Below are 56,448 nucleotides of genomic sequence, written 5' to 3'. Positions count from 1 at the left end.
TAGTGATATTGATGTTTATTTATAATTTATTAGAATATTTATAATATTTCCATGTGTTTCTATATATATCTTAATTTTTTGGCCGTATCCATACATATCAAAGATGTATCCCGATACATCTTTTAAATTTACTTTTCTGATACACATAGTGTTTCCTATACTTTAAACCTTGCATCGAACAAGAGAAAGCATCTTAACTGCAACAAAGAAAGACAATTTGGCTGGAGATTGGCTGTTCTGGGAGCTCCAACAAAATAAGTTGTTGATTTGATGGGAATCATGAGAATTTGACATAGGCTGAGGAGCCATTTGCGTCAGAAGTTGCTGAACTAAATACTAAATGACTCGTTTGGTTACTTGCGTGGTCTTTTACTGAGCATTTGCGTCAGAAGTAGCTTGTGAACTCCTTATTACTGTATGGCATGTCGGATTGATTATTATGCTCTCAACTCAACCACTTCACCCGTAACGAAACAAAATCAGATCTCCTACCGATACCTGGGAAATGATTAATCTCACATTGGACTTTTGCAAGGAAGGGAACAGTTTGGCTTGAAGGAAAAAGTAAGGAAAAAAACGGGAATGGGGTAAGGAAATTTTTATAAACCTTTGATAAGTGTTCCTACCTTTTCCTACTTTTTCTTTCAAACCAAATATAGCCTAAAGAAAGTTTATTTCCTAATAAACCCAATAACATATATGCCACGTAGATGATACATAGAGGGAAAAACTTTAATGGTTAGGGGCCAACACCCTATGCGACAGAATTTTTGGAAATGCTACTTTACTTGAGAATGGATAAATTAGTAATTATATGTTAATTTATTTTTACTAAAAACCAATGCATGGGTAGAATAGGTGCACTGCCTAGAACGTGCCCAACCTATTTTTCAAGTCTACATCAGCCTCACGCCTCACAAACCAAGGATTTTAAAAATGAATCTGTGGCCGAATAGGTCAGGGGTCCAGTTATTGGTTCGAATGGTCTGACCGTTTGACCCAAACAATCGGCCCGTTCTGACTAAAAATAAAAAAAATTAAAAAAAAATTAAAAATTTGAAAAATGGTTAAAACCGTTTGAACAGTTAACTGGCCGATTCAACGATTTGCTAACCAAAATCAACGGTTTTGAGGAAAAAACTGTTTTGGAGGAAAACAGAATCGATTAGGTGACCGGTTCTTAGTTTTTCCAGTCCGGTCCAATTTTGAAAACAGTGTCATGAAAGCGTGTAACCTTACACTGAGACAATGAATTCAATGACTTTGATGTTTTATGGTCCACCTTGAATTAGAAGAAGTGGAGAGTGATGCATCAGGTGCAATACATCAACGGCCTTATTCTCGGTTTTAAACATGTGCCACGCAATGATAGTTAGCAAATGTGAATTCCATGCATCAGCCTCACAATTGTGGTTTTAAAAAATGATTAGGAAATGGAACCGTTCTAGACATCAGTGTCTGGGTTAACAATTTTCTACAATAAAAATTAAAAGAAATAAAAAAATGGCCAAAAATCATTAAATGGGCCTACGGGTCGATAGTTTGACCACATGGGTCAATGGGTAATTGACTGATTCAACAATTTTTTGCCAAGAACCAGATTTGGGGTAAAACAGAAATGATTGCCTGGACGGTTCCTGGACCGAATGGTCCAACCGTCTAGAACAACAGCAGTTTGAAAACATTACTCACAATCAGGGTGTTTGGTATTGTTTACATTTATTCAATAAATGTTTATTGATAGTGCCACATAGGCGCCATCTCAGCATTTTCTCTCTTGCTCTTCTGTATACATCGAAAATGTAAAAAGTGAAATTTGATTTATGTGCATGTCAACTGTTTATAAAAGTTACTTTTTAAAGCTTCCATAAATGGTCATGCATTTATTCATTCTTATGCTGAAGTGGCATCTAATTGTCATAAACGATTGCAATTATTGCATTTCTCGATTTTATCAGCAAATAATATACAAATATTTATTCAATAAATGCAAATTTTAGTGAGTGATGTTACAAGAGGTTTTAAGCTGAAAGTTATCCGATCTAGGTGTATGGGATCCAGATGCGAAGTGAAGAATTGTGTCATAAGAACATTTTTGGGTCATCTAAAGCTATCTATATGTTGATCTAAGTTTTTAAAGGACCCCATAGGCAGCGAATACATTCAGCTTCTCACCCTTTTATTGAGAAATAGAAAACTAATGGAGAAAAGGCCGAAGAAGCTAACAAGGTTGAAGATGTTTCCATGCGAAATTTCACTGATCTATCCTACCTTTTTTTAATAGCGAACCTTTGGCTGCCTTTGTTCCCATGTCAAAGGTGTCGACAAAATAAAGTTTGGCTATAAAGGAGACATAAATAAAACTGGAATTTTACAAAATAAAAAAAAAGAAATCAAACTACTTAACCGTGAAATAAATGGAGCTTGATGAAAAAATGAATGAATAGAGAAGATAGGCCAAAAAGCTCTCAGCGTGATTGTTAATTACTTAATGGGAGATAAAGGGAGTAAAAAAACAAAAAACTTGGACAGGCTGCCTTGGGTAATGGTCGACACAACTCAAGCCCAATCAAGCTGATCATTTCAGGTTGGATTGGGCTTGACATTTCATTCTTTCTTCCTTTGTTTAGTGAACAGAAATGACTTGATTACACTTGGTGGGTTATGTAGTAAGTCAACGTCAAATGAGCTGAACAAGGCCTCAGTCTTGGAAGCCTAGGATTGTGTTGTTTTAGTCCAATCCCAAGCCAATCTCTGGAAAATATCCGCTCCACCCAACTGAAAGAAGGATCAAAAGAAGCATTAAGCCCAGCTTATTACTATGACTTATTGCCTAGGAATGTCAGGAGTCCGCATGGGGAAGTAGATTTTGTTTTTTCTTCCTTTTTTTCTTTTTACCTTCTTTTTGCCTCTAACCCCTATATAGCATAATTTGGATTTCTTGCCACAAGAATTCTACCCATAAGATACTACAATTGTACAGTTGTACATTGGGAATATCTCCGTGTGAACATCAAATCAGAGAATGCCATGTGAATACTTCCTCTCGTGTTTAAATTTTACATGCATTAGTGGGAGTAATAGATGTTTCAAATGTCCTCCTATTCTGTTTTTAGTATATTAAGATTTTAAAACAAATAAAAAACAGGAATTCCAACTTCCAAGTCTCGTTACAGAACTGTATCACTAGGTAGCCTCGAATAGGAGTTCCAACTTCTGAGAATTGAACGCGTGAAGCTGAGACATTCTTTGTAGATTTTACTTCCTTCCACCCAAATGATTCTGTGAGCTCATAAACTCTCAAATGCCCATTCTTTGTAGACATTCTTTTATAGATTTTACTTCCTTCCACCCAAATGATTCTGTTGATCATTGATGACGCCGTAGTCATAGGTATATAACATCTGTAATGTTTGGGTCAGTAGACATTAACAACAGGGCCAGACTTTCATTCAAGAATCTGGTGACATCTTGCACTTGAAATAGACCTCTGGAGGACCGAACCTGATAAGAGCAAATAAACCTTCTTAGTAACAACAAGTGATAGAACACGATTCCAGTTGATAATCGTGTAAAAGTCATAGAGTCATCTCAGCTTCAGGCGTTCAATTTTGAAAGTCGGAAGTTGGAATTCTTATTGGCAGTTTTTTCTGCTTAGTTTCAGTTCTGTAAATTCTTATTTTTTATTTGAATGAAATAGGATGAAGAAACCCTAATCTATATTTTTATTTGTTTTAAAATTTTAATATATTAAAAATAGAATAGGAGGACGTTTGAAATATTTCTTATTCCCACCAGCACATGGGAAATTTAAGCATGAGAGAATGCTGACATGGTACTCCCTGATTCCATGTATATAAAGCTATTTAGAAAGGATTGTATAGGAGATAAGGACGATAAAGTTGTACTGTCTTAAATATATATATATATCAATGGGACTGAAAATGGGATTAAAATTTTCAGTTGCTTCAGGTGGGTTAGGTTAGGGTTTGGGCGCATTGAAAATTGAAATTTTAAAAAAATCCAACTGGCCCCAAGTTGCACCCCATAGCAGCAATGCTAGGTCATGGAAGAAACTAAGGCGAAGACGAGGCCTTAAATTACAAAAAGGACCCCTGCAGTTTAAAAGGCTTGTCCTTTCCTCTCCTTCAAAGGAGCGAAGGACTTCATCTTCACGTGATTGCTCTTGTTCTTGGCTTGTTCTTGGCTTATTGGTGGTTGCCCCAGAATTATGAAAGGGATCATCTTCATGCATACATTCTGAAGCAAAAGGCCAAAGGTAGTTTATTGTGTCATTAATGGTGAGTCTATTAGTTGACATTGACAGAATTCATGGCCACGTGGCAAATTTCAGCCACAAATATTGAGGCCCATTCTCTGATTTTTTTTGGCCCAATCGGAGGAATTCCATGTGCGGATAATTGTGGTGGATTCTCCTTATAGTTGGGGATAGGGATATTTGAAAACTCTCTAGGTCAATGAGCCACAATGAGTTTTTTTTTTTTTTTTTCTTTTCACTTTTGGTGAAATAATTTCACTAATTTTGGTGTATTTATCTTAGTCGATTGAAATTCTGGAAAGTTACTTAAAAATTTTCATAGTTGATAAATTTATAACATCATGCGTAGTGGTAATGGCATTGCTCTCATGGCCAATGTTGGTGCCCAAATCGGATTTGCTTTTAATATAGCGCGCCTCACATCAACCTTGCAGCACATCGCAGCCCTGTATTATTAATATCTTTCCATGAATATGAATGATAAAATCAAATACGGGAGATAAAATCAAATACTGTCAGGTTGGTGTGGTGTAAGGTACATTGTGAGGAGTAAATCCAAATTCGGTTGGTTGGTGTCATCAAAGTAAGACCGTAAAACCGGACAGGAAAGTCAATGGATTGAGTTTGGACCGTTTGATTAGGGTTTGGTTCCATCTAGATTGGGGTGTCTATGGGCCAGATATTGGTCCAACCCAATCCGGTCCAATATGAGTCTATTACAAATGGATCAGATCTAATTCAATCCAGTTTATGCTTTGAATCATTCTGGACTGGTCCAATTCAATGTTTGGACTGAATCCAACTTAAACGCAGTCCATTGACACCTGCATTCTTATCTTTTGTCAATGCATCAGATATTGATCCAATCTAACACAGTCCAATATAAATCCATTACAGATGGGCCAGGTCCAATACATTGGACAATTAAGACTGGACTATTCCAATTCAATATTTCTTATTGATTCGTTCATCCCATTCAAATTGATTTTGATTCAGACAGAATTCAACCCAAATTCAGTCCAATTAGACACCTAGATGCAGACCTAATACTAAAAGTCCTACCAAATCCAACCTGACCCGACTTAATGACAAACAGAGAACCATGAAATTGACCTTTAAACCTTATACACTGACATGTGAGCCTCATTGGTAAGGAACACTGATACTTGTGATCGATCATTGATCACATGGCAAGTGATACACAGCCAAGGTGAAGAGCACATCTTAAGTGGTCAAAGATACCTTATCCAACATGCAGAAAATTTTTCAAAAACAAGTGAGGCATGGCTAGGGGTGTAACCAAGTCGAGTATTGGACTATTCGAGCTTGTATTAAGATCAATAGTATAAATGTATTAAGGTGATTAACATTCATTGAAAATGTTTCTCCAAAATCATTTTCTTTCTTGGGAAGAAATTTATCTAAATCAAGGGGCTCAACAATCTGATACTACTCAGATTTTCTTAGAAGCTCAAAAGCTGGAATTCATTCAGCAAAGGAAAGTTACAAGCTAGCTCACCCAAAGAAAGTGGTAGAAAGCAAATTGTGCTAGCTTATGAGCAACAACAGTATAACTTTCTTGGCTTGTAACTAATCACACAGAGATGGAGCGAATGCGCCGTGGTGGCCGCTTCTATGTTTTTCTGGAGATCCTTGAACATCTTGATACTTCTCAGAGATAAAGGCATGAAATGGTTCAACTTGGATTTAAATTTCTTGTATTTATGAAATTACATTGAAAATGAGATTGCTTATATATTTTTCAGGAAAATAAATTATAGGAAACACGTTGGATTTTCTATTGGAAGAAGAGTAACACTAACCAATAGGGAGAAGACAACACCCATAAAAGCATCAAGACACTACCCAAAATAGGAAAAGGGCCCTTATAAATCCACATACCATCTTATCCACATAAATAATTGTAAATGTAAGGAAGTGCATGAAACAAGTCGATTACATATAATTCGAAAATGAAAAGAAAAGCAAAAGGGGAGAGGATTTCAAATCCATCTTCATAGTGGGGCAAATCCCTTGTTCTTTGTAACTTTTAAGTAACATCAGCAATTATTGATTTTGATAGAGTTTCTCAGACCGAACCAAATCCCTTCACTTAATTTCCTCCTTTCTAGTAGTAATTGTGTTGGTTGCTTGAACAATCACCTTGCAAAAGATTTGAACATGAGAGCCATGAATCCTACAAAGGATGCTCAAAGGGTCTCATATATATGTTCATCACATCATTCTCTCCTTGCATCTAGGAGACCCACATGGCAGAAAAATGGGATGGTGTGGACTGTAGAATAGTTTTAACTTTTTAACTGTACGTGGAAGCATGAATCAATAATAATTTAAATAAGGCTGACATGAACCATGGAATACACAGTGGGCGATTTGGATTGTCTCAGCAATCACTGCACCAGGCCAAAGCAGCAGGAAATTTCTTTGCAGAGAAGTAGTACCATCACCCATCAGCCCACAAGTCTTTGTCTGACAGGGGTGTCAATTGGACTGGATTTAGTCCAATCCGATCCAGTCCAATGTGAATCCATTATAAATGGACCAGATCCAATTCAGATCAATGAATATTTTAGACCCATCCAATTCAATATCTGAACCATCTAATTTGTTTAAATTAATTTTGATTTAGATTGGTTTCAACCCAAACCTGGTCCATTGATACCTATTTTCTTATCTTATATTAATGGACCAGATATTGGCTTAATCCAACCCAATTCAATAAAAATTTATTTCGAACGTATCAGGTCCAATCCAATCTAATAAATATTTTAGACTGAATTGATCCAATCCAATGTCTTATTAGTTCATCCAATCCGTCCAAATTGATTTTGGACTGAATAGGGTACAATCCAAAATCGGTCCATTGACACCATTAGTCTCACTCACTCAGGTCTTATCACGGACCCACATCACTAGCATGGGCGCTTCTGCACCAAAGCCTAAAACAACCTTAAGCTAGAAATTAAGCTTACCTGTCCACTAATTTTGTAGCGAAACATCTGATTCCATTAACAAATTCCTTGCCAACATCAATAATACAGGCCCACTATGAAAGAAGAATGTACGTAGATCAGAACCAACGCATGGTTCATCAAACAGTTCTTCAGGTATTATGGCTATTGTGGTGTCTAATCTTAATCCTTTTAAGGCAATAGTGCTTTTTTGCTTTTTCCTTTTCAGTGTAAATTGGTTCGTCCTTACAATCAAACAAGATAAGAGTAAGGTATATTATTGACCTAAAATGCAAACAAAAAGGAATGAAAAGACAAACAAACATTTCCATGGGATGGGATGATAAGATAGGGTATTCATAGTGGCACACCCCTTATTTGATTTAACAGGGCATATCCCTTGTGAAATGACCAAAAAAGCCCCCTTTTGTGAAAATAAAAGAATAGAATAAGCAAGGCTAATTTGGTCTGATAAGTAACTGAAGATGGGATATGTTTCATTGATTATTGTACATGTCAAAATAAGTTGGAATTTGGCAATAAAACATTTCCATGGGTGAGCATTTGGCATCTTCCATTGAGGCGTGTAAGTGGCTACTTGTTAATGACTTAAATTGCTAAGCCAACAACTTATTGTTTTTGTTTTTTCGTGGATAAAATAATTAAATAATAAAATATTTAAGGGTACAGTTATCTAAAATCTAGCTTCAACTATTAAGGAACCCACAATCTCTTTAAAAATTTGTTCACTAAAAAACAAAGGCAAAAAGCTTTTCAATGCAGTCACTTCAAAGTATGTATATGAAAAATTGTCGGCTTAATTATCAAAGAACATCAGAAGTGGATGATAGTTTTAAGACCAATATTAGCACAAATATTATACATAATGTATGTTAGTTTATTTTTGCAAGAGCCATTAAAACAAAGCTCTTCGATCTTTAATCCTGAGATAACAAAAGCTACTGCACTCAGAGCTGGATTACAAATGGCCTTGGACCTGAATTTGTCACATTTTTGCATTGAAAGCGACCCACAAAAGGTGATTTCCCTCCTGTTGGATGTAGCTTCAGACATCCCTTGGCGAATTAGAACTCTAATCGCTGATTGTAGGATCCTCTTGCGGAATTTTCAATCCACAGATATCTCCTTTGTTCCATGTTCTGGAAACCAAGCGGCTCACTACTCCATAGAAAAATTTGCATGTACAATTGGTAGAATCATTACGTGGTCTTTGCCTCTTGATTTTTAAAGCCTATAATGGTTAATGATTTAATGCAATGATCTGTTTATGGGTTTTTTCAAAAAAAATAAATAAATAAATATATGTATAATATAGTATATTTTATTTGCTCATCAAAATTCTATAAAGCATTCATACTTTTGTCAGTGTATTCATATTCTTGGTTCCCATTGATCAAGAACATCATGTTCATTTTTTAGATTAATGTGGGGACGAGGGAAAGTTTATTTTCCTGGGTAAGTGATACCCATCTCCTAGGTGGATAAATAACTTTCCCACATAGGAGGAAAGTTGCTAACACTTGAATGGGACAAAAATGCCCCTTTTAATAATGGATTTTTATGACAAAAATGGTCATTACCTTATTTACCTGAGAAATAAAAGAATGGGTAAATGCACTTACCTAGGTAAGTGTTTTTCAGAAAAAACATACCCATGTAATTGCATTTACCCGGATAAATAACTTATCAAAAAGTGAATGAGGCCTTAATATTTATGACGTCTTAAATGTTTTGAACACATAAAAAATTGATGGAACAAGTGGCCATGGGCTCTCCCACGAGATCCACGATTGAGAGTGCAAGTCATTTGGCCATGCCTCCACCATTGGATGGGTTTCTCCATGTACACACATAAACAATACAAAATGTTTTGTACATACCATTACCTATTTTCTGGTTTCTTCTCAAAGGCACATATCTTTTTTTTTTTTTTGTTTTTTGTTTTATTTTAAAATTGAACAAAATAACTAAAATGATCAATCACCCTTAAGGCTGTATTTGGATGCGATGTAAGTCAAGAACTGATGTAAAATTTACATCGGTCCACTTTTGTACGCGTTTGGTAAACAAGTGTAATCATTATCGACGTAAAACTACACTCTGGTTCAATTTTGCGTGTGTTTGGATGGAGTGCAGTTTTACGTTAAAACCTCATCACATTTAAAGTTTTACATTGATTTCAAAATATAACGGTCATATATATTTAAGGTTCAGTGTAAAACGTCATTAGTGTGACACACTGATGATGTTTTACACCTCTTCCAAATGCAGCCTAAGAGTTTTAACACTCCTCATTAAAACACCATTAATTCTCTCCCTCTCCCTCTCTCTCTCTCTCTCTCTCTCTCTCTCTCTTCTTTCCCATTAACTCTTTTAATAATCCCCCTCATTAATTATGCCATTAACTCTATCCTTAAATAACTCATGCCACTAATTCTCTCTCATCTCTATTACTCCATTAAATTGCATAAAATTCATTAACTTTATTTGTATATATCCAATTCAATTTGACTATATGTATAATAGGTATATTTGCAATAAACTGTAATTATTACTAAAGATTAATCCTTAGAGGCCCCTTGGCGGCTACATCATATTTTGGCCGATTGCAAGAACCTATTGCACGACTTTGATCATTATAGCATCTCCTTCATTCATTGTACGGGTAATATTGTGGCTCATTGTTTGGTGAAACATGCCTGTTCTATTTCAAGAACAAATACTTGGTCTATTTCTCCTTCATTTCTTTTACCTGTACTATTGAAAGATTCATTGCAATGTAATTGCCTAAGGGCTTATAAAAAAAGTATTGAAATTGAGATATTCAAGGATAGATTATTCCACTAAATAATCTACATCCATTTAAAATTAAAATCCATTTATATTCCATTTGAAAATAATAAAAATTAATTAACCATAATATAAATAATTCAGTAATTTACTTAAATAAAACAAAAATAATTATCAATTATTATTATTGATAAAAATATTTTTATTAATATAATAAAAAGAATTTAATTAATAAAAATAATAAGAGAAATTAAAAAACAAAATATCAAATTAAAATTAATATAAAACTAATACAAAATTATCTAACAATTATTAGTTTTATAATTGAATTTTATTAATTTAAAACCAACTTAAGTTCTTCTAAAATATAAAAATTTATATAGTTAATTAAATTTCATAAGGAATTTAAATTTAATAAAAACTTAATATACTTAAATAAATTCAAATTTTACAAATTTCAAAAGTTAATAAAAAAATTAGATTTAAACATAGTTTAGTTATTTTAAAATCAATTTAAATTTCATTTAAAAATAAGAAAAATTATAAAAACCTCTCCTATTGTTTTGAAAAAAGGTGCAAATACATTCCTTTAGTCATCATTCCAAATAAAAAGTGTTGATGTAATGCATTAATTTTACTTCATTTCAGCATTTTTACATTTGTCAATTTAAAACCTCTAGGCATTATTCTTTAGGATTTTACTTTAAAAATGCACTGTTAATTTTAGTTCATTTTCTGCATGCAACGTTTTAGAAGATATGGACCCCTCTAAGTTTTTTTTAATTTTTCTCATAGAAAATCAGTTAACAAGTTTCTTAGATTAAGAGTGCATTTTAATTTCAATTAGTTTATTGTTTGTCTCATGCATTAAAATGGTTAGCTTTAATTATTGCATGGTTAATTAATTTCTTAGGAAGGATTCTAATTTCCTTCAAGAAAAAGTGTATAGGCGTTGTTTTGAGTTTAAAGTCAATTCTGTTAAGAGCGTTCAAGATTTAAAGTGGGCCCCTCTTTGATTTTGAACTCCATTAAATTTCACTTGTTTAATTGGCACCTTCCACATTTACACAGTCAAGTGATTGCATTAATTCTAAGCCATTTTTGCTTTAGTTTTTTTTTTTTCAAAAGTCGTTGCATTTGGTCATCTTCCTACTATTTAGTTCATGTATTTAATCAGCATTTGCATTTTTTTTACCACTTTAGTATATATCATTTGCACTAAGAGCCTGTTCGTTTCCTTTTAACTTTAAGAGGAAAATGGTTATTCATTTTCTTTTCTCTTATCTCTTAAAGTACAATCATACAACTTTTTATTTTCTAATGATAACCTCAAAAGGACAAACAAAAATTCTCATATATGGGGCCAAAATGAATATTTGATAATTTTTAGAATTCAGAACAACATTCACTGAATTCAGAGTCAAAGGAAAGAAAAATTCACCAATATCAATATACCTCTTAATGTAATTTTTGCACTTTCAGATGTCAGACTTCAGAGCAAACGAACATGCCCTAAGTCTCCATCATCTAAGAATTTACCATTTCCCCTTTCATTTCATTATAGTTAGTCTCATCCTTGTCTCACTAAACCTTCTAGAATTAATTTTTGCATTTTAGAGTTATGTTATAGGTCTTGCCAATTGTTTAATTATTTTCTATCTGCTTATTGTTTATATTTGTTCTCTTGATACATTGATGGAATTATTAGTTTCTTTTCTAATAATTTGGTGTGTGGTAATTTTCCTAGCCCAAAATTATAAAAGCATTCCTTAGAACATTGGTGAAGTAGAAACTAGTTTAACCGGGTGTGTGTGGGGTTCTTAACACCTTCCCACACTGTACCTTGGCCCCTGGACCCTAAGAATCTCATCCCCATTAGGCAACAAGTTACCAAAAAAAAAAAACAAATTGTTTTTCTTGAAAAATTCTTGAATTTTCCTAAATTCCCATTTCCCAAAAATTTAGGTGGTGACTCCATTATCCATAATCCATTTTGTCCCTCCCTCCGAATTAGGTAGCCACAAGTTGGGCCATTCCGATTTTGATTCCAAACCCCTTCCTATTTTGGTGAACCAAATGGGCCCTTATTTCTCATCTCATCTTTTCTCCTTTTCTCTCTTTCTTCTTATATTGGACAAGTAGCTCTTTAATAAGCTGACCCTTAGAAATAGTAAGGGTTTGTTTGGCAAAATTGAAGCTTTGATTAAATTACTTTGGAGATTTTAGGAATAGAAGTTCAATAGAAAAACATATTTTTGGCTATGAGATAGACATTGGGTTTTATGGCATTTTCACCAAACATTGCATATAGACTATTGGGGTGAGACCCATCTATCTATCTTTCTATCTATATGATAAAAAAAGGAAATAGGGGAGGTGAGAGATCCACTCACCACATAGCTCACATGTACCTCCTCTTCTCCTTTGTCACACATGTGCATATTTATTTTTAAACTAAACCATTAAAAAATAACAAGTCAAAATTAAAACCCACATGGATTTTCATTGTCTCTCATAAAATCCATATTTACTATCTAATAAGACCATTCTTAAATCCTCCCCTCCCCCCTTAATAGTCAATGTTTGTAAATTGTAACATCTCCTCTTCCCATTAAATCCCTCTTTTCCTTTTAAATCTCTTGATTCTTTTTAGATCTCTCTCATAAAGTAGGGGTGTAAATTAGATGGAATGGGTTAGGTAAAGGGCTAACTCAAAATACAAACCCTAGATTGAACCCAAACTGATGTCAAAATCCAAATTTTCCCACCCAATACATGGAGTGAACCAATCTTCTTCTTATATAAGAGTATAAAGAAACCATTTCTCCTTTCCATGAGTTATTAGGTATTTCTCTCTTTTTTAATTAAATTAATATAGATTTGTTTCATTGATTATTTTGGTTAAATAATAAAATGCAATAAGAAAGCACTTAACATGAGCCTTTATTTATCTTCGTCAACTTAATTTTGAAATTATTTTTAAACTTGATAATTGATCTCATGCTAAGCATTTTTTTTGGCTTTATATGGTTATAAAATTTGGGGGGGGGGGGGGTAGCATATCCCTCCAAAAATCTTAATCCCCTAACCCTAGTGGTAGTAAGATTTGATCCCATGTCTCTGCCACAACTAGCCACAGAAGTGAAGAAAATTAATTTTTCTACTATTTTATATGTAAAGAATTAGAAATATATAAAAACATTGGTGAATTACTATTACTTCATTTTCCCTTAAAAAATACATTTTAAACAACAACGCGAACATCCTTCTCTCATTTTTCACACATGTGGTTATTTATTTTCAAATTAAATGATTAAAAATAGGGAAAATTCCCTATTAGTACTTTATACTTTGGGCCTAGTGCCACTTTGGTCTCCGAACTTTAAAACACGACAATTCAATACCCAAACTTTCAAAATGTGCCAATCTAGTACCTATCGTTAAGTGGCATTTGAAAAAATACAAATGCCCTTTGAGTGTCATCTAATTCTCTTTATTAACCATTCAAATGTTGATAAAAAGTGAATAGTCCCAAATCCGTGTCTCTTCTATTTAAGAAAGTTGGGGTCACGTCTCTGTGGGCATTTTGGTGGCCACAACTTTCTTGAATAGAAGAGGTAAGGATTTGGGACTATTCATTTTTATCAACATTTGAATGGTTAATAAAGAAAATTAGATGACACTCGAAAGGCATTTGTGTCTTTTCAAATGCCACTTGACAGTTGGTTAACGATAGGTACTGGATTGGCACGTTTTGAAAGTTCGGATACTAAATTGTCGCATTTTAAAGTTCGGGGACCAAAGTGGCATTAAGCCCAAAGTATAGGGTACTAATCAGGAATTTTCCCTTGAAAATATTAAAAATAAAAATAAAAACCCTCTATATTCTCAATTGTCTTTGATAAGTTCAGTCATTATTCTCTTCAATAAGATCATTCCTCTCTCTCTCACTCACTAACTCACACACACACACACACACAATATTCTCAACCCCTTTTGCTCTCCATAAATTAGATGGATTGAACCAGGTTAAGAGCCACATGATCAACTCTAAATATGGATTTTATCTTAAACCCAAATTTATGCCAAAAAACCTAAATTTGCCAACAAAAATTTAACTCGTGCTCAATTCTAAATATGGATGTTAGCTAAACCAAAATTGATCACAAAAACTTAACTTGCCAACAAAAACCTAACTTTTGCCCAATTCTAAATATGGACCTTAGCCTCAACCCAAATTGATGCTAGTGATTGGACTGCATTGATTAAGTTTCCTTTAATTACCTATGCTTCATCGTAAAGTTGATTTTTCAGTTCATGTAAGTCTTTTTTTTACTTTTTGGATTTTTACCAAACACAACTTGACAACTTTTCTAGTGTCTTGGATCATGCAATGTTAGAAGTTGCTACATGAAAGCCCTCCCAAAGAGGCACTAAATTAAAACCAAAGTTGAGTTTTTTTAAAGGGTAAATTACAAAGACCCCCTGTGTATGTTAGTGACAATTACCCCTTGAACTTTCATTTTGCAACAAATACCCTCATCCAACATAGTTATATTAGTTAACTTTGAAAAAAAAATCTCATTCAATTGTTTAAAATTTCCAAATCTCCAAACTACCCTTTTCTTATTTATTGAACAATTTATGATTCAGTTAATTTTCTAAATATAACACTAAAGTCTTCTCGGTTGCTCTAATAGATCCTTGCATATTTCTGGTTGGATTCAATATTCAAATGAAATGCTAGAGGTTTCTTTTTGATAAATATAAATATAAAGTTTCATTTAGTTTTTCTTGGTTTATTAGAGGGAGTGGATATTTTTATATTTTAAGATGAAGAGAGACATTCATGTTAGTGAAATGAAAATAGAATTTAAGGAAACTTGTTTTTCTATGTTAGTGAAATGATTCTTGTTATTTTAGCTAGTTTTGTTTGAAGAAAATAGAGGTATTTTGGGGTTAGTTAGGGTTTAAGAGAAAAGGGTAAGAAAATGAAAATAAGAAAAGTTTAGGTGGGTATTTTGATAATTTAATGCATTTCATCATGTAACTTAACAACTAGGGGATATTTGTCACAAAGTTAGGGTTGTCAATGTGTCAGTTCCGATTCTTGATATATTGTCCCGATTATTGTTGCTTTAGAACCAGTTCTACCTAGTCCCAAATCGACTTAGACCCAACCTGAGAATATGTATGTATGTATGTATGTATATAATTACAAAGAGAGTGTTTGGTAGTGTGAATACATCGTGGGCAGGGCTTTTTTGGTATTGCCTACAATAGAATGTGGCATTCTGTTTTGTGTGAACAGTCCCCATCCACAAAATAGCACATACAAGGACATGCCACACCCCAATTTATTATCCATAGTATTTTCTCATGAATGGGCTACACTATAGGGTGGATAATTTGTAGGAAAGATTTGGTGTAACACACTTATGTTACAATGGTTCAATTATCCTTATTTTATTTAATCTTTTAGCATATTTAATTTATATTGAAATTCTTTTTTAAATTATTTATTACTAAAGATGATATTGTAATGACAAATACATTTATTTTATATTTATTAGTAATTATATATAGGTGTTTTATTTTACCCATTATTATTTTCAATATTTTTGGCTTAAATTATGGTTTTTTTTTCATTCATGATCGATTATGTAAATTACCCCACAAATTGTATGTGAAATGTATGGAATGAGTAACTTGTAGATCCCCCTTGTAAGTGTAGGTAACTATTGATAGTGGTGTGGTGTGGATTGGTCCTTGCCACTGGATGTGGTGTGGACTAGTCCACACCCACCAATTTCTCATCCACATTATAAAACATCCCAAAACCTATTGGGTTTGGTCTGGTTCTAAATCCTTTGTATTTTTTATCAGGTTGTTTCCGGTTTTACTTAAACCCGATCCATTGGCACTCCTATGAAAAGTAAAAGTTCAGGGATTTTTGTCACAAATGTAAGTTTAGAGGATAATTGTCCCTAACCCCATAGTACGGGTCTAACATTAAAATATGAAGAGGATCTAGTGTGGCATTTTGATAAATTAAAGGTGTTTTTTGCCAATATATGTATATCTTTGATAAATTGTGGAACACCCTCACTTATACTGTATTTGGTTTGATAAAAAATAAGAAACATAAATTTGATAAAAAAAAATTATTGAGATCCAAACTTAGAAACAGTCAAAATACAAAATACTTGAAACCCAACTTGAATTAAGGTCCCATTCGCTTTTCGGTAAGTTATTTACCCGGATAAATGCAATTACTTAAGTAAGTTTTTTCGTGGGAAACACTTACCCAGGTAAGTGTATTTACTCATGTTCTTTTTATTTTTCAAGTAAAAGAGAAAATGACAATTTTAACCATAAAAATTCATTATTAAAAAGGGCATTCTTGTCCCATTCAAGTGTTTGAAACTTTTTCCCCAAGTGGGAAAGTTATTTACCCACCTAGGAGATATGTACTACTTACCTAGGTGAGTGATACTTAGGGAGCATTCTTTTTTTGGATTTTGAGAGGGGGGTAAGTTGGTCAATGGGATTTTGGTTCCCATTGACCAAGAATTCCATGTTCTTTTTTCCTAGAAAAATAAACATTCCCTGGTCCCCACATAAATCTCAAAAAAGAACATAGGATTCTTGGTCAATGGGAACCAAAATCTCATTGACCAACTCCCCCCCCCTCAAAATCCAAAAAAAGAAAGCCCCCTTAGGAAAATAAATTGTCCTTGATTCCCACATTAATCTGAAAAAAGACCAGATTTCCCCTTCTTAAAATCCAAAAAAAGAACGCCCCCTAAAAGTCTGTATGAACTTTATCTATCTTAGCAGTAAAACTCAGGTCCTCAACCCCCTACACGATGAAAATGAAGTGGTGGGTGAGGTTCCTAAATGCTCCATTGATGAAGCTTCAACGTAATTAAAATGAAAATAAAAAAAAAACAAATTTCTCATTCTAATTGTACATCCCAAAGGAGATAGGATAGAACCTTTTGATGTTCGGCATGGCTGAGGACAATAAAGTAATTTTGCCCCTAGACTCCGAAGGCTAGTCAAAAGCTTCGAGGGTTCGGGGAGTTTGTTGTCGAGGCTGATGTATGCAGGCCGAGGCGGAGAAGGCTCCAAGTATTGTAGAAGCCGAGGGCAGGTGGCTAAGGTACTGTGAGGCAAAATACGTCAGAGGCCCTGGGTGAGAACCCGAGGTGAAGTCTCTAATAGTCAAGTTAGTACGGGGTATGAAGAGGAGAATTAGAATATAGATTTTGATATCAGTTCCAAGTTTAGATGCAAATTGTTTTCGATCCCCCTTACTTGAAGGGGCACCCTTATTTATACTTGAGCCGCTTGGTGGTAGGTGGAGATGAATGCCTGGAATGGGTGTCATACGAGGGCAGTCAAAGAACTCTACAGGAATGCATGGGTACTCTGCAATTGATTTCGTACGAGAGGGAGCGGAGTTATTCCTAGGTCCAGCGCTCGTGGGCTGGACCTCCTATCCCCGAATGGGCTGGGTTGGGTCACCCCGCATCAGAACCCAATTATTTTCCAATTGTTATACGTGTAGGCAAAGAATTTATTCAAATTAATCACCCACTTTATGCTAAGTCTAAATACATGAGAGAAGCTTGTAGAAAGGCTAAATATACTCATTGTAGGTATCTGATCATTGATCAAAGTTCTTTCATCGAATTGTTAATCACATACATTTAACTCAAAAATCACTAAAGCAAAGAATGAAAGGAGAGATGCCCACTTTTCGTGGCGGTTTCGATTATCGACAAAGTGATCTTGTCTCCCACCTCTCACCCTCTCTCTCTAAATAAGAAAAGAAAGAGCAAAAGCTAATTTTCTATTTTCTCTTTGATTCTCGTCCTCCGTTTGAACAAAGAGCAGAAGCCTTTGGGGTGGATCCCACACTCTATCACCCTCACTTCCGTCCTTTTTCCCGACACGTGGCACGCCACTCGTCACCCTTTCCCTTCTTCCCTTCACGTCTCTCCCTTCTCTTTTTCTCCTTCTTCTTCCCCACTCCTCGTTTCCCTCCTCAATCACTCCAACGTGTGGCAGCCGAAACAAGAAAAAAGAAGAACCCTCGAGAAAGTCAAGCTTCCTTCGAAATCGTAAATCTCTCTCTCTCTCTCTCTGCATCTTATACTTTAGCTTTCATTTTCTTGAATCAGTCTGATCATCTGTCATTTTTTTCTTCCTGCTTTTTTTCTTCCTCCTTTGACCAAATTTCTGAAGGTAATCTCTCTTGTTTCCAATCTTGAAGTCTTGTTTCCGTCCATTTCAATTGTTTCTAAGCTGAAAGTTTGAACCTTTTTCTTTTTATCAGATTATTTTCTAGAATTTCAAGGGGGACTCTTGCGTCGGTTTTATGCTTGTCGATTGTTTCCATCGGGGCATGCTAAAATCAATCATAATTTATTGTTTCGCGTGCTTATGTACTATATTTTAATGGCCTCTGGATTAAGTTCCTTTTTTTTTTTTTGTCCATTTTCTTTCACTGCGATTTCTTACTCGTATCATATACGATTCTGCAATTGCTAATATTTGATTTAATTGATGATTTCGGGTTTATTTTATTTTCAGTCTAGTTTTTGCCACTCGCTATCCATATTTTAGTTATTTAGTCAAACCCATTTGAGAAAATATGTCTTTTACTTATTTATTTGAAAATTTTTATGTCCGTTGATGTTTGGACTTGAATCAGTCGATGTAATCGATGTTCCCCAAAGCAAGATATTATCAAAAATCGTTTTTTTTTTTTTTCTTTACGTGTATATCTGTGATTCCCTTCTCCACCGAAAGCTCTTTCCACTGGCATGTTTAATGACGTCTGTTCAGGCTCTGTATCAGTGTATTGAACTGTTGTGGGGTCTCTCATTTATGGAATAATTACGAAACATCCGCAACTTTTCTACGTTGTTGACAGATGGGGTTTCTTGGGGGTTATCTCCCTTGTCGTTTCATTGCATTTTTCTGAATTTATGTCTTGAGTATTGAAGCTTTGCCTCTGTTTCTCTACTTTCTTTGTTGTAGAAGGCGTCGTTCTTGAGAAGTAAAATGGTTGGGCAGGGTGCAAAGGCTGAAGATTTGGAATTGTGCTTTCAGAAGCTTGTGGTGTTTGGCGGTGGAAGAGAGAAGATGGGAGGAGGAGCCGTAATGACTGGTTGGAAGGACCTTCCAATGGAGCTTTTGTTGCGGATTGTATCACTTGTTGACGACCGGACAGCCATCATAGCTTCAGGAGTGTGTACTGGGTGGAGAGGTGCTATATGCTTAGGGCTCACCCATCTCTGCCTCTCATGGTAAAATATGTTCTGTTCTTGTTGTTCTTCTGAATGGTTATTACTTTATCTGTATGTGTTTTTTGTCTGATTGTGCTATGAAATGCGTATCTTACCTGTTCTTTTAAGAATTTTATTGGGAACTGAGAGTAAGATTGAATGACAAAGGCAATTTCCTTTCCCTTACTTCTGTTGTTTTTCTCCAGGAACATCCGATTTGTGGTAGTGAGGATCGTTGTCTCTGTAACTTTATTATCAGCTTCGGCTTGTGAAAGTTCCAGACTAATGTTGTAATGTAGTTTGGAATTATACATCATGTTACCTACAGGCTATAGCCTCCCCTACGCCGCCGCCCCCCCCCCCCCCCCAAAAAAAAAAATAATAAATAAATAAAAGCCAAAAAGAAAGGAAAAAAAATCTGAAGGAGCTTGCATGCCTTTATGTGCATGTGCATGTATATATTTGTTCATGTTTGTGCTTTTGATGAATATGAGACCTTGCCATTGGAGATCTATTGAACTGTTGATATCTTTTTAGGCTTTCAGCCATTACTGCAATGACTTTTATTGGGTACCTTTTGCTAGTCCTACGGAGCCTCTGGATCATGATTATTGACCATCTTGTTTATGATTTAAGTTGTTGCATTTGGCTTGAAAAAGGAAAACATTAACCATCGTGCTTATAGATAGTTCGACTGGTTGTGGGTTCTGGGTAAGACGGCTGCTACATATGCAGTAGCAGTACATATGTATAGTTAAGCAACATGTTCAGGTTCCTTGTGTTGTATGTCGTAGAACAACAAATTGGGTTCCTATATGTTTAAATCTACTAAATTGATGTCGTTATTGTTCTCTTTGAATCTTTTAAAAAATCTTGCCTGTCCACTTTGCTTTTGGTCTTAATAATAAGGAATGCCATTTGTCTGTGGGCTTGCTGTTATTTGGGGAAAACTGCAAGATCACAGTTGGCCAATACTTTTGGTTTGCATGATTTTGTGAAGGGTATGCGTATGATATTGAAAGTTATCACTTTTCAGGGTAGTTCTACCGCTATTTTGCTTTTAAGGGAAGTTCTTCCATATCCCAAAGAAAGCTTATTTTCTGTCTGCATTTATCTCTACATTGTATTTGTATTTTATTTATGTAGTATAAGATTAAATCTTAATGCTTGCTAGGCAGACATGACTATGGAAGTACGTTTCCTCTTTTTGGCAAGTGACATGCATCTTGTCCTTTTTCATTAGACTTGAGACCTGAAGAAGAAGCAGATATTACTAGATGAAGAAATGCAATTAAATAATCAATCCAAATAAGGCAAAATAAATTCTACTTGGATTGCAGAAAATTTATGAAGTAAAATGAAATAATAAACTTTAGCCTCTATTTTGGTCCTGCCACTATGATAACAAGGGTGAACAATTACAAGTCTTCTGTGCTTCTGTCACCAAACATTGGTCTATGATTTTTGCACTGTTGAAACCCATTTGTTATAAGAAATAACGTATATAGGGAATCATATATAAATGTTTTCTATTTTACTTCTTTTTTCCATAAGTGGTGCCTCACTTCATTTAGGTGTGTGCTTCATCCTTGCCTTTGTTCCTTGTGCCTTAGGCTCTAGGAACCCCTTGCACTTTAAAAGTCTTGATGCTTTTGGAATCATAATTCATTACCTTGGGAAGTTCAAAATTCACATATCTTGGGATCATGACGTTTTACATTTCAGTAGATATGCCATATAGATGATGCATATTATACCATTGAAAAATTGGCTGTATAACGTGATATGTTTTGGCCATCATATTGTTTGAAATATGAGGCCTTTTTTTATACAAAATCAAGCTGTATGAAATGATTATGTGGCATGCTTGACAGAGGGATACTTCATCCTGTAATTTTATGGAATATAATGATTGACTAATCTAATGTGGCTTGACAAGTCTCCTTTATTTTAGGATTCCCAACATAGGAATCAAACTAAGTCTATAATTTGATAATCTTTAACCCCAAGTACAGATTATAGGAGGTAATAGGTGATTCCTTAAAACTGATACATTCAATATAGAAACATCCTAACCTTTCTCAATGATTATATAAGTTGCATGCATAATTATATGGTATTATACAAGAAGTAGGAATATGTATATAAAGAGTTTTTAGGTCTGTTTTGTTCATTGCCCAAACCAAGGTTTTGTTTGTTGGATCTAAGATTCCTGATGATTTCCATTAATTACAAGGTCCTCAAAATATTGATACCAGTGGGGGGTAACATTGTTGACTCTTTAGAGTAAACTCAATTTTGATTTGAACTTTGATCAGCAGACATTTTTTCTACTTCAGTACCACAAAGTGAATATTTGTGTATGTATAGATAGAATTGCTGTACTTCTGGCATTATATCTATAGTTTGATATTCAGATTAAATATGTTTGCGCAAGTTTCTTAGTTACCTACCTCTGCTCATTATTCACATATTTCTTTTGAAAAGTTTAGAGGCTTGAGGACAAGTCTATATAAGTGGTAGCAATGGAATAGATGGACTTGGTAAAGAAAAACTGGTAAGAATGACCTCTGTCAAGCAATTAACAGGACCAACAAAATTGGATAATGTAGACTTCTTATTGGTTTGAGCATAGAGAAAAAAAAAGGCAATATATGTTCGTTAGTGGACTGTTTTATTGAGATATTGATCATGGTGAAGATGAAAATATAATACCATATAAAAAGATGAAAACATAGTTATATATTTTGCCAAATTAAATCTCCATAGTCCTAGACTATTTATATCCATTGAGTTTATAAAAGTTGAGTTTGATGACCAATCTTGAACAATTGAAGGGAAGAAAAAAGTATATATCAAGTTCATTGAAAGGTTGATTTGTGCAGAGAAAATGAGGTTTTTATCAAATATCTTTTCTTTTTCTTTTGGATATGTTGTTAACCTGAGACAATTACAAGTTAATAACTATCTATCATTTGTGCATGGAAACCTTCATAAGTATTTGCCAGGTATAAGTAGTTATCATACTAAAACTTCCACTTTGGAAACAGACAATTGGGATTTACCATCTAACTCTCTGATCTAAGGAAATCAGGAATTTGGGGTCTTCTCAAATAATCTTCTTTTAGGGGAAGATAATAACTAGGAAGAGCATTATTTGTAGTTTAATGGTTCTAAAAGAAATTGCTCGGTTATTTTGCTTAACTGGTTGGTTCTCCCCTTTGGTGGATATTTGGTGTTTTTTTAATACTTTAAACTAATATTCTGAAAACAGGATGGATCTGTTTGATTGGGTTCAACCAGGTTCACTTCAATGAAAACTGGCCTTTCTGGTAGTCTTGAGGTTGAGCAGCCGAATTAAACATGGAAAGCTGAGAGCTGAAGTCAAGTCCCTTTCTGCTTTGATTTCTAGTCTAGTTTTTGTTGTGCATTGAGGGGAGTCACCAAAACTAGGGGTCTTGTGCACATATATGGGACTTACACACAAGAGTTGGACACCACCTTTAACCCAAAAGCTTAAGCCATTGGGCCAATCCATGTATTCTCTTGCACCTCTCATTCCTTTCCAATGTGGGATGTTTCTTCCCATACACTCACATGTGCATCCCAACAGTTTTCGGAGCATTGTTTTAAAGTCTGAACCTGAAAGAGGTCCTCTTTTCTATTGGTTTTGTGACTCTCATTTCTATTTCAGATGAATTTGGCAATGGAACTCTGAACAGTTAACGGCTTCTTTTCATGATTGTATATATAGTTAAATGAGAGAAGATCTGAGAGAGTTACTTGTAGAAAAAAAAAGAAGAGCTAAGAGCATACATGATTTAACAGAAGATACTTAACCAGAGAGAATAGAACATTATAGGATAATCTGTGTGGCTGACCTCAAATCTTCGTAGTCATTAATAGCTACAAACATATTGGTGAAGGGCACCCTATATAGGTCCTTGGCATTTGGATTAGCTTGATTTTTTTTTTGGTGCCTGAGACCTAGATGATGATGTGAATGTCTGACTTCTTGGACTTGCAAGTTCTGTATTCTCCCCAAAATTTTAGGTCATCCCTGCAGTACAATTGTCTGATACTAGCCTTTCTTTTTCTTTTTATGTGATTTCCATTCTATTTATTTATTTATATTTTTCAAGCATTTCCATTGTACTTATGGGTTTGAAGATTTTAACAATGTATGGTTGCACAACAGTTGATTCGCACCTAACTCTTTATGCAAGTATTCCTAGGTTCTAGTTTTTCTATTGCATTCGAAAAATGGGAAATTAAAATTAATGCACTAAGGAAAATTTTATAAAAAAATAAATTAAAGGCAGCATTGATATATGGGACAGAGTGCTACACATTCAAGAGACCTGTTGAATGAGATGGATGATTGGCAAAACTAGAAAGGACAGAATTAGAATTGAGCACATTAAGGACATAGGCGCACAGCTCCAATTGGTGACAAGACAATGTAATGTTGACTGAGATGTTTTGGTCATGTGTATAAATGAATTGCACCAGTGAGTAGAGACTTGTGCAAGTAGAAGGCTCCAAAAAAGCAATTGGAAGATGAAAGAAAACATGATCTATATTGGTTAAAAATGATTTAAGGACTTGCAATTTGACAGAATACATAGCTCTTGATAGAGTAAAATGGCAGGACAAGATTCATGTACCAAATAGTTGGGATTAAGGATGAGTTGAGTTGATTTCAGCTAAATCTTTTCTTTTTAGCAGATTTATTCTTATTTCCATGTGCATACCTTTACTTGATTGATCATACATTGTCCATAGATCTGGTTTTAATTCAGCAACCTATTAGGTGCATTAAAGTTGGTCCTAGGCAGGGATTAGCTGTATTATTCCTTCCCAGCTCCAACCAAAAAGGAATGCTAATTCCCAACTATCAACATCTCTTTGTGAGAACCAACTATGTTATTTAAATTGCTCCCTATGCCTGTGTATCTCAACCATTTAACTTGTGAAAGTAGAACAAAATATGGGGTTCTCCTGCTTGATATGATAGGTTCTCTTTATCCCAATTATGGTACTTATTATCTCATAATGGTGATCACTCTTTCTTCTTTCTCCGGGTAAATCAGTACCATGCAGAAAAATGGAACTGTAAGCACGGTAACTAGTCAGACGATGCCCATCGAGTGTAGGATGTGGTTTCTGTATGGATTGTTAGGCTGATGGTGTTGGATGTGGGTTCTGTATGGATTGCATCTTTTGACAATTAATCCCTTACTTTTTTCTCTTTTCCATTTATTTATCTGTGGATTGTCATCAACGGTGTTCATCTTTTTGTTTAGCATCATGTTTATGTATCTTGTAATACAACTTTACAGGTGCAAGGACAACATGAACAATCTTGTGCTTTCAGTTGCCCCCAAATTCACGAAGTTGCAGACCCTAACATTGCGCCAAAATAAACCACAACTCGAGGATAGTGCTGTTGAGACAATTGCAAACTGCTGTTATGACCTGAAGGACTTAGACCTCAGCAAAAGTTTCAAGCTTAGTGACCGCTCATTATATGCCTTAGCACATGGGTGTCCCAACCTTACCAAGCTCAACATCAGTGGTTGTTCAGCCTTCAGTGATTTTGCTCTTGTTTATCTGACAGGCTTTTGCAGGAACTTAAAATACCTGAATCTTTGTGGATGTGTAAGAGCAGCAACTGACAGAGCCTTGCAGGTATGTGAAAGTATTTGCACTTTACAAATTTGACTCTATACGCTTAAAGATGTCTTCCTTACGGAAAAATTTTCTGCTCTCTATGCAGGCTATTGCGTATAATTGCAGTCAGTTGCAGTCTCTGAATCTTGGATGGTGTGAGGGTGTCACTGATGCTGGAGTTACTAGTCTAGCATATGGATGTCCAGATCTCAGGGCTCTGGATCTCTGTGGTTGTGTTCTTATAACAGGTATTTCATATGTAGAAATCTGCTACTGTGCCATTTCTGATAAAATGTCAACTTAATATAGAAAATGACCACTTTGATTTTTTATTCGAAGTATCGATACACCCCGATATAGAAATGGATCAAAAGGCCAAAAGCATTGTATATGGCGTATTGGTAACCCACCGATTTGATATATGGCCTATACCTGATGAAATTTTGAACCTTGCCAATCAAGATAATAATTTAAATGGTGCTGATCAAAAAAGAAAAATAATAATAATTCAAATGGGCTTTTCTTATTCTAAAAAATTCTTTCAACTTGTAAAATCTATTTGTTCTGTTCCTGCCAAAATTTAAATTAGTAGGATTGATAGGACTTCATACAAGTCTGTTGCCAGAATACACCTTTGGTCTTCTTTAGTCTTTTGGCTTGCTTAAACTAAAATTGACTTTGTTTAGTCGTTTCAGTTTATTTAGATAATTTGAATGCTGCTAGCACCAGTTTTAGGCATCTGGTTGGAATCTTATGATTCTCTTGATCTTCTTATTATCATTGCTTGGTTGCAGATGAGAGCGTGATTGCTTTAGCAAACAGGTGCCACCATCTCAGATCCCTTGGCCTGTACTACTGTCAGAACATTACAGATAGAGCTATGTATTCCCTGGCCAACAGCCGAGTAAAGGGCAAGCATAATCTGTGGAAGTCTGTGAAAAGTGGGTACAATGATGAAGGGCTCATGAATCTAAATATCAGCCAGTGTACAGCTCTCACCCCACCAGCTGTTCAGGCAGTGTGTGACTCATTCCCTGCACTTCACACCTGCCCAGGGAGGCATTCCCTCATCATAAGCGGCTGTCTCAGCCTAACATCCGTTCACTGTGCATGTGCCATCCAAGCACACCGTGCGGTGAACACCCTGCCTCATCCGGCACACTGAATCAAAGAAAGGGGAAATGTAAATACGAAGACAAGACCCATTCCATTGTAGATATATGATGGTTTTTGCTTGTAGCCTGTAGGGGTTAGTAGTGGCTTTTGCTTGTAGCCTGTAGGAGCTTAGCTTAGCAAACTCACAAGTTGCAGTAGCAACTTTGGTTTCCATCGTCAGCTTCTGGATGCCAAAAAGATTTCAAGAAGACTACTTATGTTTATTTGCTTTGTTTATGTGCTTCTCAATGTGAATGACAAAGCTCAATTTTCGAACTCCATTGCTCATGTTCACCCCTTGAACCAGGTGGTCCAGGTGGCTCAACTTTAGGTTGGGTTGCATTTATTACTGCGAAATTGCGATTATCAAATGAACAAGAATGGAGGATTCTTAGGAAGCTTTGATCACTAAATCAATTGCCCGCACACTGGGTAAGGATCTATTAATTACAAGGGCAAGGAAAGAGCTGGAAACCAATAATTGTTTGGCTTCTTAATGCAACTAAATCAAGTTTTATCTTGTCTACGGTTTGCCCAAGCACATATCTGTTGACATGTTCTTATACCTGGATCGGAATTGACTAGATCCGCCCCTTTTTGACCCGTTTATGGCTCTATAATTTGCCCACGGGATCTGCTGGCAACTCTTTAACGGGATTTATCCACAATAAAATGAATATCTCAATTTGGAGCATATAAGTCGAATCAGATCCGATTCGAATCCACATCTAATCCGAAATATTATATATTATATTGTTTATATAGTTATTTATTATATATTTTAATATATTATTACATTATATAAATAATAAAATATATTATTTATATTATGTCATTAAGGTTTTTTATTAAAATTGTATTTCAATAGGATATAGTCGGATTTTCTTAATGGATCATATCAGATATACCCTTACTGAATACGATTTGTTTGCATCCCTATTAAAAACTGACCTAGAACCGAAACTGTTATAGCCATCGATTTATGGCCCATTCCAATTGAAAAACTAAAGTAAAAATGGTCAAAGCTATTAAACATGTCAATGGTTCAACTACCTGGGTCAATGGGTTTTTGATTAAATCAACGGTTTTTGGCCAATGACTGAGTTGAGAGTGAAGCGGAATCAGTTGCCTAGACGGTTCCAAGGCCAAATGGTTTGATCATCTTGTCAACGATGGTTCAAAAACACTGATGCAATATTGCAATCTATATGTACATGCTCCAGGATCCAATTGGTAAACAACTCACTGACCTTAAAGGTTAGACTATTGATCCATTTAATTCAGAAAATGGTTTTTGCTTTTTGCTATTCTTTTTTTCTAAAACAGAACAACTTGATACATTTGTTAGATAGTTATGCCCTTAGCTCCAATTAGATTGATGTATTTATTGATATTTATTGTAAATGAATGAAGTATATAATTGATTTATGTTATTATGATGTGTTTCTGTGTAATACCCTTAAACTGGACACTAATGAGACTCGTGGTAGTTTAGAATCTTCACAGCCATTAGATAGACTTGGGGAGATTTATCCTGTAAAGGTTGACACTAATGTGCTGCCAAAAAAGTTGGGGTGACTTGTCTCGATTGCTAGGGTGAGACCTGAAGCACATGTAGTGTGGGTTTGATTGAAACTCTGAACTGTACCATTTTCCAGTTATGCCTTGGACCTTGGAAACAGATGGGCAAAACTGAAAAGTTACACCTAACTCCTAAATTCGATTATGGTACTACACTAGGTGTTGGATTGGGCTGTCTTTGATATGCCAATCAATGAGATCCTTAGTGGAGGTCAAAACTTAGGTATGTTAGAACAATCTGAGAATTCACCTGAGTGGGTGATTATAGTGACAGAATTAGCCCCTTTGTCAGACAAAGTGAATTATCGGGGAATGCACTCTTTTTTATGGAAATCTAAACTATCGACAATTGATTTCAAATTTGTTGAATTTATTTTTGCAAAATTTATTTATATAGAGATATACATATATATTATGGTTTTACAAAATATTTGCAAAATGTTTTAATTCCTTGATCCATGTGAGTGGAGAGTGCAACATTGTACCTTACAGCCGAGGGAGAGGTTCTCTCTTGTCGGACAGTGTTTGATCATTATGGGTTGAGAGGTTAAGTGTAAGACCACTTAGGATTTTTTACCTAATGGGCTAATCTCACATAAGTCCATAGTCATTACGCCTTCATAAGGTAGTTGGACCCAATAACCATTTAGTATAAATGTTGGGCCTACTAAGAGCCCATACTAATGGGTTCAAGGGTTTACTGTGTTATTCAGCAGTGAATTCGGCCAAGCCTTGTAACAAAAGCTAGGGTGAACCCATATGACTTTTGTAGAGATCAATGCTAAAGTCCCACACCATACAAAAAGAGCCAAATTAGTCAGCATTTAAAAGGGAAAATGAGCCATATGACTTAATGGGGCTAAAGCCCATTTCGAACTGGGCTTAAGTGATTTAATTAAATGGGGGTAAATTAGGTTTATAATCTGATTAGGATCAACAAGAGGATAAGGTATGTCTTATCCACTTAAGAGTCTGGATCCAAATATCAGATTTGGATCAAGAAACTTTCCTAATTGGATTAGGAAGTTGATCCAAAGAAGGTTATGAATAAGGGGGTCAATTTCTCAGTTGAAAGCTTTTCAACATTCTGCAGTTTTCTCCCTTAGCTCTTGCCACCCCTACCCAGTTTGATCTCCATTCTTGGAATTGATCAAGATTAGATCTTGATATTATTTCTTGTTAGAAGAAACAATCTGAAGTCGTGCTCACACATTACTGGATTCTTACTGAAGAATTATGGTTCTTGTTGAAGAACATTCTTGTTGATCATACCTCACCATAAGTTGTCATTTTCAATGGAAGCGGGTTTTGGTGACCTCTTTAGGCGTGAACACCTACGTTGGGAGCTACTTGTGTAGATTCCGTATTAAGCATATCTCTCTCCCTCTTTTGATATCAAATCTGATCAGGTTTGTTTCAAGAACAAACCTTAAAAAATGCAGTTTTTCTAAATTAGGGATACGAAAAAGAAATTTTTTGAAATTCCACCCAACCACTCTACATGATTTGGCTATCCATATGATGAATCTCCCCATCCCTCCAACATTCGAACCGTCTTGGTGGCCAAAGTGGTTCCAATTCGAGGTCAGCTTTTAAAACATTGAAATTGTCATATTAAGTTCTTTTCCCGTGGGTGAAGATACAATTACTTAGAATGTGAAATGGCTGATTTATGATAGTTTTGAGATGCCCATTGACTGGGCATTGGACATTCATGATGGTTACAAAGTTCAGATGGTAATGGCAATCATAGCAGTGGTACTTAATTGGAGCTCGGATCATACCCACGCACAGTCCCAACAACGCCCCAACGAGGCAATGTAACATCTCCCATGAATGACAAGGGAGATGTTCCCAATATGCAGCTGCAGTGGCCTGTTGGGGCATCGTTGGGATATGGTTGGTAGCAGATCTTTCTCTACCCACTTAATTGTTAAACGTTATGAGACTTGCATGATAGTAATACAATAGAAACATTTTATGCTGCAATTCCACCAGTAATTTGGATCAGAAAAAAATTGACTAGTCTGCTGATCAGTAACATTCATTTCTGTATTCCTAATACATATTCAATCGCCAGCTGTGACTAGCTTTCTGCAACCATTGTTCAGTTCTTTTAGTACATAACAAATCCTTAGTGAGGTTTGTGAAAAATACACACATGCACACAAAAAATTGATATAACAATAGGAAATACAACATTTGAGGGCTTGCACCACTCCACCTTGGCTACGATTTTCAACCAGGGTGTAGCATTTGATGTTCACAAGCTTCTGCTGTCAGTCCTTGCTACAAATAGAAAGAGTATCAAAGCATTACTTGCTTTTGTACACAATCTCGTCATCGTCCACCTCAAATGCAGGATTACAGAGGCACCTGAAGAGTCTACCAATACCCTGCCAGAGAAGAGGAGCCAAGGGATGTTAAAAACGAATATATATTAAGCAACACATGCATTTAGCCAATAAACTGGATGTTCTTGTAACAGACTGAGCTCTACTCTTATCCAGTTGACTCAAATCTATTGATTTGACCTCAGTTGCTTTCTTACTAGATTTTCTTTACTTCCATATTCTTTGCAACCAAATGCAGCATAAGTATGACATCAAGAATACAAGAAAACAAGGAGATTAAGTAGATCATTTATAGTTAATATTGCAGAACAGTGTTACCTAATAGGTTGGTTCATTTGTATTTGTTAGTATTGAACTGTTAAAATTTGTTCTTTGTTTGCTTGCTTCCATTTATGTAAAATTTAACATTAAGTTTTGTTTTCTTCTTTTTGGTATTTGACTATAACTTGTGGCAGAATTTGACTATAACTTAACTTTTAAAAGTGATGAGTACTAAAAATCATATCATATTTTAATTTTACTTTTAAAAGTTTCAAATAAAGCTTACTTGGTATTTGACCATAACTTGTGTTCTCTTGGGTGCTGTTTGTAGTATTTAATTTTACTATCTAGAGAACAAAAGTTTGAACTAGAGTTCTATTTGATTATCAATAGGAAATTCTTATATATCACGATAAAAGTGCATAATATAGAGAGAAATATTAGGACTTCCTCTTGTTTCTTTGCTTTTAAAACACCACATCTTGCAAACCTAAACAAACTAACTAGCAAATTGGTTCATGACAGACCGGTTCTCAAATTGCTATGATTTGCAGACAATAAAGTTGAAATTAAGGCTCAGTTTGGAAGGAGTACAAATACAAATATGTACAGTACAAATAAATACAAAATAACACAAAATTCAAGGTTTTGCACTCTACATATTTGTATTTGTACTCCTTCCAAACTGAGCCTAATCAATTATATTCTGCCACAAATTTTGCATGTGAAATGACTTTCTAATTTACATTGGTAATTCCAGTATGATGAAAAGATAGCGCCAATGGGTATCCTGAATGAGAATCTACGCGACCTGGATATGGCAATGACACAGCTGGACAGGTTGTTCGATATGGAATTTACAATAAAAATTGAAGTATTCGACATGATACTGCTATACAGGTAAACAGGTATCACACATGAGAATAACTAAGAAGAGAAAAACAAGTGGATGCAATATCCACTTCATATGATGTACAGGCATCATATGAATTATGAAGGTGAAAAAAGAAATACCTATTAGGTGTCATAAATGAAAATACCTAAGAAGGGAAAAACAAGTGCATGCGATACCCCCTTCATATGATGTACACGATGCATCATATGAAGGTAAAAACATGTGCATTGCTAATGGTTCAAAGTATCAATACTCTTGACACCCAAAATTTTTGAGTTTGGTCTACCAAAAATCTTTTCTTTTTTCAATTTTTTGGTTGTCAGATTTTGACAGGGGCATGCCGTTACCGTCCTTTAGCATACAAAATCATTAACATCTGCTAAACCCATTTATATAGTGTATCGCCATATCGGAGACCAAAAGATATACAATAAAATATGCCCAATACAAGTCATATCATATCAATACTTTGCCCCTGCATGTGATAACCACTTCATATGATGTATACATTTATGGATTAACAACTACATAAGACCAAAATTTATCCTCCATATAAGCCACTAATCTAATATTCCATAGGCTCAAATACTGGATTGTATAGTTGTCAAAATGATGCCTAGGCAACAAGATGCCCATGGAGGGCTGCCTCGCTTAATTGCCTACCTTTTTTGCACATACCACCATGAAACTCTTTTGAATTCTTTAGTTTTTTAGAGTACAATAATAACATATACATTAAACGGCAATGATGATTAAACTAAAATATTCATTTTGTGGGTGTATATTTATTATTATCTTAATTGTTAGGGTTCAACCAACATATATCTTGATGTATGCTGTCATGAAACCTCAAGGGCTTCATTACCTGGTACAACAAGGAAGAACATAAAACTTGTCAAATCAAAAGATTCTTTATCTTCATCTTCTTCTTTTTGTCCTTCCACCTTTTCTTCATTTCCTAGGAAAAAACAGGGGCTTAGCCCCCTACATTTTCTTCTTTCTTTTCATTTTCATTTTTTTTTTCTGATGATGATTATGTGATTTTCTATGTTTTAATATGAAGCATATACATTTTTATGAAGATTTATTAATGAAAGATAGTTGCTGGTTGCTATACCCTAGGGTTTCATGGTTTTTATTTAAAAAGTTCCATCGCCTAGGCAACTAGATGACAAGGCACCCTCCCTGTCGCTTAGCCTCACCTCACCTTGGCACCTTGAAAGCTATGCTGGATTGACAAGATTGAGAAACAGCTGCAGAAAGCCATAACAATCACAAAGCAGTTCACAAGTGTAAAATTTATACCAACAAGAAGCATAAAATGTAAATAAGTATTAGAATGCATTCATGTATGAAGTCAAAGCAAGACATGATAAATAGCTTTAATGAGATTGGTAGCATGCCTGAGTGATTAGAGGAGTTCGATATGAGAGTGTTCTTGGTGAATCCTCAACAGAAGTGCTATCAGAACTGCTTCCATCTTCATAAGCATCAGAGACATTTTTCTTTTTGGAAACTCCACCATTTTGTGATTTTTTCTCTCTCTGAAAAAAAAATTTGCCAAAAGTGCCATTAATTTCAAAGTACCAAAGAGCATATTTTTTGAACCATCTTAGAGTAGAATTTTTTTTTCTGAATACCCAATGCCAAATTTAACTACTGTTCATCATCTGAGATAAACAGATGCTTTTGTGTCACAGCTGTTTGAATATTAATTTTGGTTTTCATTACCTGATGATGAACCAATTATGTTTGATCAATATCTTCAAAAAAAAAATTCTTGTTTGATCAGCATAAATTAAATTATATTTTTATGTCAGAACCATATTATAGTTTATAAACAGAAGATCTTTGATGAGGAAAAGATGTTTTATGAAATGACAATAGCATGTTAACTGCAACAAAAACAAATGGTTTACCTGAAATATCTTCCCAAGAATTTTCAGAGCTAATGCACGAGCTTTAAGTTCTTCCTTCTTAATATTAGTTTCTTGTAACACCTGCGAATAATTCAAGTGCAAACAAGGAACATTATGCCATTATATTTTATACGTTCACATTTCTTTTTAATATAAAAATACAGTTCCCTTCGAAATGCATTAATAATGCTCTGAACTAAGATGTTAAAATGTGAAGCAACAAATTTATGGGATGAATGGAAAATGGAGATCTACTTCATACATTTCACTTCATATATCAAATCTCATTTTGAAGGGTTAGATGCATTTACATACCAAGATCTTTTTATCCATTTTCATCTAAATTCATTCTTTAGTACATAAGTTATGAAGATAAAAAACAACAAAAACCATTTATATAGGTCTGGATTTGTGCATGTTTATGAGTTTCTATCATAAACATAGTCAACCATTTGGACATAATTATAATGGTCAAGTCATAGTTCCCAAAAAGGGAACTAATCCCAAAACAAATGAAGAAAAAAGAAAAATATCCCTTAAATTGAATGGCTAATTTGTTTTTGGGGAAACTGCTCTTAACTGAGAACAAGAAATGCTTCAAATGTTTCCTTAGAGAAACTTCTATTCATGCATGAAAGAGTTTCCTGGTTTGAGAAATTGCCAGTGAAAATTTAAGAGACTTACCATTTGGCACACATGTAAAAGAGTTACTTCAATGTCTACCACATTCAGTTTCCATAACGAGTTCATCAGTGTGTCCTTATTCAACCGCATATGTGATTCAAGGTTATTTTCTGGGCCACTACCATCCATCTTAAATTGCCGCCGCATGTCTTCTTGCAGTTGCAGTAACTGAAAAACACCTGGAATAATTTCCTTAATATATATTAGGTAGGTTTTGTATTAAATTATTTCTGAAGAAAAAGATAGATACATGGAAATGTCCCATGATACCTTTTGCAGCTGTGATTTGTGACCTCCAGAAATGCCCTTTATTCCGCACCCATTCAGCCAAAAATGGAACTCCTAAGTAAATTGCTTTTTTTCCTAACTGTTGAGCTGCTTGTCTTTCATATATGTAGCCAATGGTTTGTAAAATATCAGCTCCAAAAGCTGTATATTCAACACGAGGAAATACCTCATAAAAAATTTCACCATGTAAGGCACAAAACAACTGTAGCTCAGTAACTAGGTCTTCAGTTTATTGCATCAGCCCATAAATATTATTTTGATACAAACTATGCATTGTGATTCAATTACCAAGGTTTTTTTTTCGATCGGGGGGGGGAGGGGAAGATAGAGATAGAGAGAGATAAAAATCTTGCTTTAGAAGAAAATATATCTTGAACTATATAGAATACTAATGCTGTAGATTAAAGTTGAGATGGTATCCCCAGTAGAGGTTGGGAAATTGATTATGTTGGTTAATTAAGCTCCTCCACAAATAGAGCAAAGTGATACAAGTTTAAGGCTCTGAAGGAGAAAAGTGAAGGCCAAGGACAGGCATTGAGGTAATGCACAAAAATAAAGGGCATACAAGCTGAGGAAAGATATGTCCTTTGATAGAGTGGAAATGTGGAATGGGAATCCTGTAGCCTAACCTAAATAGTTGTGATACAATTTTATTGAATTGAGTTAACTGGTCAATGGGTTAAAGAAGACTATATCTAATTGTCATTTCCAACAAGGAAAATCTAAAAATCTATTATAATGAATAAACTGCCATATTCTAGAATAACAAGAATGTAAACCTATCAATTTACAACCTCAACCCTACCACTTCAGAAAGAAAGATACTTGGTGGTCTGTGTAGCAAACCTGCATCAGAAAGTCGTTTTGCTTCAGATGCAGCATGATGTATGAATCCCTCCTTGTCACCATGAACATATTGATTAAGAAAATCTTTCAGTATCCGAGCAAGCTTTTCTTCCCTCTCCTTTTGGACAGCCTTCATTAACATAGTTGTGTAAACAAAATGAACAAAAGGTTTTAGGCTAAAACATGTCTAATGCAAAAGACACTCCAATCACTTGCTTAAATGCATCATAATAATTTTTTTTAAGGTAAAGTATCATTGTACTGAAGAGGTTAGTATCATCATAATAATTCCAGTGAAGTTGATTGCACTTAAACTGAATGATGACCAAGATATGTAGATCCCAATTAAAGGAGTTGAATCAGTTAGTACCACAATATTATAAACTGCATTTTAACACTTCAATCCCTTAGTTTCAGACTACTGTTAGCTGCTTGTTAGAGAATAAATACATATAACAGCTTTAGGTTGAATGGTTCCTTGAGATGCTATCAGAGCCTGCTTGACCAATTGGTCTAGTGTTAGGTCTTCATCACTCCCATTATAATCAATTAAGTTCCAACACAAGGTATGAGTGGGCCTGTGCTTGTCCACGCTTCACGACCAATGGGCTTACATGTGAGGGGGCATGTTAGAGAATAAATACCTATTCAAGGACCTTTTCTAACAGCTTAAGCTTTTAGGTTGGCTGGTTCCTTGAGATAGCTGAAGTAGATGGTTAATGGCCATGCAATCCTTATATTCAAGGATATTAGGGCTGTCCACAAAATGGCAAAACTGACCAACCCGACCAAACCAGACTGACTCGATCTGAGATGGTTGCTTCTCAAATAAAACCGTTCAACTTTGATTTAGAAATATACATAATCTGACCAAACCAACCAAGAGAATCGTCCCTCCCTCTCTTCCATATTTCAATTTCCTGCTTCCCTTTTCCCAATTACAACAAAGGTCAAAATTCAAAAAAGACTTACCTAACTTATAAATGTAAGTGTACAAGTCTCAAGGTGTAGCCCCTAGGCATAATGTGACTGTGACTTTTAATCTCCAAAGTCCACAGTAATCAAAATCAAGTCGGTTTCAACCTACTTGGTTGCCTCTGTAACCTCAACTGTGGAGAGCAATGGCTTTAGAGAAGAAGCTCTTGAACCCAATGCGGGAAGTGGTGAATGGACAGACCCCCGTTTCTAGTCCTCAACACCTCCGTCGGTGAAAGTGGAGATCATCTCACCAGAGCTGCGAAGGTGTTGGAGCATCTAAATGGACATACCCCCATTTTCTCAAAGGCTAGGTACACTGCTCAGTTTGGTATAAGATGTAATAAGAAGACTACATGGTACACCACAGACAGGTGAGAAGGTATGCGACTTTTGGAGAGTGGGTTGAATGTCAAGGAATACGAGCTGTTGAGGAGGAATTTCAGTGATATTGGATGCTTTGGTTTCGGTATTTAGGAACATATCAATTTGGGTATCAAGTATGACCCTTCAGCAGGTATTTATGCTATGGACTTTTATGTCGTTATGGATGAGCGAGATGTTGTGTTGCTCTCTCTCTCTCTCTCTCTTTTTCTGTGTGTGTGTGGGGGGGGGGGTTTCAACATTCCTTACCAAAGTCCCCTCTCTCACCCTCCTCCCTCTGCAGATCCAAACAAGATCAAGGAGATCTCGGTTCAGTTTAAACCAACCAAACTGATCATCAGGGATGGTTCTGACAAGTCATTTTTTGCTCCATCTAGATCAGTTTCGGTTGACATAACAATCAAACCCAAGATGTTTGGTTTGGTTGACAAAATCGTGTGCAACCAAACCGAACCGATCTGTGTACAACCCTATAGGATATAAAGTCAAGAAAACAAGTAAACTGAGATTTTATTTTTATCATTAATAAGATCAAAGGGTTTTATTAATATAGAATAAAGTAGATTAGAGAATAATACATAAGCCCATGATTGGGCTAGACATAATAAACAAACCCATCCCTTAAAGGGAGCCAAACATAAACAGTAGAAATAAAAATAAATATCATTACAATCAAATCAATCAACTATCCCAGTAACATAAATAGTAGAAATAAAGAAAATGTCATTACAACCAAATCAATCAATTATCTCAGTAGGGATGCATCACCATAAAAAAATTTCACCTCCCACACCTTGTCTGGCTAATCCATTAGCTATGGTATTGGATGATTTTTTGATGCATCTAAATAAGGTACTAATGTTTGAGATCATGGACTTTGATTTGTGTGTGTGTGTGACAAGTATGGCTTTTGCTTCTCTTATTAAGTGCCTGAATCTTCAAGGCCATTCATTTCCCCCTAAGAAATAGTCAATGACAACTTGTGACTCCAGTTTCCGCCCCATGGGACTGATGAATTGCAAACTTTGCAATCCTTAGATAAAAATCCCTTAGTTCAGCTCCTAAAGAGTCATCTGGACCAAAAGATCCTGAAATAATCTAAAATAGGACCCCCACAACCTATGAAAAAATCCCTTCATAACTAGTGACTCCTATCTCCTATCCATAAGAAACTTGGATTCCCTATTGAACAGCCATTAAAATTGAGCTTAACATTCCTTTATTAGGTGGGACCAATTTTTGGCTATCCACTTGCCTAAAGGTGGATGAATTGGTTCTGTGGCTCTAATCTCAAACTAGGTCCTCCATGTGGTAACCTTTCAATTCCTCCCTAGTTCTTAGCAAATATGCCACACTTATTGTAATGACATCTTTTCTTTGATCAGTTGATTCTGTCCTGTAAAGTTTTCAAGATTTCTCTCCTCCTATATTGTCCATAATATAGCATCTCTCACACATCTCCACATAACTTTGCCTCTTCTTCTACTAGAAAGAAAAAGGCTATGGAGAAAAATGACGGCATATGTTTTGGTTGCTGCCATCTAGCTCCAAGAGGCCCATAAAAGTGACTGCAAATCTCTGCAACAAGTTTGCAAGAAAAAAAAAAACAAAAAAGATGGTAGGTTTCATCATAGTTGAAAATTATACCTACAGTTATTCAGATAATGCAAGAAAAGAAGAAAAGAGAGGAAGAGAAAGAAGAAGAAAGAAGTTTCAGCAATAGGTTGTGGAAGAAGAAAAGAAGGGATGAAGAAAGAAGAATTTGAACCTCTCTCTAGCCCCCTTTCATCACTTTTATTAATAATTCTAAGTCTGAGTACAATTACTTGGATGCCCTTAATGAGGCGGCCAGCACTACAGAAATAATTAAAGAAAATAAATGAAGGCCCATAAGGCCCATAACTACGAAACATAACTTTTAAATACTACTTAAAAGAAATAAAGAACACTAAGGCCCATTTGGCCCATTCTCACTACATGGGGGTAGGGATGCAACTTGGCTTGAGAGATTGTTAAATTTGAATGGGATACGGTGTAAACTCTTCAGGTCAGGTACCCGATTTGCAGACCTAAATGGAGGAAAGAGTCAACCTTCTATGATGTTATTGCATCTCACAGATGTTGACTTTTTGGTGTATGACCTCTCAAATGGAATATAGAAAGCTCTAACCTTAGGTTTAGGACCTAACCAGAAAGCACATATAAGAAATGGTTAAGTGAGGTGGTGGTTTCAGATCAATTTCTTGAAAGAAAAAGAAGGAACACAAATAAAAACCAGCAGGTCATAAGATCAAATTCCCCTATTCTTTCCAAAGCTATCAAAGTAGACCTCAAAGAGAAGGTAAAAAAATGTAAAGCTATATCCACACTCTAAAAGTCCCTACGATCTCTTCAAGACCTAGATCCCATGAAATCCCAGATGAAGACTGACAAGCAATATATTATTTTATAGCAAGAAGAAGAATGTAATCATGGAAAATCATTACCAAGTGGACTAACACCCTACCAAATGTTCTTCTAGAATGTCACTGCTCTACCACAAGCAAGATCATACCTTGTGAATTTGAAGAACTCAAGTAGTATATAAATGATAGATTTCAAGGATATGACAAACTTGCTCATTTTGACAAGCCTATGACTCAATCACGACACCTAACTTGTGAATGATTTTAATCACAAAATCCATAAACTGCTAGTGTTGAAATCTGATCCACATTTTGACATAAATGTTATATAAGGACTAAGCAGCAGTACAAGATTCAGGATAGTACAGATCCATTTTAAGTAGAATGAACCCATCCCTTGCTAACTAAAAATAGGTAGCATTAATTCATTTCTAATCAATTGTTATATAAACTCGAATCTTGTTTATTGCAATGGGGTGATAGAAACAAATATCTTTTATCCACTCTTGCCATAAATCATGGGGCGACATGCTGTCACAAATTTCTAGCCAGAAGCATATCTGGCCACCAGAGCAATCACAACAGCTTCCTTGCATCCAATTCAATAAAACAATAACTAAAGTAACATTGATCATTTCCCTTTGGTCAGTGGATTTTCAAGTATGTTCATGTGTCTGTCTCTTAAGTTGCTTTTTTTCTTTATTTTATCCAGCAAAGGATATTTACATCAAAGTTGGAAATTACTTGTCATTTTGTGTTGAAGTTGGTTAGGATGGTGAAGGATGTCTTTCTTTATATCTTAGACTGAATGGTGGTCACTGCATTTTCAGATACATAATTTTCAAATAGGATTTTGAATACTTCCTGAACTTTTAGAAATTTTATATTATTAGAAGAAATATGCAGCAGACATGATTTTGTTGTCATCATAAATATTCAGTACAAAGTTGATTTTATAAATAGATTGCTGCCAAATATTACTTCTATATTTGATGTCTTCTTATCGGGGGATACACCAAATAAATTTCTGCTAAAAGCAAAAATAATAAAAAATAAAAAAAATTAACACATTAATATGGAACATACTTGCCTTCAATCTATCATGTAGTTTTTCTGGGTTGTCACATTCAGTAGCCAATTCAGAGGATGCCATTGATGCCACAGCAAGATGTCCTACGTAATCCTCAAATAATTCGCTTCCAAATAGAAGTGCAAAAACAGCAGTAGGATCTAGCATAGTTTCCCTACAAAAATGAAAATGGCAGCTCATCAACAGAATAAACCAATACAAAAAAAAAAAAAAAAAAATCACACTATGGGTGCTTGAATCATAAGTGATGACTAACATAAGCAGTGAAGCAACAGTCATTGTTCCTTCTATATAATCTTCGAAAAGGGTAAAAGGATGGTGAAATTTCATAATTATGAACATTGGGCAAAAAATCTCAAAATCATATCAGATGGTGCTGCTGATGTGAATTCTAGAGAATAAAAAACTGATTGTGGAGGTTGTACATATGTAGTTTCACTGTCAACAGTACTTGTACTATTTGATTGTGCTTCACAGCCCTCAGTATAACTTATGGTTTTGTTATGAAGCATCTCTATTATTCTTGATATGTACCACATTTTGCACTTGAAATTAATGGCTTTCTTCAACTTATATTTAATATTTAACTAATTAATAAGGTATTTTAATGTTTTAGATTTCTCTTAGCTTTCAACTGAGACTTGATATGGTACCAAGCAAGTAAGAGCTCTTTATCTTCTTCAGCCAATAAGATGGAAAAAAAAAAAAAAAAAACTGACTATAATCCATTTACTGGTCTATCCATTATGTCTTCCCCCTTAATCATTTCTGGTGGATAAGCTAAGACTGAAAGATATAAATCGTTTCAATTTGAAAAGAAAAATTATCATTATAAAGTATTATCCTGCTTTTATGCATTCAATCTCTTCCCTTATATAATTCAATAAACATGAAGCAGTGTTAAATCTAGATGATCATCATAGATTCCATTTTGGAGCAATAGAGCAACAGCAACCATCTTTACGAAAATGTGAATGTGTACTAATAAAAGTAGGTTATTACCATGCAATTACAGAAAAAGATTAAATTCATGAACAAAGTTGACTTGTCTTATGCTTAATCATAAGCAAATTATTTGTGCAGTACCCAACAAATGGTCAAAATCTATATTGTGCAGAACAGCGTAGAGAGTTGGGTCAGCTTCAGATCAATGAATTCTAATTAACAAAGACTAATCCACATAACACCAAAATTATTTTTTATTTAGATTTGAACAGGAAAGGATCCAAGTCAACTTTATTGCCGAGCCAGTATTATATCAGTAAAAAAAGTTGTGGATATGAAAAAACCATCTAGCTTCAAGGCATCATTATCCCCATATATGCAGTGTGCATGTGTATACACTCACTGCATATGGGGATAATGATGCAATTTTTCCAGCATACCTAGATATGCAGTACTTTCCGTTCTGGTCATATGCCTCTCTTTGCACAGGATCACTCAAAACCTGATAAGCTTCTCCCAGTACCTGTTGAATAATTGAGATTCGATTATCAAAGAATCTCCAAAAGATTACATGTGAAGTAACTGAATATCGGTGGATCAATTTCAAATCCAGTCTCACATTGTTCATCAACACCAATTAAAACGGCTCTTTCCTCAAATTGCAGTAGCATATAAATTGCAAGATATTGCCAATAAATTTGGTAGGAAAGATTGTTTTGAGTGATTGTGGTTGACGCAGCATCACTTTCAAACTTGAGAAAAATGCCAAAGTGAAAAAGAGAATGATGGTATCAAAATAGGAAATGAATAAATTGGCACTAGACATACCTGAAATCTTTCAGCTGCTTGAGGATCATTTGGATTTTTGTCAGGATGAACCTGTCTTGCCTGCACAATTATTAAGCGAGCTTCAATAAGGTAGAATGAAAGGAAGACTGAGTTCTACGGGAAGTATAGGTGTAACTCTAAAGAATCAGTAATTGTATTATTGAATTACATGGTTTATCTCCCACTTAAGTCAATTATGCACCTACTTTGCTCTATTCTGATTATGGTTAACCAAAACAGCCAGAAAAGAAGGTAATATTTCTACGAGTCAAGAAATGCCAAGTGGAGAACACAAAAGTTCATCAACTCTTGTGCAACATTAACAAAACAAATACTTCCAATTCAGCAGATACAAGAGAACCTCGATACTGATCGTATCCATTTATCACTGCAGTTTACTATACGCGACCAAATCTAGTAGAACTAATCAAATCAAGCTAACTTTCAATTAAGGAAAAAAAAAGAGCTTGTTAAAATTCAACAAATTGAAGGATAAGTAAAGAACACAGAATTTACCAAAACCAACAGAGTATCATAGTATTAATATTAAAGCTAACGACTTACGTAACAGATCTTCGTAGTCTAGGATTAAGAATATGAAGTGCAAACCTTGAGATAGTAGGCCTTCCGGATCTCCTCCTCCGAAGCGGAAGGACTAACACCAAGAACATCGTAATGCTCCGTATCCTTCACCATTGGATCGTGGCGTTCAACCTTCTCCGATAAGTTGCAGAGCTCGGAACAGAGGAGGAGGAGACAGAAGCAAAAAGAGCGAGATGAAGACGGCCATTTGAGCACCACGAGCTTTCTCTCTCTTGTCTCTCACCTTTCCAGTTCTTCACAGAATAAACAAATTCCGTAAAGCTTTTCTTTTTTCGCGAGGAAAACAGTATAATAACAGTCGCAATGCCAAGCTACCATTGGCATGGAATGGAATGGTAGCGCTGATGCAAAATATTTGAATCGCCTTTAGAGCTGTCAGCGACCTGGATTAGCTCAGAACAAGTGTGGGCTTCCAGAGGTGGGGCCGTGTTGAACCACAGTTAGAGCGTCGAGCCTTAGTTCAGAGCCCATTTGGAGTTTTGGACTATGGGCTTCGATTACAGCCCAACAATACCGACCAGTCCTTAGTCCATAGTCAAATGTCACACAAACGACAACTGAATGACCCCACTCCACAGGCACAGGCACAGGCACAGGCCACAGCACGGCTGCGGGCTGCAGCGAGTTTACATCCTCGTTAATAACTTGTTTATCGGAAAATATTGCATTAAATCATTCAGTCCACTCTCCAGCCACTTCGGTCGTTATCAAACGATAGTGGAGACGACGAGTCCAAGATTAACAAAATAGGAAATCAGATTAACATCCCACAGCACCTTCCACACGTCCATTGGAAAAAGTATGGAAAATATTTTCAATGCATTCTGAAAAATAATCTCCCAATGGAAGATTACCTGAATGGAATAGTTGATCAGCAGGCTGTGGAACAATGATTACGCCCCATGCCACCATGTCAATCATTAAATACATGTGGGCCTACATGAAGCATTATCATGGGTTCCACAGCTTGTTGAACAGTTGTTACCTTCAGTTAATCTGAATTAGAGATTAATTGCATACACGAATCTCACTGAACAAGATGAAAGCAAAATATATACATATATCATGGAAGAGGCTTGTAGTTGGGACAAAATTTAGCGCTCTGTATAACTTAGCTGACATTGCGTTACGGGTTTTTCAGAACGCTCCCCAGACCAACCTCAGTGCATGGGATCTGCTCCTCTCCTCACACTGACCTCACGGATATATCCCACCGTGTATTGAGACAATTTATCGTGAAATAATAACATATAAATAGAGAAGATGTTTCCGATGTATGACTGGAACATGATGTGAAGTAGGTGTGAAGAGTTCTCTGTGAAAGAGAAGATCCGGATTCATCCTACAAAGCCAAAAGCCACTCCTGACCCCACCCAACCCCACACCTGGCACACTAGTTGAAATGGTCAATTCGGACCATGTGTTGAGACCATATTGACCATCTCTTTCTTGAGATGGTCAATTGGCAGAGTCCCGATCTGGTCCTGACATCGTCCCCACAAGCCAAAGCCATTGCAACCATACATTGGGAACATCCCACCATGAAGAACAAGGGAGATGTTCCCAATCCAATGGCTTGTTGAAACAGTTTCTGTTAAGAGTTAGGACCGAGTTCGTATCTGTGCCCCACAGAACGTGCCTCACAGGCACCTCACATGCACATCTCCGATTGGCACAGATGTGATTTCATTAGGACCAGATCTGAACTCCAATTTGGCATCCCTCCAAAATAGGAGGCACGGGATCAAACCTGTAGAACCTCTCCATAGTATGGTCAGTGGACTTCATGTGCACCCTTCTATGTTCCGACCCCTGATTCCCTTGTAATGCATAGTAAGAAAGAACACCAAAACGGGCACTTAGTAGTCCTTGCTAGCTAGAAAAAGGTTTCCAAATATGTAGTGATTCAAGAGCGAGCAAGCACTACTGCCATTAGTTTGAGAAAGAATGTAAGTTCTTTTATTGTACTTTTCTCCATTAATGTGATTCCAAAGCTTTTGCAGTTCTAGTAGATTTGCTTGAACCAAATGTGGAACCTGTAAGCTTCTAACGTGGATAAAAAATCAAGAAGTTTCTAATTTGTAATGAAGCAGAATGGGCTCTGATCAAAGCTAAACCCAAGCCAAACACAGCAACTTGGGTTACAGTGCTTCAACCTGCAAGCTGCAACCAAACCAAAACCAATTCAGTCTAGTGAACCTGCACCCAACTTGAAACAAGTAAGATTCATATGAATCCAATACAAGTCCTTTCCTTTCAATTGGATTACCAAGGCTTTTATCCAAACAGCTTCCTTTCCGCCTATTTAATGATTTTCCCATGCACCTGTACAAACTACAAAGATATGAAGCCACAATTCAATGGAACTGTTCTGTAGGATCTAAAATAGTAACAACATTTCAACCATGATGACTAACCAGACAATTAATTACCTTGCATTTTTAATTGGAAAACTAACCAAAACTACCCATCAAATGTACTCCATAATTCGAAATCTAACAGGCTTATATTTGCCCTTCTTCTGTTTCAGTTGTTTTATACATCTATATTGAAATTTACAGGGTTTTCAGCAAAGGAGATATTTGATCAATTCCAAAACTTTTTGAGTTAGTTTAGCTCACTTGCTACGGAGTTTATTTTAACTATAGTATCAGATTGTTCCCATGGGCCTTACTGACTAAATGCTAATAGAATTTTATCATATAGATCTCACCCTTTTAATCCTTTGGGAATTTCAAGTCAAAACTTAGGTCTGTCTTGACAGTTTGACATCTCAAAATTGAGCTTATGTAGATCAAAGCATGCATCTGGATAGAAAATAAATAAATAAATAATTAGATAAATAAGATACCATATCTCACTGGAGGAATTAGATTGCAGAGTATGGATTGTCGACACATCGGGTTTTTGCTCATCCAGATCCTGATACAGGCTAGCCCTATCACCTTCAAATCCTGCAGTCCCTTGGACCTTGATGTGGAAAATCCAAGATCTGCCCAAGGTGGTTTTCTTCTTGTGGACTGCAGCCAGAGAAAGAACTTTTAACTATTGATCCTCTACTGAGTAGAGGCATGCTGGTAGAGAACTTGTGGAGCTTGTGTTGTATGGATCAAGAACCAGTTAACCATATTCTTCTTCACAGCACCTTTCACCTATCTAGTCTGGGCCCACTTCCTTCAGTTTTTTAATAATGGGTGGTTCCTCCTGACCTGCCATCTTTATTAGCCTCTTGGTCTTCAGCAGGCTTCTCAGTTAGAGGGAAAATGTTGTGGAATCTTCTTCCCCTTGCCCTCTGCAAGGGATTGTGGAAGGAAAGGAACAGCCGAGTTTCTGAACCCAAGGCTGCTCCAATTGAAAGCATGATCAGCAAGATTGAATGGATAGTGGCGTGGTTGGTGCAGATCTTGAATTCTTTCAAAGATACACCTATAGATAGTTTCTTGAATAGGTGGAATTTTATCATTTTTTTATGTAGTTTGCTAATTGTATAGCTGAAAGTTAAAGATATACTTGCAAAGGCACTTTTGGTACATGATTTTGAGGGTGGCCCTGCCTCCATTTCATGAATGAAATGCAATTATACTTTGTTTATCAAAAAATAAATAAATAAGATACAATTCAAAATGAATAGGTGGAATGAGCCTTTCCATGAAATTGATTGTCCAAACAATGCCACTTTGCGTCACAGCTAATTTGTTTAAGTGGCCTAGCCCTGGCACAGTTCAGTTGATGATCACATGATAAATTGCTAATTGAAAGGAGATATTTAAAGCAAACCCTTTGCTAATGTAGCAAACTTCTATAAATTATCAGCATTTCCTAAACAAAATTAATGGATCTATCCTGTCAAGTTTCAAAGTGTGATCAGGCCTGTATTTGAGAAATAAACAGGTAGAAATCCAGGTATAATCCCAGAATACGAAGGTACAGTAGAGAGAAGAGAGGATACAAAGATAATAGGACTTCAGATACTCTCTCTATTGAGAGACCCAGCTGCCGCCCATATTAGTTTATATTCATAATAGAACAAAATTACACTAATGCCCTGACTATATGACTTAAGAAGTTAAGAACAAAGATAATAAAAACATAAATAAGAAAGGGAAAAAGACTAAAATAACCCTGTACAAACACTTTAATTTAACACTCCCCCTCAAGTTAGAGCATATATATCATAAAGCTCCAACTTGTTACAAATATACTTCATCTGTGCACCACTCAAGCCTTTGTTGAAGAGGTCGGCTAGTTAATCTTCAGACTTCACATATGGGGTAATAATTTCTCCACTAACCACCTTCTCTCTTACAAAGTGACAATCCACCTCTATGTGTATAGTCTTCTCATGATACACTGGATTGGAAGAGATATGAATGGCTGCCTGGTTGTTACAGAACAACTTAATGGGTGTTGTAACTGACATTCGTATTTCTTGTAACAATTTGTTTTAGCCACACCAACTCGCATGTAGTGTGGGTCATGGCTCTATACTCAGCCTTAGCACTACTCCTAGCCACCACATTCTGCTTTTTACTCTTCCAAGTAATCAAATTCCCTGCCGAGAATGTGCAATAACCAGTTGTTGATTTCCTACGTGTAATTGATCTTGCCCAATCAGCATTCATATATCACTCTAAGGAAAGGTCTCTCCCTTTCTTATACAACAACCCTTGACCTAGAGCACCCTTCAAGTAGCGTAGCACTCTAACAATACCCTCCCAATGGATTGTCCTTGGGTTCTGCATAAACTGGCTCAATAGTCCAACGCTAAAAGAGATGTTTGACCTTGTGATGGTTAAATAAATCAGCTTCCCAACTAATCTCCTACATTGTCCAAGATCAACCAGGGGCTCCCCTTCACTATCAAACATCTTCAAATTCGGATCTATAGGAGTATCCATTGGTTTTGCCCCTAATAGACCAGTTTCATCTAATAAGTCAAACACATACTTTCTTTGTGAGAGGGAAATTCCCCACTTTGACCTTGCTACCTCTATGCCTAGAAAATATTTCAAGTGCCCCAAGTCCTTAGTCTAGAACTTGCTTTGTAGAAACTGTTTGAGCTCTTCAATACCATGTCCATCACTCCTTGTGATAATTATGTCATTAATATAGACTGCCAACACAATTTTGCCCATGTGGAGACTCTGAAACTTAATGTACTTTATTAGGATAGTCCCTTTTGTACAGTTCATTATTTTATGTTTGTATGCATTCCTTTTAATTCTTTCTTTCTACCCCACATGGGCATTCTTGTAACTATACATTCTATTTAATTAAGTGACTCTTTGGAGTGGGGGTCGAGAGCTTAGACACTCCAGTCTATTCTGCTCTCTTTTCTGTTCAGCCAAGAAGGTTTACAATTTTAGTCCCACTTATTTTAAAACCTCTTGTTTATTTTGCATTTAATCCTACATCAATTTCATCAACTAATACTACATCAGCAAACATCAAGCACCATGGGACCTTCTCTTGAAAATATTTAGTCAATTCATCTATCAATAATGCAAATAAATAAGGATCAAGTGTTTATCCTTTGGTGAAAACCCAACATTGGTATTTCTAATGGGTTATATAATGAAGAAAACTTCCATTCCACCCAGTCGTTGAATCACAAAATACATGACTTGCCTTGGTAGACCTTTAATAGTTCAGCAGTCTCATCCTTATACTTGATCACAAATTTCTCTAGAAACAATGAATCAGAAATACTGAATACAGTATTAAGAGCCAAATCCTTCTTGATCAGTCCCTTTGAGAGTAGAACCTGAGTAACAAACCATCTTGGAATAATCCTTTTCTCCAAGTTATATGTAAATATTTGCGGATGTTTACAAATATCTGCAGGCTTTAGGTTCTGTTTGTTCATCAGGAAGTCCAATTTACTCCCAATATTCTTCCTTGAGGCAAGCATGCAATAGGGACTCCTTCTGAACGCCAAAAGTATCTCGTTATCAGACCATCCGAAGTTCCTAAAAAGTGCAAATTTTGCTTCCCATGTAGCCTTGCTTACACTTGCTTTCACATGCAGGGCTTTGAGAAAAAATGTTGTCGAGGGATCAAAACCCACTTCACTGATCTCCCTGACCAACTCATTAAACCGGTAAGTGCTTCGACGTATTGCAGTTGGCAACAGAAGGAGCATTTTTGAGATATTGGATTCGGGTACACCAACATCACGCAAGAATGCAATTTTTGGTGCCAATGATTTCAGTGAATAATGTTGGAGAGCCCTTTTGGCCATGGCGTTCATGATCGAGGAGGCTACCTTTTCATCTGTGTGAAGCAATGTCTTGAGAAAATTCCAAGAAGGGATGATCTTGTCTTCTAAGCTCGTTTTGAAGATTCCAGGGTTCAAATAGAGGACCTTCATAAGGTCGGGGACAGAAAGTCCAACACGCCTGAAAAACTGAAGTTTGGGCTCGACCGTTTTGCGTGGATCAGCCAGGAGTACATTAGGACTCTTGGAGATGATGGTTACGATCTGGGTTTTGGTGAATCCATGGGTTTTGAATAGTTTCAGGACTGAGTCAGGTTTGCTTTGGCACTTCAAATGGACTTTCTTTGCAACCGAAAGAGCGGTTTCTGATGAGAGCCCACATGAGTTTACGAGGTAAGAAACTGTAAAAGAGGATAACTTATCCTTGGAAGTTGAGATGTGAGAGAGGAGGCATTTGAAAGCAGACTCTGGAAAATGTTTGAGATAGCTTGTGGTGGTTATCGTGTCTCCAATCCTGGCGAATTGAAGGAGTAAGTGGTGAGGTTGGAAACCAAACATTGGAAGAGACTGAAAGAGAATGATTAAAGGAATTTCGCTTAAGTCACAGATTAGCTTTGGCGAGACTTGTACACGACGAACCCCAAGCGTTCAAACGCGACCTACCCTTCTGCTCTGCCTTATATTTTGTATTGGTGCACTGCCGAGAGAAGAGAGGGAACTCGGAAGCTCAAACAAACACCCAAGGCTCGGTGGAAAGAATATAAATACAAATTAAATTTGTAGAGGGCAAAACCTTATATTTTGTATTATGTTGTATATATTTGCATAGTATATATTTATATTTGTATTCTTTCCAATCAATTTGAAAGGAATATAAATATAAATATAAATATATAGAGTGCAAAACTTTACATTTTATATTATTTTATCTGTATCTGTACTGTTTATATATATATATATATATATATATATATATATATATATATATATATATATATATTTGTATTCTTTTCAATTTTAGCATAAAATGCAAAATATTGTAAAATAGTCATTATTTGGCAATTTCAAATACACGTTGGCAGGTTCAACTTTTTTATTCCAAAGTCCAAACAGCCAAGATCCCGGTTGCCAACACCTTAATGTGATAAAAATGCCCCTTTTTTATAATAAATTTTTTATGACTAAAATAGTCATAAAAATTTTAGTCATAAAAATTTTTATGACTAAAATAGTCATAAACCTAGAAAATAAAAGAACATAAGTAAATAGCAAATGGGGCCTAAAAGCTAAAACCAGTCTCAACAATCAAGCTCCTACTAATACAGGCTTGATGGATTTCCTACCCACAAGAACTTTATTCACACTTACCCACATGACATCACATCCCCATATAGGGAACATCTCTTATGCTTTATGTTATTATGCACAGAGAGATGTTCACGTGTAGTATTTTGTGGGTAAGTGTGGACAGAGTTCTTGTGGGTAAGAGATAAGGAATCGTGATGATGATCAGTTATGACCAGGTACAGCCCACTAGGGGTGAGCCAAAAAAACCGAAAAACCGAATCGACTGAAACCGAACCGAAAACTTAGTTAATTGAGCCGGTCGATTCAGTTTCGGTTTTGTATTCTTAAAAACTGACAATTCCAATTTGGTTTTAGTTAACCTTTACAAAAAATCGACAATTAACCGAACCATCCGGTATATGTATACTAATAGTCTATATTTTTTAAAATTGAATAGGCTTCTTGTAGATTTCTAATATATAATAAAATATAATACATTATATATTTTATTTTATTTTTAAGTACAATCCACTGTCCTATAATATATTATAATATATTTTCTCCTTTAACTTTTAATACAGTTCTCTGTCATTTTCTGACTCTCTTTTTGGTGATTCGGCTTTTTAATTTTCATGATTTATATATTATATTTGTTGTTGCAGACTTGCAGATCTAGAGCGACACATATCCGCCCGCGACATGCATCCCCGTGCAATCTGATAGTCCAACAACTTTTAATAATTTCCTCTCTTTGAATCAAATTAACTTAAATCTTAAATGGCTAAACGCCTTTCTCACTCTCAGTTTTCAGTCTCTCGATCTCATCTCTCTAGTCTTCTTCTTCCCCAAACCGAATGACAACCTCCGAGTCTCTGATCGACAACCTCTGGGATCTAACCAACGGGCGACGACTTTTGATTTCTTAGTCTCTCATCTCTCAATTCTCTCTCTCAAACTAAGCATCTTTTCCTTTGTCTCTCACTCTCGGTTCTCAGTCTCTCATATCTTTAGTCTTCTTCTTCCCCAGACCGACTGACAGCCTCCAAGTTCTCAGTTTCTCATCTCTCAGTTCTCTCTCTCATCTCTCTTCTTCTTCCCCAATGGGAAAAAATCCCTGAGGCCAGATAGATCGACGACCTTTCTCTCTTTCTTTTTTTTTATTTTTATTTTGAATGCATAAAAAACCAAAAAATCAAACCGCGGTTAATTGGTTGCATTGGTTCGAATATTCAAAAAAACAATAGGTCAGTTCGGTTCGAAAAATAACTCCACAACCATGGTTCGGTTAATTGAACCGTGAGCACCCCTACAGCTACAAATCCATGAATTTGGATGGACTTCCAATTGGGTGCGCCCCACAGAATGGGGAGATATTCCCAATGCATGGAGAAGATGTGCTATGGGGCACTTGTGGGGAGCCCATCCTAACAGCAAATCCTTAGGTATTCAATATGTATTTATATATGATATGTATGTATATATGATACCATTTTATAAAAAATATATGATGGATAATGGGTTTGATTATCATACTCATAAAAAAGTAATCATACATGTATTATCAAACCCCAAGTGTGGGCCTGGCCTGGCCAGAGCAAGCCTCAAGGCTGTTAATGCCCTACAAAAACCCAGCCTAGCCCAGCCCATGATTATCCCTATCAATCAGGGTACCAGTTTCTTTTCCTCTTCTTTCTTTCTTATGAGTTCACATATACTCCCCACAACGTCCCATAGCACATCCCATTGTGTATTGAGAACATTTCTCGATGAGGCGATGATGACATCATCGATTCTGATATTATCATCAGAGATGTTCCCAATACATGGTGGAGATGTGTTGTGGGACATCACAACGTCCCATAGCACATCCCATTGTGTATTGAGAACATTTCTCGATGAGGCGATGATGACATCATCGATTCTGATATTATCATCGGAGATGTTCCCAATACATGGTGGAGATGTGTTGTGGGACATTGTGGGGTGCCCCCTTGTGGGGCACAGATCTTAACTCCTTTCTTATTTTTTTAGCTTTGCAGTGATTTTGGCCTTTCCAATTTTATCTCTCTCAAAAAGGCGCTTGCCTCTCAAGTGGCTTTCTAGGGATTAGGTTGCACTGGTTTTCTAGGCATGTTTGCAGGCAAGTCCGGACCTACTCCTTACAGAACGTTCCTTACACTGACCTCACATGTTCCAGCCATACATCGGGAACATCTCCCGTACTTGTTATTATTCATGGGAGATGTTCCCAATACACGTAGAATGTGGCTGTGAGGTCCGAGTGAAGAGCACTTTGATGGTCCTAATTCCTAACCAAGTCATTGACCATGCCAAATCAAATTATCCTAGGAAAGAGTAGGGTTCTAATCGGATAGGATGTACCTCTATCCAAGATCGATCTGACAAAAGAAACGCACTATCCAAGTTCCATCCTATGTCTGATTAGAGATCTATAACTAGTCGAATTAAATTCCAATCTATCACATTTACAAAATGAGAATTTTTAAATAACATCAGCTAAAATTGGATCAGAATGGAGTAGATCAAATTCGAACAACTCATACCATTTGCAGCCCTAATGCAGAAGGGTTAGGGGATATTAGCCAATAAGTATGGTTTAGTTTTTGAACACAAAAACAACTGCTACATCAAGTTCTAAATATTGATACATATTGTAGTATATTTTACCGCATAGTAATTTAATGTATCATATCTATCGATTTTCAAGGTCATCTATTCATTAATAAATAGGATTTTGATTTTAGGCCCCATTTGGTTCGTGGGAATAAGGGTCTGGAATCAAAATCGGAATAGGCTATTCCAATTCTAATTGTTTGGTTGGATGAAATCAAAACCCGATTCCCATTCCTGCTAGAATGACATTCTCCCATTTGAGAGAATAGTCATTCCCTGCCCTTTCATTGGAAATTAAAATCTCATTTCTACTGATTTCAATTCCCATTTCCATTCCTGTCTAAACCAAAGAGACTATAGAAATGGACCATTCCAATTTCGATTCCAAAGGATTTTGATTCCTATTCCAATTCCCATTCCAACTGCAAACCAAACAAACCCTCAATTGTTTTATATGTTAAAACCTAATGTAATAGTATCACTGTTAAAATCAAGGTTCAAAGTATCAATACGTATCATGCCAATGGCTTACCGATACACCCCTCCAGGGGTTGTATCGGGTCAGCCACCGGTTCAGAGGATAGTCGGGCCTTATAACTGCCCCTAGAACCAGTTTCGAAAAAAATAAATAAAACGTAAAAAAATGTACCAACATAGCATATCGATATTTATAACATGGTTAAAATATCAAATCAAACAAATTAAATAATAAAAGAATAATAGCTTGTAAGAACTCTTGACACTTTTAATTCTTAAATTAGCTCAAACACCAATTTTTCTTATTTTTCATAGTCTCCATTTCTGTGGATAACATTGCAGAATTGTCCTCCAACCAACGGGTCGCAACTCTGCAGAAGTGGAAATACTTAGGCAGTGTCTAGTAGAGGTATAAAATCGAACCGGGGTAAATTTTACATCACGGTTCGATTTTGCAAGCATTTGGTAAACATGTAACTTTACACCGAAAATCGATGTAAAATTACATGCTACCGTTGAATTACATCAATAATCGATGTAATAAATACATAAAAATTTTCGATGTATTTATTACATCTCTCTCTCTCTTCTTCTCCATCATCATCGTTGCAACTGGTTGCAACGGCAGATCTGAACCCACCTACATTCTCCATGGAAACCGGCTCCATGGCAACCATCACCAACTCAGCAGAAACAGTTCCCTGGGAACAGAGGCAAAAGCTTCATCGTCGGCCCCGGTAACCATCTACCTCCTTAGCTTGGGAACAAAGGCAAAAACAGAACCCGTTCAGCAATAGCTTCATCACCGACTCCAACATGGTTTCAATCTTCGCCAGAAACATATAACCCTCAACGTCGTGGTTTCAATCTTCATCGGAACCCTCATGTTTCCATCATGGTTTCAATCCTCGTATGACTCTCTCTCTCTCTCTCTATTTGTTCTCATTATGCCAAGTTCGAAGTTCAAACGCCTTCTCCTCTGTGAGGACGAAACATGCATTTGACTAGTTGTTTTTTACCCTGATACATTCGAGCGTGTTTTATTTCCACCGATGGAGTTTTGTATTTACACCTCTACCAAATGCAGCCTTAAGTACAAAAAAAAATCAGAATTTCAGTGATTTCAATTCCTTGGCAAGAACTTTATTTACTCAAGTTTGTCTGTCTTGAAGCTGACATTTTCCCTAAACCACTCATGGACCACCCTGATGCATATGACATATCAAGGGAATCTTATTGGAGATATAAACCATACTGTTTTCCAGGATTTATAATTGAGTTAAAACATGCATTCGACTAGTTGTTTTTTACCCTGATACATTTGAGCGTTTTTTTATTTCCACCGATGGAGTTTTGTATTTACACCTCTACCAAATGCAGCCTTAAGTACAAAAAATAAAAAAAATCAGAATTTCAGTGATTTCAATTCCTTGGCAAGAACTTTATTTACTTAAGTTTGTCTGTCTTGAAGCTGATATTTTCCCTAAACCACTCATGGACCATCCTGATGCATATGACATATCAAGGAAATCTTATTGGAGATATTAACCATACTGTTTTCCAGGATTTATAATTGAGTTATTTAACAACTTGATATCCCCTTAATACCTAACATCCAGATCAAACACACATCCGGGTTCTGGAAGTGGAAAGATGGTCATAAAGTGAAATGTTTGCATGCCCTGCTAATATTGCATGGGAGATTTGAAGTAAAATTTCCAATTATCCCTATGAATGTCACAGTTCAATTCAGAATGCTTTTGATCTTGCATGAAGCATTGCATAAATGTGAAGGGTTAGCAATGAAGGAATGAAATATACTTTTTGGAGGGTATAGAAGAAATGGTTCTGCATAGCAAATTTTTTGGCAACTAAGGTAAGCTTGCTTCTTGCACTTCAACTTTAGAAGCAGAAGCTTTAGCAATCAAGTTGTTCTCTTTGCACAAAAGCTAGCATCAAAAACTTCATTTTGGAATTGGGGAACCAAGTGCTGATAGGTTGTATCTGCAACAAGGATGTTGTATGTCCAAAGAAAAGCTTCTTCATTCTCAGAGATCTGTTCCAATCTGTAATGAAGTAATCTTTTTCTTTTATTCAGGGAGAGTAATTTGAAGTTCCCCTGGGCTGGTTAGAAATGATTCTAGAGTTTGAATGGAGAAGAGCTGTCTAGGCCTAATCATCAGTCCCTAGTCAGTTGTTTGCTTACTGTTCTATTTTTCTCTTTTGGATTGTAGTCTTTTTGTTCCATTAATGAATTTCTTTTACCAAAAAAATGGTGATCAAAATGAGATACATAAATAAAAAATCTTCAGACATGGTACTTGATTTCGTTTTCCACTTTTATTTTCTTTTCTACAACTACAGGTCTGAAACGCAGTAGTTAAACCTGAAAAGGGAATTTTCGGCGGACGAAATATATCTTACCTTGGGTATATCTTCACTGGTTCAGTAGCCTCATGCTTTGCCACAAATTTTCCCATGAACTTTGTATTTGTCATATGTAATACATTTCAAAACCTCAAAGCCTTGCCCAACTACATGGGGTTGGAGAAGAAAAACGATCCCAAATAAAGAAAATAAAAATATGATTAAAAGATAAAGAAGCAAAGAAGACAGCAAAAGGAGAAGAAGAGGAAGAGAATGATGGAAGAGAAAGGGATGAAAGAGATGAGTTGTTCGTACACTCTCTCCTTTCCCTAATCCTTTTAATTAAAATGGTTAATCACTAATTAACAGAAAATTACAAGCCATTAGTGGGGTGCCTAGCTAATTAAAACAAGAGAAACTAATGTTAACAAGCCCATAATAAAAGATCCATTAACAGAACAGAACACAAACAAAAATAAAACACAATTGTGGGCTATGAGCCATTCGGACCATCTTCTCTACACTCCCCCTCAAGTTGAGCATAGATGTCAATCACACCCAACTTGCTTGTATCACGTTATAGCTTCGCCTTGGAGACTCGTTTGGTAAGAATATAAGCTACCTATTCTTCAAATGCAATGAAAGGTAGACAAACTTCTCCAAAAGCCACTCTTGCTCTAATGAAATGCCTGTCAACCTCAATATGCTTCATTCTATCATGTTATACATGATTGTGGGCAGTATCAATGGCCGCCTAATTGTCACAATACAACACCAATGGTCTATCATACTCAACACCCAATTCCTCCATCAGGTACCAAAGCCAAAGCAACTCAAAAACCCCATGAGCCATAACTCTATACTCTGCCTCAGTTGAAGATCTAGCAATCACTAATTGTTTCTTGGAGCAAGAAACAATATTACCTGCAACCATACTATAGTACACCGAAGTTGACCTCTTATCATCAATATTACATGCCCAATTAGCATCTATATAGGCTTCCAATTTCATGTGGCCATGCTTAGCAAAAAGAAAAAATTTCCTTAGAATACTCTTCAAGTAACATAAAATCCTCTCTGTTACTGCTACCATGTGTATCTCTAGGGGCATGCATGAACTGGCTAATGCAACTAATAACATATCCTTCAACAGTTCTCTATTAGAAGCAGAAAGCTTGTGACTTGTATCAATGGGGGTAGCTACTAGTCTTGCTCCCAT

At 35.9% G+C, this 56,448-nt stretch overlaps 2 protein-coding genes and 1 long non-coding RNA gene across 6 annotated transcripts; 1 reads left to right on the top strand and 2 right to left on the bottom strand.

Moving 5' to 3' along the window:
* The first annotated feature begins 17,928 nt into the window (after positions 1–17,928).
* On the top strand, positions 17,929–26,470 carry LOC148851795 (F-box protein SKP2A-like). Of its 4 annotated transcripts, none has more exons than XM_088944352.1 (5): positions 17,929–18,191; positions 19,117–19,382; positions 24,704–25,052; positions 25,141–25,282; positions 25,829–26,470. In XM_088944352.1, the coding sequence occupies exons 2-5, from the start codon at positions 19,138–19,140 to the stop codon at positions 26,197–26,199; spliced, it is 1,107 nt and encodes a 368-aa protein (XP_088800478.1). In that variant the 5' UTR covers positions 17,929–18,191; positions 19,117–19,137; the 3' UTR covers positions 26,200–26,470. The 4 variants fall into 4 exon arrangements, with proteins under 4 accessions (XP_088800478.1, XP_088800475.1, XP_088800479.1 ...); XM_088944349.1 differs by having other exon boundaries at positions 19,114–19,382; XM_088944353.1 differs by having other exon boundaries at positions 18,175–18,315.
* Positions 26,471–29,771: 3,301 nt separating this feature from the next.
* Positions 29,772–42,599, bottom strand: LOC148851794 (DNAJ heat shock N-terminal domain-containing protein). The gene is made up of 10 exons (XM_088946326.1): positions 42,254–42,599; positions 41,645–41,704; positions 41,257–41,339; positions 39,872–40,025; positions 35,018–35,147; positions 34,154–34,312; positions 33,884–34,062; positions 33,200–33,280; positions 32,684–32,824; positions 29,772–30,166 (listed from the first exon to the last, which is right to left on the bottom strand). The coding sequence occupies exons 1-10, from the start codon at positions 42,338–42,340 to the stop codon at positions 30,086–30,088; spliced, it is 1,155 nt and encodes a 384-aa protein (XP_088802452.1). The 5' UTR covers positions 42,341–42,599; the 3' UTR covers positions 29,772–30,085.
* A 981-nt stretch (positions 42,600–43,580) lies between these two features.
* Positions 43,581–45,612, bottom strand: LOC148851793 (uncharacterized). Its single transcript, XR_016098709.1, has 3 exons — positions 45,099–45,612; positions 44,517–44,581; positions 43,581–44,410 (listed from the first exon to the last, which is right to left on the bottom strand). It is a non-coding gene; the product is annotated as an uncharacterized LOC148851793 (long non-coding RNA).
* Between the last annotated feature and the right edge of the window lie 10,836 nt (positions 45,613–56,448).

The sequence above is a fragment of the Nelumbo lutea genome, chromosome 5 (genome assembly GCF_056320005.1).
Source record: "Nelumbo lutea isolate HS-2025 chromosome 5, American lotus-T2T, whole genome shotgun sequence".
Lineage (NCBI taxonomy): Eukaryota > Viridiplantae > Streptophyta > Magnoliopsida > Proteales > Nelumbonaceae > Nelumbo > Nelumbo lutea.
The sequence above is the reverse complement of the archived record's forward strand: the minus strand, read 5'-3'. Positions and strand labels throughout refer to the sequence as shown.

Coding starts and splice junctions, on each gene's coding strand:
- LOC148851794 (XM_088946326.1), bottom strand. CDS start 42,340: ATGGTGAAGGATACGGAGCATTACGATGTTCTTGGTGTTAGTCCTTCC. Junction 41,340..41,644: donor AAGCAGCTGAAAGATTTCAG/GTATGTCTAGTG, acceptor ATTATTCAACAG/GTACTGGGAGAAGCTTATCA. Junction 30,167..32,683: donor GAACTCCTCTAATCACTCAG/GCATGCTACCAA, acceptor CTTCTCTGGCAG/GGTATTGGTAGACTCTTCAG.
- LOC148851795 (XM_088944352.1), top strand. CDS start 19,138: ATGGTTGGGCAGGGTGCAAAGGCTGAAGATTTGGAATTGTGCTTTCAG. Junction 19,383..24,703: donor ACCCATCTCTGCCTCTCATG/GTAAAATATGTT, acceptor ACAACTTTACAG/GTGCAAGGACAACATGAACA. Junction 25,053..25,140: donor CAACTGACAGAGCCTTGCAG/GTATGTGAAAGT, acceptor CTCTCTATGCAG/GCTATTGCGTATAATTGCAG.